Source organism: Helianthus annuus, chromosome 13 (genome assembly GCF_002127325.2).
Source record: "Helianthus annuus cultivar XRQ/B chromosome 13, HanXRQr2.0-SUNRISE, whole genome shotgun sequence".
NCBI classification, from domain to species: Eukaryota; Viridiplantae; Streptophyta; class Magnoliopsida; order Asterales; family Asteraceae; genus Helianthus; species Helianthus annuus.
Window position 1 is genome coordinate 39,587,075 of NC_035445.2, and position 72,089 is coordinate 39,659,163.

Here is a 72,089-nt window from a genome sequence, read left to right on the forward strand (position 1 = left end):
AAACAAGTGCTTCCAGAGCATCATGATGTGGTGACCCTTGTTGTACAACCTGTTCTTTTTGTGAAGAGACAGGAGGAGTTTCAGTTATGGTGTGAGATATTTTTACCAACTGCTGTGAGGAGGAAGCGGCAGTGGTTTGTTGTGACTTTTGTGTTATCACAGGCAGTTGCTCTGGTATCTCGTCCTCCAGAGTTGCCTTTTTGGTAGGTTTGGGGGGTTTTTGAGTTTTCTTTTTCTGTGGCTTTTTGGTGATTTTAGGTGTGGGTTTCAAGGCAGTTGTTTTGCTACCTTGGTCACCTTGAGCAGTAGGCTCAGCAGCAGATACCTGAGGAGCAGTGTTTGCTGCTAAATTCTGCTCAGGTACCTCTGCTTGTGTTTTGCAAGGTGTTGACATTCTTGTAAAAGTTTCAGCAGTTAAGCTGTGCATTTGTAGAGATTCACCTTGGTTTATTACAGCAATATCATCCTTACTGATTTTTTTCTCAAAATAATAACTTAGAAATCTTGGAAACAGTAAGAATGATTTTGTTTCAACATTTTTAACCAAATCATTGAAGATTACCTGGGAATAATTAAAGTTTTCTTCTTGAAGAATAACATATCCCAGGTTTTGAATCTTCAATGGTATTTCATTAAAAGAAGTGGTTTTATTTGAAACACACATGAGGAGGGTATGGAATAAAAATCTTGTTGCAGGAGGGAAGAAACCTTTTTGTAAGGTATCCCTCTTCATCATTGTGTCTGCATACCCTCTTTCAATGAAGTCAATTTTTAACTCGTTTTTAGGGAAAGAATCTTTACCTTCCTGATCATCGAGCTGAAAGACCTCTGATATGGATTGCGGTGTGATGTTGACAGTTTTGCCCTTTAGAGAAGAGGTAATGGTAGTGACTGTTTCACCTTGTTTTTCAAGGGTTGCATTCTACCAGAACTCTCTTTGGGTCGTCAAGTAAATTGGTGCATCGGTGGTTAACAAAGTTTTGTACTTTGTTGCATTAACAATATCAAGGATGGAATCAAAAGTATCGGTGGTGCCAGGCTTTGCGAGAAGACCCAGAAGATTATGAGAAATTTTATGTGGAATTTCGGTGGGTGTAGCCTTTTGAGAGGCAGCTTTTGAAGATGATTTTGCGGAAGCCTTTGATTTGGTCATCGTTTTGAAGACGACGATTGAAGAAATTTATGGAGAAATTTGATGAAACGTGAGGAAACTGCTTTGAGAAGAGAATTTTTGTGAATTCAATTCGACAGTAAAACCCTGTTTGGGGCTTGAAAGGGGGGTTTTATGGAGAAAGAGTGAGTGCTGACATGGCAGCGGTTACAAGAGGTTTGACCACTATGTACTGTCCACGTACCATCCCCTGATGAAGCGAAGGACAGTACTTTTGTGATAGCTACTGGTGAAGGCAGTGGTTACAACAGTAATGGAAGCAGTGGATGATTTTCACTATCAGTGGATAGCATATCAGTGGATACAACATTGATTTTGAACATCAGTGCTTATCAGAGGAAAATGAGAGCAGGGGATGATTTTCAGCAGTGGTCAGACTTTTGAAGTAGAGCAGACTTTTGAACCCATTAGTGGTTATGGCAGACTTTTAGGATTTTAATGAAAAATTCATTTTTAGCTATTTTTAAGGATGGATATTTGATTTTCTAAAAACATTTTAATGCTTTTATTCATAGAAAAACAGGATTTTGCCTGTTATTCCATGTTTAGCATGCCAATCCTAGAGATCAAGCTTTCAAAGGTGGATGTGTCTAATGCTTTGGTTAGCACATCTGCCAGCTGATCCTTAGTTGGAACATGATGCAGAGAAATCAAACCTTTTTCATAGCAATCCCTCACAAAGTGATGTCTGATGTTGATGTGTTTGGTGGTTGAATGAGAAACTGGATTTTTGATGATATTTTCTGCTGCCTGGCTATCCAACATGAGTAGAGTCTTCAAGGCAGTGATACCAAAATCCAGCAACTGATTTTGAAGACAGAGCAGTTGGGCTGTACAGCTTGCAGCAGCTATATATTCTGCCTCAGTAGTGGATGTGGAAACAGCTGCTTGCTTTTTGCTTTGCCAAGACACTAAGCAATTGCCTAGGAATTGGCACCCTCCTGAAGTGGACTTCCTTGTCTTGTCACATCCAGCAAAGTCACTATCTGAGAAACCTGAAAGCTCAATTTTACCATCAGCTGGATACCAGATACCAAGTGTGGGAGCACCTTTTAGGTATCTTAATATCCTTTTTACAGCAATAAGGTTTGACTTTCTAGGGGTTGACTGGGATCTTGCACAGACACATGTTGCAAACATGATATCTGGTCTAGATTCAGTTAGGTACAATAAAGACCCAATCATGCTTCTATATAAGGTCTGATCAACCAAATCATCATTTTCATCAGACATGACCAATTTATTGGTTGCAATGGGTGTACTACATGGTTTGCAATCATCCATATCAAATTTCTCTAAAAGTTCTTTGGCATATTTGCCTTGATAGATGAAAGTGCCATTTTACAGCTGCCTTACTTGGAGACCAAGAAAGCACTGGAGTTCACCCATTGCACTCATTTCAAACTCAGCTGTCATGAGTTGCCTGAACTCTTCACACATTTTATTACATGTGCTTCCAAAAATGATGTCATCCACATAAATTTGTACAATCATCAAATCCTTCCCTCTCCATTTTAAAAACAGTCTTTTGTCAATCCTACCTCTGGTGAAACCAATGGAAAGCAGAAAGGTGGAAAGAGTTTCATACCAGGCCCTTGGTGCTTGTTTCAGGCCATACAAAGCTTTATTCAGCTTGTAGACATGATCTGGATTAAATGGATCCTCAAAACATGGAGGTTGACAAACATAAACCTCCTCTTGAATCTTACCATAGAGGAATGCACATTTGATATCCATTTGATACACCTTGATGTTGTGGTTGACAGCAAAGGCCAGAAAGAGTCTGATAGCTTCAAGTCTTGCTACAGGGGCAAATGTTTCATCATAATCAATGCCCTCTTCTTGTCTGTAACCTTGAACCACAAGCCTGGCTTTATTCTTGACAACAATACCCCTTTCATCAGTTTTGTTTTTGAAGACCCACTTTGTGCCAATAGGACTTACATTCTCTGGCAGTGGTACAAGCTCCCATACTTGTTCTCTTCTAAACTGCTGGAGCTCCTCTTGCATGGCTTCTACCCAGCTGTTGTCTTTCAGTGCCTCTTGGTACTTGACTGGCTGATGGAGTGATAGAAAACCAGCAAAAAGACAAATGTTTTGGGATTGACTTCTTGTGAGCACCCCTTCATTGATGTTGCTAATAATTTGATCAGGTGGATGAGATTTCAAGAAGATGAGCTCTCCTTGGTATGGAACAATGGCATTGAGTGGTGAGGGCAGCAGATGTGTATCATCTGAGCTAACCACTGCTGGTGACTTTGATGACCCAGCAGTGGCTTCAAAAGGTGGTGGCATAGGGGGTAATGGTGAGGACAGATGCTGACTTTGATCCACTGTTTGAGGACTTTTGTCAGCAGTGCTTGATGATGTGGAAGCAATGTTTAACGGGCTACTTTGGTTAACAACTGTTGAGGTAGCAGTGGTTGAGCTTTGACAGCTGTTTTGGACATCTGCTGCTCTTCCCATTGTGGCAGACTTTTGTTGAGGAATGATGATCTCATACCCATAGTCTGGTGATGAATTTTCTGATGGACCTGCACTGTTAGTCTTGACAGCAGTATTTTCAAAAGTGAATTTTTCAAGATCAAACAATTCTGCAAGATTTGCAGGGATTTTCATTGATGAAAGTTCATTGAACTTTACATTCAAAGTCTCTTCCACTGCTTTGGTCCTTGTGTTGAACACTTTGTAGGCCTTAGCAGTGGTTGAGTATCCCAGGTGGTATCCCATATCAATTTTGGCTGCAAACTTTGAGATAGAATCTTTTAAGTTTAGAATGAAACATGGGCAACCAAAGACTTTGAAATATGAGATTAATGGCTTTATTTTATACAGAATTTCATAAGCAGTCTTTTTGTGCCTGGCGTTGATTAAAACTCTGTTTTGGACATAGCAAGCAGTGTTTACTACCTCTGCCCAAAAAGTTATTGGCAAACCTGAATCTGCAAGCATGGTTCTGGCAGCCTCAATCAATGTTCTGTTCTTCCTTTCAACAAGCCCATTTTGCTCTGGTATTCTAGGGATGCTGTACTGCCTTACAATCCCTTTCTTCACACAGAAGGTATCCAACTCCTTATTTTTGAATTCTGTGCCATTGTCACTCCTGAAGACTTTCACTGGAAGGTCAAATTGCTTTTCAACCTGTGTCACAAAGTCTTGCAAAATGCCTACAGTCTCATCTTTTGAGTGTAAAAAGAAGGTCCATGTAAACCTAGAGAAGTCATCAACAATAACCAAACAATATCTCTTCCTTTTGAGACCCATGACTTGCACTGGGCCAAACAAATCCATGTGCAGCATTTGCAAACACTGGGTTGTTTTGGACTCTTCAATGGGCTTAAAAGAGCTTTTATGCTGTTTTCCTTTTAAATAGGAAACATAATGCTCAGGACATGAAAACATTTTTTGTGGTATGCCTCTTACTAAGCCATTTTTTGAAATTTCATTGATTGTCTTGAGATTTGTGTGCCCCAGTCTTTTGTGCCAAAGCTCTGTCTCTTTGTTAGAGGCAGCTGAGAACAGACAAGCATTAGTTCTGGGACACTCTTTTGACATATCAACAACATAAACATTGCCACTTCTTTGAGCAATAAGTTTTGTTTTTCCTGATTTTGTTATTGCTTCAATCTTTTCAACCATTTCTGGTCCAGCAATCCTACAACACTCCTTTGTGAAGAATGTCCCATACCCCTTGTCACTCATTTGTGAGACACTCAGGAGATTGAATTTCAGATTGTCTATCATATTGACATTTTCAAATTTTATATTTCCAGACTGAACTGTACCAGACCCCAGAACTTTCCCTTTACTATTATTCCCAAAGGATATATCACCCCTCCATGAATTTTGAAATCTTTGAGCAGGGCTTTACATCTTGTCATGTGCCTGGAGCCTCCACTATCTACATACCAAAGACTATCTAAGCATGCAGAATCTCCCTGCACATGAAGTAAAAGTATTAGTTCATTAAGGTCTCCAAAGCCAATAAGGCTTTGGATGGGGTCTCAACAGTGTCTGGGATGATGACAGATGCATGGTCACTGGTTAGCTCAGGGGTTTCAACATTTTTGAGAATGTTTTTCTCTAACCAATGTTGAGGGTCTTGGCCAATCACCTGTTGATAACCAAAAGGATGCATGTTCACTCTTGGTTTAGAGGGCTTTTTGTAAGCCTCATAAACATGTGGAATCCTTTGGTATGATGGTTGTCCTTTGCCTCTCCTGAATTGATTGGCAGGGGGTGCATCAGTCACTTGAACATCCCTTTGAACAGATGTTTGGTTCAGCTGTTTTGTGACATCTGTTTGGACTGGGATAAACAGTGGTTGTTTCTTGGTGAATTTGCAGATGATGCTGATGAACTTAAGAATGTTTTTGCTATGTACTCCTTCTTTTTCTCATCAAAGTTTTTGAGATACACACATTCCTTAGTTTTATGGTTATCTTTACCACAGATGGTGCAGCTCTCAGCAGATATAATGATACTTGTTTTAATTAGATCATGTGCTTTTAGATGAAAACAGTCTTTTGTTAGATGATTCCTTTTTTTTCACAGAAATCACAAAACAAGTTTTTAATCTTTTCTCTTTTCTTCCTTTTCTCAGATTCCTTTGCAACAGAGTTTTGAACCACTGTTGGGATATCTTTGACTGGAATGATCTTTGCTTTTGGAGCTTTTACACCATCAGTGGTTGTGAAATCCATTGGTTTGAAGTTTTCCAGGAATGTCACACTCATCAGACCATGTGGGTTTAAATTGATATTTCTCAATCTCCTCAAAAGTTGAGGATCTCACAGATCTTTCCAGAGTAATTTTGTTACCAAGTTTGTCGGTTATTTTAACCTCTTGGCCATTTTTGTTGGTTGGTATTATCTCAGTTGAACCAACTTGTTTTTCAATAGTGTTTACAAGTTCATCATATTTTCTATGTCCTATTCCAAACTTGACATTGCTTTCAAGCTGTTTTGCAAGCATAACCTCATACACTTTACAAGACTCCACCCATCTTTCGCAGGTGACCTGGGTAGACTCCAACTCCTTTTTGCAAACTTGGTATTTTTCTACCATAGTTTGGAGTTGAGTTTTGGTTATGCTCTGCTCTTCTTTTAAACTGCTGATCTCTTTATCTTTTTCAACCAATTTGTTTCTAAGTTCTTTTAATGACTTTTCAAATTTGACTTCATCAGACAAGACTTTATCCCTAAGGTTTTCATTTACCTCTTTGATGTTAGCAAATGCAACGATACATTTGTCTGAACACAGTTTTTCAAGAACTTGAGGAGTTACCTTGGCAGCAGTCATCATGGCACAATTACATTGATGATCATCTTCTTCATCAGTTCTTCCTTCTCCCTCACCAGCTTTCTTCAACTCTTCTTTCTCTTTGTCATCTTTGGACCAAGGGTCAGACAGTGGTTCAATCAGGGTTTCTGAATTTTCTCCCAGCAGTAGTTCACCAGCAACTGCAGTAACCACTGCTTCAGCAACTTAATCCACTGTTTCAGCGCTTAGTTGTTCACCTTCAGTTTCTACCCCTTCTGGTATTGACTCTAATGCCATCAAACAAAATTCATTATCAAAAGTATCATTAGAAGCATAGAGAGCAAAATTTTCATCACCAAGTTCTTCAGGCATGCTACTCCAATCAAGAAAGCCTTGTGTGAAGAAGCTTTGCTGATCTGGTTGAGCCATTGTTGGAGCAGCTTGTTGAGGTGCAACAGGTTGCACTTGTGCCTGAGGAACAGGGGCCTGAACATACTGAATTTGTGGAACAGTGGTTTGAACATAATGCACAGGCACAGGGGTTGCAGCATAATGAGCAGTGTTAACATGTGCTGCAGGGGTATATTGGGTATAGTGCACAGTGTTTTGTTGTTGTGGTCTAGGGTTTGAGCTAGGATGAGTGATTATTGGACCAGTGGTTTGACTCCTACATTCTCTAGCAAAATGACCTAGCCTATTACACTTGTAACACTTGATTTTTGACTTATCCATCCCCACCCTTAAATTCCCATGAAGCCCTGGGAATTTTCTCCCTGTTCTTTTGTAGAATTTGCTTGTTCTAACACTAAGCAAAGCCAATTGATGCAAAATGTCCATTTCTTCTAAGTCAGTGGGATCAAAATGTTGCAAATCATTGAGTTCAAAGCACAAGTTATCTGACATCTTGTTTTCATTATTTGCAGTGAACGCATAATTTGCAGAGTGAGAATCAGAGTTGTTAAAATTACCACCAGCAGTTATGTCAATAAAATGATCATAACTCTGATCCTTACTGCTGCTACCAGATTCTTCCTGACCAAACAGAGCTGTGCTGCCAAATGAATAGTCATCAGCAACTTTACCAGACTCTTGCAACTTTCTTTTCTGGTTTAACTCCCTTTCATAGGTCAGGAGTCTAGCATGGTGTTGGGTCAGGGTCAGATCTTTGAACTCAGCTGAATTCCTAGTGACAAAAGCAATTGTGTCCCATTTTTCGGGCAATAATCTAAGGAACCTGCTATTTTGAGTTGCATTTGGAAATGTAACTTTAACAAGCCTTAGTTCACTGATGAGACAGCTGAAACGTTCGAATTGTTGGGTTAGTGATTCCCCTTTGATGTGACAAAATGTTTCATACTGTTGATTTAGAATTTCCCTATTGTTTTCAATAACCTCTTCCGTCCCCCCAAATTGTTCCTTTAATGCATCCCACAACTCTTTGGCACTGTTACAGTGTAATAGCCCAGCATAGATTTCATTGGGTAATGCAGAAGCTATGATGCTAAATGCTTTGGCATCGAGTTCGAACTTTTGAAAATCAGTTTCAGTATAGTTTTCAGTTGGTTTTGGAATGAACTTCTTTGCATCCTCAGCACTTGGCACCATAGGAACATGAGGACCAAAAACAACAGACCTCCAACATCCAGTGTTCTGTTGAGCAAGGATGTGACCCATCCTTCTCTCCCAGATGTTGTACTCATTACGTTTAAGCATGGGTGGTTTGAAAAGAGAACCGATGTTATTCTTATCATCTTGTGATTGTGACGTCATCCTGGTTGTTTTACAGGCACTGATTAATCAACTTTAATGGTGATTAAACCTTGCTCTATTTTTCAACGAAACGAACAAACTATCAGTATCAACGATTTGAGCTGAACTATTTATGTCAAAATGATTGTTAAATCAAATTTGACTGTCCAAGCTCTGATACCAATTGTTAGGATCTGAGTTTGGATTAATTGTGATTTGTGTTTGAATTATGATGAATTGATGAATGATTTGTGCAGCGGAAATTAAATGGAAGCAAACTTTTCACAATCAAACAGAAGAAATGCTTTCAAACATACATTTTCAACAAAGAATCAAATGCTTAAATTTATTTCAAACTTTGATGACAATTGCATGTATGCTTTGCAAACTCCCCCTCAGCCCGAGCTCAGTATTTGTTCATGCAGGAAGAAGATGGTGAAAGAGCTAAAAAGAACAGTACAGAGCATTGTTCTATTTATAGGCACTAGCAAACCACTGAGCATCGAAGCTGACGTCACCATGAAAGTGACATCTAACCTGCTAACAAACTCTTAACAACTAACCTATACAAACACTGTTATGCTAACTACTGATGTTACAATTCATTACATAAAGTAAACATAAACAGCTGTTGCATCCTTCCACTGTTGTGAACCCAGTAGTACTTGTCATGATCAGCAGTGCTTGAAACAAGGCAGTAGATTGAGCAGCAGAGCTTTAGTTCTTCAATAGTCTTTGACTTGATCAGTAGTTGTAGGTCAGCAGTTTGCATGATCAGCGGATAGGAGGTCAGCAGATGTTGAAACCACTTTCAAGGGGAGAGATTTGCATGCATAACATCTGCTTATTCTGGATCCACTGCTCTGATCCAGTTTTGGCTTTTATTATCTGTTCCTTTGGCAGGGTTCAATCCCAACAATATGGAAGTGGGAGAGTATAGCTATGGATTTCATAACCAAATTGCCGCCCACGCCATCAGGTCACGACAGCATTTGGTTTATAGTTGATCGTCTGACCAAATCAGCCCACTTCTTGCCAATACGGGAAGACTAAAAGGTAGAACGACTAGCCCAAATCTACACCAACGAGATCATTTGTAATCATGGTACGCCTCGTGACATCATTTCAGACTGTGACGCTCGGTTTACCTCGCGATTGTGGGAAACGTTTCAAGCAGCTCTCGGTACGTCGCTTAACCTAAGTACCGCATTCCATCCTCAAACCGATGGACAGACTGAAAGAACGATCCGTACTCTTGAAGACATGCTCAGCGCGTGTGTCATAGACTTCGGTGGTAGTTGGAACAAATACCTACCGTTAGTCGAATTCTCGTACAACAACAGCTATCATGCCAGCATACAAATGGAACCATTTGAGGCTTTATATGGAAGAAGATGTCGATCGCCTATTTTGTGGCAAGAGATCGGTCATTCGCAATTAACCAGTCCCGAGTTACTACAAGAAACGACTGACAAAAACCTCCAGATTCGAGACAACTTGTCGAAAGCTTGAGATATACAGAAAAGTTACGCCGATAGAAGACGCAAGCCCCTTGAATTTGACGTTGGCGACTACGTACTCCTAAAGGTATCACCTTGGAAGGGTGTGGTCAGGTTCGGCAAGAAAGGAAAACTAGCGCCTCGATATGTTGGACCTTTTAAGATTCTGGAAAGGATCGGCAAAGTCGCCTACAGACTCGAACTACCGGAGGAACTTAGTAACGTCCACCCGACTTTCCATGTGTCAAAGCTCTGAAAATGCCTAGCTGATCATGATCTGATTGTACCTCTCGACGATCTTCAAGTCAACGAAACGCTGCATTTCGTAGAAAAGCCTGTCGAAATCATGGATCGCCAAACCAAGCAACTCAGACGCTCGCGCATCCCTATCGTGAAAGTCCGATGGGAAGGCAAACGAGGCGCAGAGTTTACTTGGGAACTAAAAAGCGACATGAAGGCTAAGTACCCGCAGTTGTTTAAATGAAGATCTGAAGCGAGAAATTGGTAAGATCATTCACGGTGCTGTGCAGCTTTCAGCCTAATTTCAGGACGAAATTCCCTAAACAAGGGGAGGCAGTACCCCGTGTTACCGAATGTCAAAGTCAAAGTCAAAGTCAAGTTTGACTTCTTGACTGTAATTAGTCTATTTTATGTTTTATTATTTGTCTTATGTGAAGTAAGTGTTGTTAATCCAAGGAATCAAAGTAATCGAATGTTTAATCGACGCGAAATGCTTTACGACTGTGAATAGTAGGAAGTAACAATGCGATAAAGTTAATCAATCAATAATCAAGCTAATCGAATCATCAATCGAACTCGAAACTCAATTATGCGGTTTTGGTGTTATTATACGTGTGTGTGTGCCTTACGTGTTACCTGTGCGTGTTTACTTTATGTTATGTGTGGTGACCAATCGAATCGAAACTCGAAACTCAATCGAACTCAATTGAAATCGAATTATGATGAATGGTAGCGAAAGGATAGTGTGAAATATAGATGCTTGCATGTAGATATAGTGGTTGGGATTAAAAGTAATTTGAATAGGAAACTCTATCGTATTCATATCGTCTTCAATAGAAAACGCTTAACGCAGGCTGTTGATCGATCAGGCTCCTAGCCGATCGAACAGCCCAGCCGATCGGACGGACTGTCCGATCGAGCAGGCTGTCCGATCGGGATGCCTGGCCGATCGGCTAGCTCTTTCCCCTTTTGGAAGCCTATAAATAGGCCTGTCATTGTCATTCTTTCCACTTTTGGAAACTCTCTGACCGACCAGCTCGTGCACCCCTTCTTTTCTCAGATTTCTCTCAATCCCGGTAAGATTTCATCCTAAATCTTGTACGTTTTTGATCTATGCACACTCCTACACCTTTCTATCTTTCAAATCTTGATTTCTAACCGTGAAATCATCAAGATCTAAGTATTCTAGGATGATGTCATCATGGTGTTCTTCAAGAACTTCATGTTTTAGCCTCAATCCACCAAGAATCACTTGGATCTAGCCGATTTACACATATACAAACAAGGATCTATTCTAGATCTAAACATTTACATGATGTAAAGGGATTGAAAGATGGATTTTTCCAACTTTCTTTCAACTCTTTTACACTCAATGCCCCCAAACCAGTAGAAACGGAGCTTGAGCCCACTCACTAATCATTCAAATAGTTGTGTGGTTCAAGATTCGGATTCTATCTACGAGGTTCACTGATTTCGGGTTAAACTATAAACTCCATTCCGAACCGTTCACCGGCCGGACTTGGGTGGTTCCTGTCTGAGCAGGAGAAGCAAGTAAGAACGAAGGTTCCATGGTTCAGCTCGTTGTCAAAATACCTCGATATAACGTCAAACAATCAGAACAGCCAAGTGTTAGACGAACAGGCCGACCAGGTCAGGATGCTGACCGATCGGACACGCTGTTCGAACGAGCAGCCCAGCCGATCGGACATGTCAGCCGATCGACCAGGCCAGCCGATCGGCTAGCACATGGCCCCACACTTTAACAATTTCATGGAGCCTAATATTGAACGAAGTGCGGTTCGATCGAACTACGGTTTGGGTTGAATTACTCTTCGGATCATGAGATACTATGCTTCAACACTTAATCGATTTTTCAACTCGTTCGACGTATTGGAGTCCCACCCGATCGAACATGCTGTCCGATCAGGTGACATCCTGCTGAGGACTTACTACTGAAGTGTCTAACCGATCAGTTAAGCCGGCTGATCGAATGGTATGTTCGATCGATTGACCTGAAAGGTAAGAACAATTCAATGTCCTCAAATACTACAACGAAAACTTCAAAAGGACAAGCCATCATACACAAACACATCCTACTCAAAGGAAGAAACAATCCACTCGAATAGTCCAACCGATCGAGCCTACTCGCCGATCGAACAGGCTGTCCGAACGGGCTGTCTAACCGAACAAACAACCCGTTCGATCGAACCTACAGGTCGACCCATCATCACTTGTTTCCATTTAACGCGTTACTCATCGTTATTCTATCGAACTAATCAGGCTAACCCTACTCTCAAGCGCTCCCTTCAATCCATCAATCGCTGTGAGTATACTCGAACCCTTTTTGCTTTAGCACTTTTGGGTGTTACATACGTTACTTATCTAAAATCACAATCGAACACACTACTCAATTATTTAAACGCTAACCGTTCTGCATGTATTACGTGACTAAATGAATGCTTGTTGTTATGTTTACACGTGGAATGCTGTCTACCTGCCTTAACGACGTAGTACTATAGTTTGGACTCAGCACCCTTCACACAGGGGTTGTTAAGGACAATTACTTGCATGGATTACGGTGGTAATCATGTATTGCGAACTTCCTCGGGCAGTCAACCCGCAGTCATTGGTATCGATAGATCCATGTCGATAATTAACATGCTTCATTTTCCTTTGTGTACGTGCTGGTTATGCGTAAACTATTTCGAACTCTATATGCTATTATCAAACTTGTATGCTCACCTTTACATTTTATGTATTGACTTTATTTTAACGTATGTGACAGGAAATTAGGATGCTTATCTGCTAGGAAGGCGAGCTTAGAATAAGCGTCTAGAGCATAGTTGTCTGTAGATCTTGCAGATCGAGTCTCTAGAAGCATTTGATCAATATTTATATTTGAATCTGAGTTGTCGGAACAGAACATTTGACTAGTTGTTATCTGTAATAATTTGTTTTACTATTTGGGATACGGTATAGGACGTATTAATTAAACTAAATAGTAATGATAGTTATTGTGGAAACTTCTGGACAATCTGTTTCGCTCAGTGCCATGCCCCGATGATTCCGCCATCGGTTGGGGTGTGACATTTGTTGGCGAGTTTGTATCATCTGGTAAATTCAAAACTTCACGAACAAGTGCCTCTGTAACAACAATTGTCTTCTTCTCATTATGCTGCTTCACAATTGAATGAATCACTTTGTTCTTTTCATCGTAAGTTGCATGCTCCCAGAAACGTTTTACATGTGACTTGTACACCAAATGTTGATCCGTAAGAGCTTTCTGAATTGGTACCTTTCTCATAAACTCCAGAATGCTGCTGAAGTTCGACAGCTCTGTATTCTTATCCACATCAAAGTCACAATAGCTGTTGTGCAATGGATCAACGATAACATTTGAACCCTGCAACACAAAACAATACACAAAATAATCAATCACTTAGAAAATTTTTAGCATCGAACACCTACAAGCGAAATCACATGAAAAATCAAGATATTTCAAGCGAAATAACATGAGGAACTTTGAAGCGAAATCACAGAGTCATATTGAAGCTCAACCAGATGACACAGGTTGAAGCGGAATCATGGAGTTCAATTTGAAGCGGAATAACATGAACCACTTTGAAGCGGAATCATGATTATCCACGCAAAAACTTTCTGATGATCAAATTAGACACGTTGGTTTGTTAATCAATGAATTCCGATCAAGTGGGTATGTTTTAATTTCATTTTAACCTTCAAACACATCCTAGATCTAAGATTGTTTGATCTGTTTATCGACATGTATGTAGAATCTCTTAAATCTGGTTCAATCAAAGCCCTAACAATGATCTACTAATCATTCCGACAACATACTCATGATCTTTGTTCTTTTTTATCACCAATAAAACCCTAAAATTATGTTTCGGTTTATGAACATCACTAACAGTTCAAAATAGACATGTTCTGGGTCAAATTTGGCCGATTTCTCACCTTTCCCATGTTACTAGTTTAGTAAACCAACTAATAACAACAAATCAACAAACAAACAGGCAGCAATTCGACTTGAAAACGAGGTAGATAGGGTTTCGCTTGAAATCGCCCAGAGCAATGATACTTGAAGCGGAATACGAAAGATGATGTTCAAGCGGAATCAGATAGCTATTTATAGGCTATCTGATTTCGCTTGAAATAGACATGGAGACTTCAAGCGGAATCACTTGTGAAGTGCCTTCACGCAGAATCAGCCATCAAGTGTGAAAACTTTGATTTCAAGCGAAATCAGTTTCATCTTTTCAAAATTTTAACTTTTTAACTTTTTTAGATTGTTTACCGACACACCCAGTTAACCAAGTCCAAGTTAATGACCTTGGTCAACTGTTCAGCCTACCAAGTCCAATTTAATGACATTGGTTGACCAGATTATGAAGTATGCTGACTTTCCGATACTGAAATCAGTTCAAATTAATGAACTTTCGAACTTTTCAAACTTTCAAACATGTACCAGTCACTTTACAGAAACTCCGGCTTACCCAAACCTCATGAATCAGACATGTTCTGCACAAGACTTTGATCATCTGATCCCAACGTCTATTGTCGAAAATAAGATGAAAGAAAAATCTTTTTGGATTTTAGAAACAGATAAGCAAAAAATATGTACACACAATCTTTTTGTGAGCGTGTTAGGGGATCATATCAGCTGCCGACAAGACACTAGCACCATTAAGATTATATTTCATACTCAGCTTTAAACAGATCGCTTAGATTGTCGATATACTGATCCTCTTAAACTTTCACACAACTTTCAATCTGTTCGGGATACGAATTTAATGTTTTAAGACTAAAACTTTTACATGTGTCCCACCTCAGTATATACTCCCGTATCCAGATCCCAATATTCAGTCTTACAGGTGAATATACCTAGATGATATCTGTAATGGGGTGAATTGCGAGGCCATGAGAGCTCAGGTCAGAACTTCCGTTCAGCAGAGAGATGACGACTCGACTTTGGTGGGTTCCCTTTAGGGAATCTTTTTTACAACAGCACATGATTAACATTTTGCAATGTGTTATCATTTTTTATGCTGAGGGGAGGCTTTACAAGTAAAGCATATGCGTAAAGTATTATACGGGGACTAGGTCAGAATTTCCATTCAGCAGAAGTCCCGGGATAATACCCCAGATATCACTAAGCATAAAGACCTAGTATCTCAGAAAGAGAGACCTTTCAAACAAGATTTCGGGGGTTACCCATATATCCTGGAGGTGTTCCCCACGTAAAAGCAAGTAAATTTTTATGTTTATATCCCAAACAAATCTACTAATTTTGTAAAAACCTATCGGCACATCATCAGCGAGACTGCTTAACGCATATTAAACATTACATTTCTTTAGCGTACTGTGTCTGTCTAGCTGATGTACTATCATTTCCCCTATTATACACAAGCTCTTTTTCAGGTTTTCTATTGTTTTTGGATTTTTCAATTTTATCATGTTTTTGTATTTTTCTGCGACTTTCTCCCCCTAAAAAGAAAAACATATTTTTGTGTTTTTGTTTTTATCGAAAAGAAGAAAATAAACTGTACAAACAAAGTTGACAACACGACGTAGTTCACATCAGATCGCCGCCCTCCTCGGCTTCACATTCTTCAACCCTCCCAGAACGCAGATTTTTCATCCCATTTAGTTTTAAAAGATAATAAAATCTCTTTTTATCAAACAGTTTTGTATAGAAATCAGCCTTCTGATCATCGGTGTGTATATGTTCGATTCGTATCAACTTCTTCTCGTGATAATCACGGATGAAGTGATGACGGATCTCTATATGTTTCGTTTTAGAATGTTGCACCGGGTTTTTAGTTATATTGATTGGTGCTTCATTGTCCACGAATATCGGTTTATCCAAGAATTGCAAACCAAAGTCGCGCATTTGCTGCTGGATCCAAAGGATCTGAGAACAACAACTGGAGGCTGAAACGTATTCAGCCTCACAAGTAGAAAGCACCACAGAGGTTCGTTTCTTGCACTGCCAGGTAACAAGTCGAGTTCCAAAGAACTGACACCCAGCAGTGGTGGACTTAGCGTTCTGCTTGCAGCTTCCAAAGTCAGAATCTGCGAAACCTGTTAGAGAGAAGTCACCCGAGCGAGGATACCACAAGCCGATGCTTGGGCAGCCTTTCAAATACCGTAAAATCCTTTTGAGAATCGTCAGGTGTGACTGCTTCGGGCTCGACTGATATCTGGCGCAAAGACATGTTGGGTACATGATGTCCGGTCGGGACGCAGTGAGATACATTAAGGATCCGATGATAGACCGGTACAATGTCTCCTCCACCTTGATGCCACTCTCGTCAGGACAAATACCATGACTCTATGCCAGGGGGGTTGCCGCTGGACTGCATTGAGCCATATCAAACTTTTCAAGCACGTCCTTCACATATTTTGTTTGGTGAATGAAGATTCCATCGGGCATCTGCTCCACCTGCAGCCCGAGGAAGAACTTCATCTCCCCCATCGAACTCATTTCGAACTTCTTCTTCATTACCTTCTTGAACTCTTTGCATAACTCGTCGTTGGTCGAACCAAAGATGATATCGTCTACGTAGATATGCACAATTAGAAGATGACATGCAACTTCCTTTGTGAACAATGTGCTATCGACTGTCCCTCTGGTGAACCCGTTGGCCAGCAGATGTTGGGAAAACGTCTCGTACCAGGCTCTCGGGGCCTGGTGAAGTCCGTAGAGCGCCTTATCCAGCAGATAGACCTTGTTCTTGTGTAGTGGATCAGTGAACCCCGGTGGTTGTCCCACATACACCTCTTCTTTAATCTTTCCGTACAGGAAGGCAGATTTAACATCCAGCTGGTACACTTTGAAGTCTTTCCATGACGCAAACGCCAGGAAGATCCGAATAGCCTCAAGTCTCGCAACAAGCGCATAAACCTCATCATAGTCGATGCCTTCTTGCTGACTAAAGCCTTGTACCACTAATCGTGCTTTGTTCCGAACCACGACTCCTCTATCGTCCCTATTACACTTGAATACTCACTTCATTTTGATCAACTTTTGATTCTCCGGCAGATCTACTAATCTCCAAACACCCAATTTCTCGAATTGCTGCAGCTCCTCCTGCATAGCATTCACCCAGCTGTCTTCAGTCAACGCTTCTTTATATGTTCTGGGCTCGATCTGCGAAATATAACATTTCAGTGAGAATTCTTCCTGTAAATGTGCAATAGAAGAATAAAAACATGTAAGAGCTCTATTGATTTGATCTCTCATTTTAACACAACTTTGTATGTCACCGATAATATGCTCTGAAGGATGATAAGACAAGGTTCGAGGCATGACGGTGTCAGGTACGTCAACTTCCGATTGCAAGCTCGTTATGTCAAGATCACCGGTGTGATCCTCAGCTTCCGTTATAGTAACGTTTGGTTCCTCATCAAAATTCAGAGCGGATTCCTCTTCTGAGTCATGAGAGTTGTCAAACGTTGGAGCTGGTTCCTCTGGTGGTTCGTGAGCTGTTCCACTTGGACCGGCTTCGTGATCATTCGTGCCTCCTGTAGAAATGCTTGTATCCACCACAGGTTGTGAAACTACCAAAGGCCTTGGCACTTGATCTTGTGAACTAGATTGTTGTTTTTGATATAGCAGAACAAGTTCTTCAATAGTTGGCTCGGTCGGAAGGTGAAACGACTCCCAGAGTTTGTCATAATCGAACAGGAATCTTTGTCCGGGAAGTTGTGGTGAAGCAGTGTGCTTCTGACAATCCACATGCTGAACTTGTATTACTTTTCCCAGGCAAGGTATGAACACCCTCTTCAACGGGCTCACGTAACCTACAAAGAAACCATCATTCGACTAAGCACCGAATTTACCATTTTCATCAATAAAAGTACATGGAGACCCAAACGGCTCCAGAAACTCTAGATTTGGCTTGTAACGGTGTAGCAACTCAAAACTTGTTTTCTTGTACTTCTTGACGGTAAGCACACAGTTCAAAGTGTAACAAGCTGCAGCCACTGCTTCGCTCCAGAAGAAAATTGGTAACTTGGAATCGGCTAACATCGTTCGAGCAGTTTCTATTAAGGTCCGATTCTTTCTTTCAGCAACGCCGTTCTGTTGTGGTGTATATGGCGCGCTGAGTTCATGAAGAATCCCCTTTTCATTGCAGAACTCGAGCATCTTGTTATTCTTGAATTCCGTTCCATTGTCACTACGTATTCTTCGGATAGGCAGCTTATACAGCGTCTCCATGTTTTTGAACAGAACCATCAGCAACTCAAACGTCTGATCTTTTCTTTCCAAGCACACTACCCACGAAAACCTTGTATAATTATCAGTGACTACCAAGCAGTATAAATCTCCACTGATGCTCTTCACATTGACCGGCCCGAAGAGATCCACATGGAGTCTCTCAAGCGGTACTCTAATCGAATTCAGTAACTTCTGTGGGTGTGACTTCCGAGTTTGCTTTCCCTTCTTACAAGTTACACAATCATCAGACAAATGAAAATTCTTTAAATTTACACCTTCGACTAAATCGTTATGCACCAGAAAATTCATTTTTCTAACATGGATGTGGCCCATCTTTCGATGCCACATAATAGATTCTTTTTCTGTTGCTTTCGTTTTTGACACAAAACATTGTTTTCGATGATTTGTTGGTGTTGCGACACTCATATCAAGAATATACAAGTCGTTCTCTCGTGGAGCGCGCAACAACACCATATCATCAGGGATTTTAAACCCAGGTTTCAAAACCAAACATTCGTTTTTCGTGAAATGTACAGCAAACAATTTATCACAGATTTGAGAATACTAAGCAAGTTGTTTTCTAATTCTATGATGTAGTTAACTTTCTCAAATGAAATGATCCCATTTGTCAGGGTTCCTTGGCCTACAATCCAGCCACCCTGATTTCCTGCAAAACCCACGTAGCCTCCATTGATTGATTTTACGTCGTAAAGTAGTGCAAGCATCCCCGTCATATGTCTAGAGGCCCCACTGTCCATGATCCATTTTGAAATGATTGACCTGGGCAGCCCCTGCAAACATTAAATCAACTCATTTAAACAATGATACCCAAGAATTCTTGATTGGTGACACACTTCCAAACACTAAATCACATGGTACATCAATCTTTGGAAAGTAAAAACGTGACATTCGGAACATCAGCTTTTACTTTTGGTTTTAATTCATTTTTGATTGGTGGAAACTCTGCAAGAAACTTATCAAGTTCATATTCAAACTCAACTACATCATCTTTCAAAACCTTTGTTTCATTTTTCAAAATGTTTTCCATCTTTTTCTCCTCGACCGATGGTTTTGATTTCGCAACCCATGATTGATTTTAAAAAATTTTTGTTTTTGGATAAATCTTTGAAGTCTTTTGAGACTTTGAAGATTCGCCAATCTCAAACATCGATTTCGGCTTATCTTCTGACTTCAAAGATTCACCCCTCTTCAAGATACGAATTGGTGAAACCATTGGTTTTTTACCCTTTTGTTAATTGGTGACTTAGGTCAAGGTTTTTGAACAACATGTTTTACAACGACAGGTTTTTCGAAAACTTTCTTGCATTGTTTTGCCATATGCTCGATTTCATTGCAGCGATAGCAAACTCTTTTGTCATACTCGATAAAAGTTGATTTAAATGATTCCTCTTTCAGTTTCTTTGCCGCATTGAAATCGTCAACGACTTTCTAACTAAAGATGTATTCTTTCTCATCATCCACACTTGGTCCAACAACAAAGATATCATTCATTTTATCTTTTGGCTTAACAACCTTCTTAGCCATCTTTTTCTCAAAACCAATTCCTTTGTTTTTAAAGTTGTTACCATTTTTCTTGTTGTTACCATTTTTCTTGTTGTTACCATTCCCTTCCCACTCCTTTTTACGCGAGTTGTTAGAACGTGACGTAACAAATGACTTTTTCGGTTTCGAAAAGAAATCTTTGTTGTTAACTTCAGAAATGTCAATTTCAACCAGTTTGAAAACTTTCTCAACATTTTCAATCTTTGCGTTCTGAAGCGGATACTCGAAATCAGAGTAAAGCTTGTCAGTTCCAAACATAGTGTAAACCACCATGATCGGATCATCATTCGCACTCTTGTCTGATTTCGGTATGAAACGATCTAAAAAGTTACCCTCGTATTCAGAATCACATACAGACTTCTCAGAATGAGATTTCATGACTTCAACCTCAGAGTTATCACTCTCTTCATCTAACACCTAGTCGACAACAGTCTTGATGACCTGTGACTCGTTGTCTGTGTCGGATGCAGAGAATGTAACGTCAATGCTCTCTGGCAACTCTTCCTCAATTGTCCTCAGCTTGAGGTTCAATGCAGCTTCCACCCCATCTGGATACTTTTGAGTATAATGATTCCACATTGGGGGTGGAACGCTGTTAAAGACCGGTGTTGCACTGGGCTGTTGTGGAACAATCTGCTCAAGGACATAGGATGATGCAACATAGCTCATCAATTTCTTATCAATTCGCTCATTTTCAATTTTAGTTAATTCTAACTCCTTCTTTAGTGATGCGATAGTGTCAAGATGAAAATTAACTTCCACTTGTTTATCAAAAAGTGTTGCTTTTGCTAGTTTTGTAGCTTTATCATTTTCGACACTTTCTTTTTGAATCATTTTAACTGATCTGGCTAGTGTATCATATGCCTCTTTGACTTGTCCAAGATCAAATTTTAACATGTCAGCGTGTTGTTTCAATTCCTGAAACTTAGCGTCCTTTTCAAGACACTCCATGCAAGGTTTTAAACACTTTTGGCATGGGGTTTCAGACATTGAAATCACTTTCTCAATAACCTCTGCTTCATGAGCAGTTTTCACTTTCTGTTTACCGACATCTTTCGACTCTGACTCAGACACTTTCTCAGATTTGACCTCCTCAATTCCTGACTCCTGATCCGACTCCTTTTGAACTGAATCGGTATCGACAGACTCGGGTTTCACAAGTTCTGTGTCTACCTCTTTCAGTTTCGCCATGAGAGCCCTGTCAACAATTTCCTTCAAAGTGTCTTTGGTCATTTCTTTTGTCACATCGATCATTTCTTCGACAGACTCTTTCTTCTCCTCATATCGTGGACACAATCCAGTCGTCGGTTCTTCAAAGAAACCTGCAAAAGATTCAAAAATTTTAGGAAGCATGATAGATTTCAATGAACTTGCTAATACCTCCTGCTCAGACTGGTAGTAGTAAACTTCTGCAGCTAACTCCTCAATATCAGTCACACTGTCCACAGTAACATCATCAAAAACCACTTCCGGTTCAACCACATTTTCAGGCTCTTCAATTATCTCAACCATCATAGCCTGTCCATCACTACCAGGGATGTATTTATCCCAGCTGAATCCCTCGGCTACTTTTTCGTCATCCTGGTTCATAATGAGAGCTTTCTCTGGTTTGTTCTCGAGTTGTGGCCTTTGGACAACAGGTTGCTGATTCGGTCGGTGGTAGATTGCCTGTCTGTAATAATCATTCGTGAACGGGTTCTGATGATTATTCACTTCTCTGTTTGGGCATTCTCTTTTGAAGTCGCCTCTCTCTTTGCACTTGAAGCAAGTTACTTTAGACTTGTCGAAACCTAGCTTCTGATCAGGTCCAGAAAGGCTGTTTCTGCCAGTGATCTCCATAAAGCGTTGTGCTCTCCTCACAAGACTTGCCATGCCCCATTTAATGTCTATCAACTCAAGCTCCTCCGGGTCTATTTGATCGTAATACTCTTTGGTCATGTCCGGATTCCCGATCTTACCCGCTACCAGAGATTCATACGACTCTAACACAGAAGCCAACAATGCAATATGTTGTTTCGCAGCTGATTCAGTGAACTCATTCCCATTCTTGATAGTGACTGCGATGTTGCATTGGATCCCAGAAACATACGCCTGAGTGTTTGAACTCGTTGAGCTTTGAGGTGACGTCTGTTCACTAGCTCTGACGTTTGGCTCGTAACTGGCAAATGGCGAAGACTTGTTTGTTTGTGGACTGTTTGACGAAGCACTTGAAGTTGTGTCAGCACTGAAACCAGTTTGTATCTTCGGACTCTGGTTTGTTGTAACAGGAGTATTGCCTTTGTAGTACAAAGATACATCTTGTTGAACATTCGCTGAGTTCATCTTTTTGATCTTCAGCAACTCCAACTCATGAGCTTCAATCTTTTCTATGAATGAGCTGAGATTCAGATTCACAAAGTCAGAATTGTTCTTCAGCATCATCAGATAAGTGCCCCACTCGTCATATGGTAATGCATCAGACAACTTATCAATCCATTCTTCATTGGTCTTTTTGATTTCTAATCTCTTCATCTCAAGTACTAAATGGCAATATCTTTCGATCAGTTGCCTTGTAGTTTCACCCTTCATGCCGGTAAAAATATCAAACTCCTTCTTGATCAAAGCCTTCTTGCTCTTGATCATTGACACACTACCTTGAAACTTTATCTGCAATGACTGCCACATAGATTGAGCATTGTCTTCATATTGCAACAGCACTAAAATATCCTCTTTAATAGCCTGCTGGAGGATACTAATCATCTTTTTCTCGGCTTTGAAATCATTCTGTTCTGTCTCTGTCAGACTTCCAATACCCTTCTCCATACCTAAACCATCAACTGGTGGAACGTACTTTTTCTCTATCTTCATCCAGCATTCGAAATGGTTAGCCTGAACCCAGTTCTTAAATCTGCCTGACCATCCTGCATATTCATCCAGGTTCATTAACTTTGGAGGCTTTTGCATCGTTCCCAATTCGTTTTCCATGTTGACATTTTGAACGATACTCGCTGGACTCTGTCCTGCTGTCATACCACTGCCCGCGAAGAAGTTGTAGAAATCTTGATTTTCCATTTTAGATGACAATTACTGAAAACTTTTCAACTTTTTGAAAAACAGGTGACTTTACTAAAAATACGTTCTACACAAACTGAACTTCCAACGAGATATCACGAACGAAATGGACTTTAACCCTCAAACCATGATTTTCGAACTTAAAATGTTTTTCAAGCGAAATCTAAATTTTAAAGTTCAAGCGAAATCACAGTTTAACTTCTCAAGCGAAATCAGATTTTAAACTACAAGCGAAATCAAAGTTGTGATTCAAGCGGAATCACACTTTCAGGCGGAATCAGATGAACACTTCAAGCGGAACCACAGAATTCGAGCGGAATCACTGATTCCGCTTCAAATGCTCAAGCGGAATAACAAATTTACAACCAGAAAAATTGATTTCGCTCGAAATACAAGTGGAATCACAACAACCTTTGTTCAAGCGGAATCAGGTTTTAGGCCATTTTTTACCACTTTTAAGCCGAATTTTAAGCTGATACTTTCAAGGGTTTGTTAAATGTCACTTTTACACAATATATCAAAAACTCTGTCCATTTTGCCCGTGGAAATGTCCAGAAATCCAAAAAGTGTAGGTAAAAAGCTCTGATTCAGGTATTTTAGCTCATAAGTTGCTCTGATACCAATTGTAGGATCGATATTGACGATCTAATGAGTCAATCAGAGTCAAAATAGCACTGTTTATGTGGCGGAATCACATAAACAGTTTGAATCAAAGAGAATGGAGTAGAAATAGACAGAATATCACTTTAAACACTGTTTCTCATTAATTGATCACAGAAAATTTGGCAGCACTTCGGTATACAACTTGACGATCGGTACCAAATGAGAAACAGACACACATATTTATACTGTTCTGATTTCGCTTGAAATGACATGCTGTCATTTCGAGCGGAATCACAACTTCCGGATTTCGCTTGAAATGACAACATGTCATTTCAAGCGGAATCACTTCCTTAAACTATAACTTTTACATTCAGCCCCCTACACTATACATTACTGACATATTTGATCCCTAGACCCTATACAAGCATGACTAAGACTAAGACGTAGGCTTTAGACATCGTGCACTAACAAATTGATTCCCACAAAACCTTATAATTGTTGGGTACAAAAGCTTAACTTAGATCAAGTCTAAGTCGCTACACGTGAGTTAGATATTTACTCAGTGACAAGTGGTATCAGAGCGGGATGATTCATTCGGGATGGCAACTGAAACAATAGGCAATGAAAGGCGCACGACTAAGAAAGAACGAGAGGCAACATATGACAAGCGCATTGGTGACACCGAGGCAGCGGTCACCGGATTGGGTGTGCAACTCGACCATGCATTCCAACAATTACAAACGTTGGAAACCCATATTTCGGTCGATGACAATCACGCCCCGCAAAATTTCAGCTCAAAATTTCAGCATTCCGGAAGTTTCCGGAATACTAAGGAAGCGTCTAGGGCTGCCCGAAAGTCTCCGGAACAGCCTAGACTGTGACAACTCGAGTTTTCAAGGTCCTTCCTGACACGTCACCTGTTTCATATTGCGTTTTTGTGATTCGTTGCATTGTAAATTGTGCACTGTAATTTGTTCATGTTTGCAAGATGTTTGGTGTATTGTGTTATAGTTGGGTTAAATAATCAACTGTGGACTGTTTGATATATGTGGTGTATTATTCATGTATGTATTCATGTATGATGAAACTTATAACTTGTGCCCCTCAGTCATTGGTATCATAACGAAACGTAGATGTTTCGCCATATGGGCTTGAAGCTCAGGTGAGGCCCAGTTGTGAACCAGTTATATGAATCTTATAACATCACGTAAGATCACTAATCGGCGAAAACCCTAACACTCTTTTCCTCTCCTTTGCACCCGACGGCGATCATCACCTTTCTCGAATTCTTAGTTTCATCTCGTAACCGGTTAGTGCGCGTTTATAAGATTAGACCTGCTTGTCACATTATTTGATTGTTCTGTGTAATGATAGTAGCTGTGCTCTCATATGTATCATTTAAGGTTTGATATTCTGTTGCTAATCTATTGGACTAGATCTGATGTTGTGATTGTATTCATCCATGATTCACTGCCCAGAATTGATGTTTTCTGTTTGATGTTTACATTGTATGTTATCAGTTGTTTATGTATAGTTAAGGAATCGGTGATATGGATATGTGTTTGATGATGATCTGGTGATCTAGGGTTCATGTCTAGGGTTGCTTGTTTGATCCGTTTTGGGAAATTGGGAAGTGTTTACGGGAATTACGGGAGTATTTAAGGCTAATGAATGAAACTGTCATCATTGTCCACGAAACTCTTGGGAGTTTCGCCACTTGTACTATCGACGAAACTCTTGGGAGTTTTGCCATCTTATGTCGACGAAACACCATGTTGTTTCGTCACCCAATGGATCGACGAAAGACTTTAAGGTTTCGTCACCATGAATGTCACCACATCAACAGACTGTGGTCTAGAATGTTCATGGTAATGTATGACTTTGTTACTATCTGTTACTGTCTGTTGTTGTCTGTTACTGACTGTTACTGTATGTTAGTTATGACTGTGGAAACCTGAGTTGATTTCGATAGCACACTTAACTATTAATTTCTATTGTGAATCATGCAAGAGAATTGTGGGGTTGTATGAAGTTGAAAAACTGTTAAGATGTTCGAATGCACACTGTGATTGTATATTATACGTGATCCTGGTGAATGTAAACTGATTACGTATGTATGAATACTATAGGCTTTGACTGGTTAACTGTGAACAAGTAACTTAACAAACCGAGCAAACCAAGGTGAGTTCACACTTTCTATAAGGCATGGGATTCCCGGTGGTTTGGGAATTGGTTGAGAAACTAAAACGAAACCTGCATATTCTCCTTGGGTAGAATATGTACCTCCATCCTCCATGGGAAGGATGGCTACATTAAACCTGCGTATTCTCCTTCGGTAGATTACGTACCTCCATCCTCCATAGGAAGGATGACAACATATAACTTACTAGACAAAACTTTATCATGAAGTCCCTCATTTTTATATCGACTTAATTGTCGGGCCAACGGCGAGCGGGTCAGTAATTAAATAGTGCTATTAGGTTTGACACGCCTCACACCATGCTGCAGAGGACGGGAGTGGACTAATGGATCTGGGCACTTAGTCAATGATGATAGACATTGACGTAGGGCACATAAACATGACTCTAGTCAGTTGTCGATATGGTATTGGGTCTAGAGGTTAACATGGGGTAGCCCCCACTGGTTATGGTTTGGGAAACACGGAATTGGTTAACTCATGGTTTTCGAAAGAACTTATGGATTTTTGGAACAACTTTAAAATGGACAACCAACTGTGAACTCGCTCAACTTTGTTGTTGACTCATTGTTACATGCCTTGTAGGCCGTTAGATGCTTAGCTGGAGTTTGCATGGGAGCAGGAGTCGTTGTGGGTCATGGACTGAGGAGTTCCATGTTAAACACTTGAACTTTTGAACTTATACTTTGGTTTTAAACATTATGCTTCCGCTGATAACTTGAATTTGATTAACTTATTTTGAACACCGATTATATTGTGTGGTTGGACTTTTATTTATTTGATTGCATTGTTCAATATGATTGGTGGCTAGATCCTGGTTAGTCACGCATCCTATCCGCTTGTGGATTTTGGGGGTGTGACAGATTAGTATCAGAGCCATTGGTTATAGCGAACTCGGTTTTAAAAAGGGGAAAAGCTTTTTAACAAAACGAGACTATAACCGGTACAGTGCTCAACGATCCACAACGACGCTTCGCTCCATTTGCAAGACTCAACACTATAGGTGATACGGTTTATATTTATATTGCCTGTCCATTAGTTTGCATGACGCATTGTTCATGGTATGCTTAGTCAACGTAACGACTATTGTTTGAAAACCCTGTGTGCTTACTCTCTTCTGCCATCCTATACTTTTGTACTTTCGCGACACTTCTCTCACTTGTGTTTCCTTTGATATGAAGATCATGAATGGACATCTGAACTTGACTCAAGCCCAGTTGATGGCTCTAATCAATGAACGAGTTGCTGAGGCACTCGCAGCAGCCCCTGCAGGAGGTATAACCTGCCTTTCCGACGTATCTTAGGATGTTAGATCCTACTCTCGCGAACCAACTCTTGTGCTTAACCTTGTCTTTTCTTTCTCGCGCGACAGGTCAGCATGCTCAACCTCCCGTGTGTACGTTCAAGACTTTTATGGACTGTCGACCTAGTACCTTCGGTGGTACAGAAGGAGCTGTACGTCTTCTACACTGGTTCGAGAAGATCGAATCCGTTTTTGAGATGTGTGAATGCCCTAAGGCTCGTAGGGTGAAATTTGCTATTGGAACACTTGAAGGCGGTGCGTTAACTTGGTGGAACGCACAGGTTCAAATGTTAGGGTTGGCAGTTGCTAATGCCACCCCATGGAACGACTTCAAAGATCTGATCAAAGAGGAGTACTGTCATCGCGACGACATTCACAAGCTAGAGGTGGAGTTTTACAACTTGAAGATGACGGGGTCTGAAATCGAGGCGTATACGAAGAGATCGAATGAATTGGCTGTATTGTGTCCTACTATGGTGGATCCTCCTATCAAACGTATCGAGCTGTACCTCAAGGGTTTAGTGCCAGAGATTCAGAGCCATGTGACTGCAGCTAACCTCCCTACGATCCAGCAAGTCATACGACTATCTCATCGTCTCACTGATCAGGCAGTTGAGTAGAACAAGCTGCCTAAGCGTATTAGCGCCACTACTTTTGATGCTCCTAGCGACAACAAGCGCAAATGGGGTGGAAATTCATGCAAGGTTTCTGCTACTGTTCAGTCTCAGTCTCAGTAGCGAAGGACTGACGACTACAAGAGCCCCGGTCAGGAGTCTTCTGGGAATCAGGGACAGGGTGGGTACAAGGGAAACCACCATAAGTGCAATCGATGTAACTTACACCACAGCGGGCCGTGCAACAAGGGTCGTTGTCATAGATGTAACAAGCTTGGTCACGCAGCAAAGGATTGCAGGAGCCCATATCCTACGAATCAGAATCGTCAACAGCAGCCACAAGCTCCACAGAACCAGCAACAACAAGGTAATAAAGGGTGTTTTCAGTGTGGTGCTGAAGGTGACTTCAAGAGAAACTGTCCACAGCTGAACCAGAATCAGAACAACAACAACAATCAGGGAAATAGAAGCAATGGGGGAAACAATGATGGTAATGGTGCCAGGGGACGTGCTTTCGTGATTAGTCTGGGTGATGCGAGGAATGATCCCAACGTTGTGATGGGTAAGTTCCTACTGGATGATTTCTTTGTTTCAGTTTTATTTGATTCGGGTGCGGATACTAGTTACGTGTCCTTAAAAGTTAGTTAGATGCTTAAACGTACCCCAACACTTTTGAACACCAAGCACATTGTAGAACTAGCAAATGGTAAAAGTCTCGAGGCCACTCACGTAGTTAAGAGTTGTAATCTCGTTCTAGCTGGTCAGACCTTCTCTATCAACCTTATCCCAATTGTTCTTGGTAGCTTCGACGTCGTCATTGGGATAGATTGGTTATCTCAACATCGAGCAGAGATCCTTTGCAAGGAGAAAATCGTCTGCATCCCTCGTTCTGGTGAAGAACCTCTTGTGATTCGTGGTGATAAGAGTGGTGCTGTGGTGAGCATCATCTCTTTCCTTAAGGCTTAGAAGTGCTTACGAAAGGGCCACACAGCTATTCTAGCCCTTGTTACTGACACCTCAACGAAAGAGAAGAAGATAGAAGACATTCCTATTGTACGCGACTTTCCTGAGGTATTTCCTGAAGAATTACCTGGTCTTCCGCCTCATCGTCAAGTCGAGCTTCAAATCGAGCTAACTCCTGGAGCAGTGCCCATAGCTCGTGCACCTTATCGTTTAGCTCCATCAGAACTAGAAGAACTGTCCGCACAACTACAAGAACTCTTGGACAAGGGTTTCATTTGGCCTAGCTCTTCGCCCTGGGGAGCTCCAGTCTTGTTTGTGAAGAAGAAAGACGGTACCTTCCGAATGTGTATTGACTATCGCGAACTCAACAAGGTGACTGTGAAGAATCGTTATCCTCTTCCGCCTATTGACGACTTGTTCGACCAGTTGCAAGGGTCGAGCTTCTACTCTAAGATTGATCTGAGATCGGGCTATCATCAACTGAGAGTCAGAGACGAGGACATCTCCAAGACAGCATTCAGAACTCGTTACGGGCACTATGAGTTTTTAGTCATGCCTTTCGGGTTGACAAATGCACATGCTGTCTTCATGGATCTCATGAACCGAGTGTGCAAACCTTACCTAGATATGTTCGTTATTGTTTTCATCGACGACATCCTGATCTATTCCAAGAGTCAGGAGGAACACGAGCATCATCTGCGACTTATTCTGGAACTTCTTCGAGCAGAGCAGCTTTATGCTAAGTTTTCGAAATGCGACTTTTGGCTTCATGAAGTCCATTTCCTAGGCCACATGGTAAACGAGGATGGGATTCATGTGGATCCATCCAAGGTGGACTCAATCAAGAGTTGGCATGCACCCCGTACACCAACTGAAATCCGCCAATTCTTGGGTTTGGCGGGTTACTACAGAAGGTTTATCAAGGATTTCTCAAAGATTGCGCAACCTCTCACTTCACTAACTCAGAAGGGTGTCACCTATCATTGGGGTTATGCACAGGAATCCGCGTTTCAGCACTTAAAGAAGAGACTTTGTAGCGCACCTATTCTCTTGTTACCTGAAGGCACAGACGATTTCGTGGTTTATTGCGACGCGTCAATCCAAGGACTTGGTTGTGCGTTGATGCAACATGAGAAAGTCATTGCTTATGCATCACGCCAACTTAAGGTTCACGAAAGGAACTACAATACCCACGAGCTGGAGCTGGGAGATGTTGTTTTCGCACTCAAGATATGGAGGCATTACCTGTACGGTACCAAGTGCACCATTTACACCGATCATAGGAGTCTCCAACATATCTTCGAATAGAAGGAGTTGAACATGCGACTGCGTCGGTGGGTCGAACTTCTAAATGATTACGAATGCGCGATCAAGTACCATCTGGGCAAAGCCAATGTTGTGGCCGATGCCCTCAGTCAAAAGGAGATTAAACCTAAGCGCGTGCGTGCGTTACAGCTTACCATCCACTCTAGTCTTCCCACTCAAATTCGTGATGCTCAGGTCGAAGCATTGAAAGCAGAAAACATCAGGGCTGAGTCCCTGCGAGGATCGAAGAAACGGTTAGAACAAAAGGAAGACGGCGCTTACTACGTGACAGGGCGCATCTGGGTTCCATTTTATGGTAATTTACGTGAGCTTGTAATGGATGAAGCGCATAAGTCTCGTTACTCAGTACATCCTGGTTCGGATAAGATGTACCACGATCTCAAGACTACATACTGGTGGCCCCACATGAAAGATAACATAGCGACCTATGTTAGTAAATGCTTGACTTGTGCGAGAGTCAAGGTTGAATACCAGAAACCATCAGGCCTACTTCAACAACCAGAGATCCCGACATGGAAATGGGAGCAAATTTCCATGGACTTCGTTACTGGCCTACCTAGATCTCAACGAGGAAACGATACCATTTGGGTGATAGTGGATCGACTGACAAAGTCTACACATTTCTTGGCTATTAAAGAAATGGGTAAGTTCTCTACTCTAGCAGATGTCTACCTGAAGGAAGTAGTTGCGAGGCATGGGGTGCCAACCTCTATCATATCTGATCGTGGCGCGTGTTTTACCTCTGAGTTGTGGCAAGCGATGCACAAATCCTTTGGTTCTCGTCTAGACATGAGTACAGCATATCATCCGCAGACGGATGGGCAGTCTGAGTGCACCATCCAAACCCTTGAAGACATGTTTCGAGCATGTGTAATCGACTTTGGTAACGGCTGGGAACGACATCTACCTCTGGTGGAGTTTTCGTATAACAACAGTTACCACACCAGCATCCAAGCTGCTCCGTTCGAGGCATTGTACGGGCGGAAGTGCCGATCACCTCTTTGTTGGACATAGGTTGGCGACAGCCAAATCACTGGCCCAGAACTCGTCGTAGACACAACAGAAAAGATTGCTCAGATACGACAACGAATGGCGGCAGCTCGTGACCGTCAGAAAAGCTACGCTGATAAGCGCAGGAAATCACTCAAGTTTCAGGTTGGAGATCGAGTGCTACTTAAAGTCTCACCTTGGAAAGGTGTAGTCCGTTTTGGAAAACAAGGCAAACTCAACCCGCATTATGTCAGACCTTTCGAAATCACTGAGAAAATCAGGAAAGTGGCTTATAGACTGAACCTACCCGAAGAACTCAGCGGAGTTCACAACGTATTCCATGTGTCAAATCAGAAGAAGTGTCTGTCAGATGAGACCCTCTAGTTCCTCTCAAGGAGCTCACCATCAACGATCAGTTACGATTCGTCGAGGAACCAGTAGAGATTACTGACCGAGATGTTAAGGTTCTCAAGCGTACCAGAATACCCATTATTCGAGTTCGTTGGAACTCCCGTCGTGGCCCAGAGTTTACCTGGAAACGGGAAGACCAAATGATACACAAGTATCCCCAGTTGTTCGAGAAAAGAGAAACCACTACTGAGGCTGAAGCTACTGCGGAACTTCGGGACGAAATTCCAAACCAACGGGGGGATGATGTGACACCCCAGGAAAACACGCAACCTAACTAGCTTCCTCAGTAACTATGTGCTAAATTTTGGGACGAAATTTCTTTCAAGTTGGGGATGATGTGACAACTTGATTTTTCAAGGTCCTTCCTGACACGTCACCTGTTTCATATTGTGTTTTTGTGATTCGTTGCATTGTAACTTGTGCACTGTAATTTGTTCGTGTTTGCTAGATGTTGGGTGTATTATGTTATAGTTGGGTTAAATAATAAACTGTCGACTATTTGATATATGTGGTGTATTTTTCATGTATGATGAAACTTATAACTTGTACCCCTCACTCAATGAAACATGGATGTTTCGCCACATCCCTCACAAGACGAAACTTGGGTGTTTCGTCATTGGTATCACGACGAAACATAGATGTTTTGCCATATGGGCCTGAAGCCCAGGTGAGGCCCAGTTGTGAACCAGTTATATGAATCTTATAACATCACGTAAGATCACTAATCGACGAAAACCCTAACACTCTTTTCCTCTCCTTTGCACCCGACGGCAATCATCACCTTTCTCGAATTCTTAGTTTCATCTCGTAACTGGTTATTACGCGTTTATACGATAAGACCTGCTTGTCACATTATTTGATTGTTCTGTGTAATGATAGAAGTTGTGCTCTCATATGTATCAATTAGGGTTTGATATTCTGTTGCTAATCTGTTGGACTAGATCTGATGTTGTGACTATATTCATCCATCATTCACTGCCCAGAATTGATGTTACTTGTTTGATGTTTACATTGTATGTTATCAGTTGTTTATGTATAGTTAAGGAATCGGTGATATGGATATGTGTTTGATGATGATCTGGTGATCTAGGGTTCATGTCTAGGGTTGCTTGTTTGATCCGTTTTGGGAAATTGGGAAGTGTTTATGGGAATTACGGGAGTAGTTAAGGCTAATGTATGAAACTGTCATCATTGTCGACGAAACTCTTGGGAGTTTCGCCACTTGTACTGTCGACGAAACTCTTGGGAGTTTCGCCATCTTATGTCGACGAAACACCATGTTGTTTCGTCACCCAATGGATCGACGAAAGACTTTAAGGTTTCGTCGCCCTGAATGTCACCACATCAACAGACTATGGTCTGGAATGTGCATGGTAATGTATGACTCTGTTACTGTCTGTTACTGACTATTACTGTCTGTTACTGACTATTACTGTCTGTTAGTTATGACTGTGGTAACCTGAGTTGATTTGGATAGCACACTTAACTATTGATTTCTATTGTGAATCATGCATGAGAATTGTGGGGTTGTATGAACTTGAATAACTGTTAAGATGTTCGAATGCACACTATGATTGTATATTATACGTGAACCTGGTGAATGTAAACTGATTACGTATGTATGAATACCATAGGCTTTGACTGATTAACTGTGAACAAGTAACTTAACAAACCATGCAAACCAAGGTGAGTTAACACTTTCTATAAGGCATGGGATTCCCGGTGGTTTCGGAATGGGTTGAGAAACTAAAACGGAACCTGCATATTCTCCTTGGGTAGAATATGTACCTCCATCCTCCATGGGAAGGATGACAACACTAAACCTGCGTATTCTCCTTGGGTAGATTACGTACCTCCATCCTCCGTAGAAAGGATGACAACATATAACTTACTAGACAAAACTCTATCACGAAGTCCCTCATTTTTATATCGACTTAATCGTCGGGCCAACGGCGAGCGGGTCATTAGTTAAATTGCGCTATTAGGTTTGATAAGCCTCACACCGTGCCGCAGAGGACGGGAGTGGACTAATGGATCTGGGCAGTTAGTCAATGATGATAGACATTGACTTAGGGCATATAAACATGACTCCAGTCAGTTGTCGATATAGTATTGGGTCTAGGGGTTAACATGGGGTAGCCCGCACTGGTTATGGTTTGGGAAACACGAAATTGGTTAACTCATGGTTTTCGAAAGAACTTATGGATTTTTGGAACAACTTTAAAATGGACAACCAACTGTGAACTCGCTTAACTTTGTTGTTGACTCGTTGTTACATACCTTGCAGGTCGTTAGATGCTTAGCTGGAGTTTGCATGGGAGCAGGAGTCGTTGTGGGTCATGGACTGAGGAGTTCCATGTTAAACACTTGAACTTTTGAACTTATACTTTGGTTTTAAACATTATCCTTCCGCTGATAACTTGAATTTGATTAACTTGTTTTGAACACCGATTATATTGTGTGGTTGGACTTTTATTTATTTAATTGCATTGTTCAATATGATTGGTGGCTGGATCCTGGTCAGTCACGCCTCGTGCGGTGATACTCCGCTTTTGGATTATTGATTAACTCGTGGTTTTCGAAAGAACTTATGGATTTTTGGAACAACTTTAAAATGGACAACCAACTGTGAACTCGCTCAACTTTGTTATTGACTCGTTGTTACATGCCTTGCAGGTCGTTAGATGCTTAGCTGGAGTTTGCATGGGAGCAGGAGTCGTTGTGGGTCATGGACTGAGGAGTTCCATGTTAAACACTTGAACTTTTGAGCTTATACTTTGGTTTTAAACATTATGCTTCCGCTGATAACTTGAATTTGATTAACTTGTTTTGAACAACAATTATATTGTGTGGTTGGACTTTTATTTATTTAATTGCATTGTCCAATATGATTGGTGGCTGGATCCTGGTCAGTCACGCCTCCTGCGGTGATACTCCGCTTGTGGATTTTGGGGGTGTGACATAGACAATACTGGAACGTTTTGGCACTCTTAGAGGGTCCTAGACCAGTCTTAAAGGAGCTCGGAAGGGTATAGAATGGGCTACATAATACTGCCATAAAAATCAGCCAAGGAACATTCTAGAATCCCAGAAAATATCATGATATTTATGTAGGAAATATCTAGGTATTAAGGCTAGATCTTTGTAAAGGATTGATCTAGATATGGAACTATCTAGATCATGTCCAAGTAGTATAAATAGGAGTGTTAGGCATCATTTGCACTCACCCCACATAACCCCACATAACCCGTCATAACTCAATCATAACCCAAATTCTTGTAAACACTTTGTACTTGTAACTTTGTTCAAGTAATACATAACCATCTTTGTTGTAGTATTGCACTACAAAATCATACTTGTGATCCTCACAAACAAAGACTTCCGCTACTATACATAACCAAACCCATCCTAAAGGCTGAACTTAGAAGTATTCTAAGTGCCGCACGAGAGTTCAAGAATAACTCTGTGACAAGTGGTATCAGAGCCGCGTCGGTTCATCGGGATGGCGAAAAAGAAAAGCAAGAAGGGAGCAATGAAAAAGAAAATCCTCTCTAGTAAAGAAGAGACACATAATCACAACCAGAATCAACAAGAAGTTGAAAGCGTGTCTATGGATTTGGCCGGATCCTTAGACAAAATGAAGACTAATGTCAAAGCATCGGTTACACAACTTGGAACTCTTGTCAATCGTTCCTTGGAAAAGCTAGACGCTTTGGGAACATTGCGAGATGAGTTAAAAGGACTCAAAAAGATCTCAAAATTGCTATCGACGCCATACGCCTCGAGATGCAAGCCATGATCCAAGAGGAGATCGCAACGCTGCGGAGAGAGGTAGACGACAAGATCCAAAACCTTCACAAAAACTTTGCTGAGTTGGTAGCAAAAATGAACGACGCCAACAAGGCACAAACAAAAGCATGTCTGGGGTCCATGCAAGTAAGTCATCTCAACACTTTAAATACGCAAGAAACTCCCGAAACACAAGAAAAACATAACATCAAAAAGCTCCCGAACAAGGGAAAGAAAAGATCCACAGCCGCAAAATCAAAAAAGAAACCGGAAGAAGGACTTCAACTCGTCAACATGGTGGTAAACGGGAGACCCGTTAAGGCACTAGTTGACACAGGAGCAAGCCATAACTTCATTTCAATAGAGGAAGCAATAAGACTCGGTGTTCGAGTCACAAAACAAGACGCAATGATCAAGACCACAAGTGACGTCCAGCCAATACTTGGGATGGCATGCGGCGTCAAAATCACAATCGGCAAATGGAAAGGTAAGATCGACCTTTCCGTGGTGCCAATGAAAGACCATAACTTTGTGCTTGGCCAAGATTTCTTTGAAAAGGAACATGCCTTTCTCATTCCGTTCGCAAACAAATTTTGCATCATAGATGGAAACCAAGTTCACACCATGAAGATAGAGACGGACGCTGGCCGTCAAGGTATGTCAATAACATTAATACAAATGGAGGTTGGTTTAAAGACAAGATCAACCACACATTCATCACAACGAGCCATAACCCGAAATCGCAACGAGGACGTTGCGAATTTAGGTGGGGGAGGATGTCACGCCCCGCAAAATTTCAGCTCAAAATTTCACATTCCGGAAGTTTCCGGAATATTAAGGTAGCGTCTAGGGCTGCACGGAAGTCTCTGGAACAACCTAGACAATACTGGAATGTTTTGGCACTCTTAGAAAGTCCTAGACCAACCTTAAAAGAGCTCGGAAGGGTCTAGAATGGGCTACATAATACTTCTATAAAAATCAGCCAAGGAACATTCTAGAATCCCAGAAAATATCATGATATTTATGTAGGAAATATTTAGGTATTAAGGCTAGATCTTTGTAAAGGATTGATCTAGATATGGAACTATCTAGATCAAGTAGTATAAACAGGAGTGTTAGGCATCATTTGCACTCACCCCACATAACCCCACATAACCCTACATAACCCCTCATAACTCATTCATAACCTAACTTCTTGTAAACACTTTGTACTTGTAACTTGCTCCGACGCGACTCTGATACCACTTGTCATGGAGTTATTCTTGAACTCTCGTGCGGCACTTAGAATACTTCTAAGTTCAGCCTTTTGGATAGGTTTGGTTATGTATAGCAGCGAAAGTCTTTGTTACTTTTCGGCCCCCGTGTGGCGTCCCCAAGTCCCCGGTGACAGGCCAATCCATCCCGCTTCTTTGTGTGGGTCACTGGTTTCGTCCTGGCTTGGACTCATCAAGAGAGCGGCGTCAGCTCTTGACCAGTGGTGCGTTCGTCATTTGCACGACTAGGCACGTACACCTCTTCATTGACACTGACTCCGTCCCCCAATAAAGTCTAGGACTAGCTAGTAATCCAAGCGTTCAAGCACAGCCCACAGCATTGCGACCTTCAGAGTTAATGCTACCCTCCATTTAAAACACGAAGGAAATTAGATATTTGCAGGACAACATCAGGCTTTTTAGAGCTAATGGGGTTTTGTTAAAAAAACAACCTGAAAATAATTAATTTCATACCTGCATGGACTCGAACTAGAATCTCTAGAACAGCTGATTGGATATCTTACCAGTAAACTACTGCAACACTATTTGACAAGTTCCTCAAATTATATATTAGAGTTAACTTCCGTTTTGCTCCCTGTGGTTTGGTCACTTTAACGGTATTGCCCCAATAATTTAAAAACGACCATTTTCCTCCTTCATGTTTCGATCTTGTCGCCAGTTTGCTCTTCGGATCTAACTCCATCCATATTGTATGTTAACTGAAAGGGTATTTTTGTAATTTCAAGTTAACATACCAGATCCAAGTACCCTTACGTTATACTTGAAATTACCAAAATACCATTCCAGTTAACATACAATATGGATGGAGTTAGAGCCGGGGAGTAAATTGACGACAAGATCGAAAAATCAATGAGGAAAATGGTCGTTTTTAAATAATTAAGGCAAAACTGTTAAAGTGACAAAACTACAGGGAGGAAAACAGAAAAAACAGAAGTTAACTCTATATATTAATATATTATATTTATGTAGCTATTTTTCTAAAATAGAGTCCTTAAACTTTTGGGGGGCCTAAAACCCTTACTTCAATGGCCAATGGCCGGCCTTGGTTCCACACTATTTACATCCATTTCTTTGGACAACAGTGAAATAAATTTTAACTTTTTTTTTCAAGTAATTTGTTGACATAGGCAAAGTTATTAGTATGTTAAAAGTAGTTTAATTAAACTGTGATTTAACTTAATTGTTTTGACTTGACTGAACTTCCTGATTAATGAAACTTTTTGGGCCGTCAATGGTTTTGGATGATTGTGTTGTAAATAGGGCTGTAAACGAACCGAACGAACATGAACAACGTCTTGTTCGTGTTCGTTAATTAAGGAAATAAATGTGTTCACGAACGGTTCATGAACACTTACCGAACGAGATCTTATGTTCGTGTTCGTTCATTAAGGAAATGAGCGTGTTCACGAACGGTTCACGAACACAAACGAACACAAATAAATTTGGCGAACGCGACGAATGATAAAGATAGATGGCCCAAAGAGTAACACTCGAACTTGAATCTCTTATTGTGGAGCAGGGGTCCATCGTATTCGTTGATGTAAACAATGAGGAATGAAAGGAAAATGGTGCATAAACAAGGTGAAAGAGGGTTTCCTAGTTTAATTGTTAAGGTAATAAAATAAATAAAAGTTTAATAATATAAAAAGGCACACATAAAATATATGTAAGTACAAAGATTTTCAATTAAAACACAAACATACGAATATAAACGAACGAAATCAACGAATGTTCACGAACACCTTACCGAACGTTCACGAACATAATCGAACGAACGAGGCCTCTGTTCATGTTCGTTCATTTAACTAATCGAACAAAATTTCTTGTTCATGTTCGTTCGTTTATTAAACGAACCAACATAACCGAACTTCCCACCGAACGGTTCACGAACTGTTCACTGAACGTTCGGTTCGTTTACAGCCCTAGTTGTAAAATCATACGATGAGATCCGTCCCTACTTGCTTTGTAATTTGTGTTAATGTTTTCTTTTAGAAAGTGAGATTAAAAAAGGTGCAAACACCAATGAAGTGGTGGTGCATTGATAAAGACAAACCTTTAAACACCTTCGAATGGAATGTTTTAGGTTAAATCCAATAAAAGAAAGATGCGGTTAAAACGGTACAAAGATTCACGGATCTTAAAGTGGATTATATACTACTTTATCAGAAAATTAATTTTTTTTCCTGTTAATGTATTCTTTTAAAAAGAGAGATTAAAAAAGGTGCAAAGATTCATGGATCTTAAAGTTGATTATATATATGGCTTATTTTAACAGAAAATTAAATCTTTTTTTTTTTTTCTAATTATTACATATATTTTTTCAACACATATTTTTAATACAAGGGGGTATGCATAGTTGTACCATTTATAAATACACCACCTTATCCTCCCGTCCTCGTTATCATATCAAACATCCAGAAATAAAAATTATTCCTAGAATAGCACAAAAAGAAATATAGATCAAATGCTAGCACTATCTCCTTCAATGTTTTCAACAACCCATGGATGGGCTTTGGATGATTTCATCACCCAAAATCTTTCACATGATTGCAATGAAGCAAACTCATATAATCCAGTTCTTGATATTCATACATATGATCAGTTCAAGTGTGATTTAGCACCAGAACTTTCTAATTCTTCTGGTGAAACTGCAAAGTATGGTGGTACTGGAGACGAGATGATGGAGGTGAAAAAGCTCAATCATAATGCAAGTGAAAGAGATCGCCGAAAGAGGGTTAATGAGTTGTATGCATTTCTTCGCTCATTGCTACCCATTCCAAGTGATCAAAAGGTACTAGTCTTATTTGTACCATTTTAAACATTCAGATCTTTAATTTAAGATCTAAGGGGCCGGCGGCTAGACTGTAAAAAAATAAGTGGAAGCAGTGGCGGATCTAGGATTCCGACCAAGCGGTAACGTTTTATAAATAAGCGGTAACGAAATCGAAAAAACGTCAAGTTTTTCCAAAATTTACACTAAAAAAGTCAAAAATTTTCCGACCAAGCGGTAGCGGAGGCTACCCCTTGTTCCATAATACATCCGCCCCTGAGCGGAAGCTTGGCGCTCCTATATAAGGGCCCCTCATTTTTTTAGGGATTGAATAGGTTTGAATCACAATTTATTCTTTGTCACCAATCATAACCCTCTTATCTCTAAACCCCTCCAAATTTTATGTTGAAACTATTTTTTATATTTGTGTTTTTTTCATTTTTAACATTGGATGTGAATAGATTACATTTTAGGTTTTAACTTAATTTAGTTTTTCAAGTTTTAACAAGAAGAACAAAGAATCAGTATTTTTAAATTTCACAAAAACTCACCCAACTCTAAAATATGTGATTTTGCGCCTTTTAGCATAGTATAATAATGTGTGTAATCATAATCCAATGTGTTAGGGCTCAAGGTTAAAAAAATATATTTTTTTTATTTACAAAAGGGCTAAAGCGAATCCGCTTTTAGCCCCAAAAAGGTTGTTGAGGCAGACTCGTTAAGACCTCATAAAAAAGAGTTTTAACTTGATTCCCTTATGCAACAGAAAAAGTTAAGTATCCCGAATACAGTATCGCGTGCACTTAAATACATACCCGAACTACAAGAGGAAGTGGAGACATTAAGATGTAAAAAGGATAAATTGTTGTCTTATAGAAGGAAAGAACATTCCGACATCAGGACACAAAGTGCTGAAGACCCAAAATCAAAATCATCGGTAGTTTCTTCTGTGAGCAGTTTAGGTGACAAAGAAGTTGTCATCCAGCTGATATCCTCTGTGGATCAAATGAGCAAGAACAAGAAGATTAACTTATTGTCTAAGGTTTTGGACTGCTTAGAGCAGGAAGAAGATGAACTTGTTTTGATTAATGCAACTACCTTCAAATCTTCTAGTGAAGGGATACTATTAAGCACTTTGCATCTTCAGGTATTGTTTTATGTCTATCATATTATTTTTTTGATAATGTTATAGTTAAGTTAACATTTTGTGAGTAATTATAAGGCTTTATTGTGTTTGATAGGTGCAAGGGGATCATAAAATAGAGGTCGAAAAGTTGAAAGAGAAGCTCAACACTTTCCACCATTGATTAGATGAGCATATACTAATTGTCAATGGCTATAGATATGATGCAAGTAATCATCACACATATATATTGTAATTAGTAGGAGTTAAATATAATTAAGTCCATAGGGTAATATCGTTTGATTCGATGCTAAAAATGTCCTGTTTAGACGCACCAGTTCATGTGTTGTAATTAGTATGTGTCAATGTAAAGAACAGTATGACGATATCAATATCGTGTATAATCAAGATTCGAGTTTCTGTGTTAATTTGTTCTTGATTAAACCCTTTGATTTCTAGCAACAATAGCATTTTCTTCTGGATGTACACATGAATTAGTTTGTTTAAAAAATTGAATGCATTTTAACTATCTTAAAGGTGTTGGTTGTAGGAAAAATAAAGGTGATTAATATGTTTTTTTACTAAACCACTATCTCCTCTTATTAATTGTAATTCAAAAAATTCATATGTTTTCTCCTTCTGTTTTCCTCGTCCTACAATTCATCGACTAATATGTTTCCACTTAATTACTAATTAAAAAAAAGATTTGTTTTCTACCCTATGACTCATTGATTAACGCCCATAACCATCTACAAAAACTGACTGATGAAGACAAGGAGCTCAAGTAGCCTACAATGAAGACGAAGAATGACAAACAACCGGCTAAAATCGAACAAATCGATTTGACAGAAATTGATGGACCAAATGAACTAGAACACATCGATTGGAATCTCATTTAAAGGGCCAGGACCAATGGTGGGGTCTTGGCATGGGTTCCTAGCTAAGATGAAGATTTGTAATTTTTTTTTTTGAGTAAACTGTCATTTTGGTTCCTGTGGTTTAGTCAGTTTTGCAACTTTAGTCCAAATCTCAAAGTTTTTGTATCTGGGTCCCTGTGGTTTCATTTTTATTGCCATTTTGGTCTAAATCTCAAATCAGGTCTGATTTAAAAAAAAAAGAAAAAAAAAACCTGGTTTTTGTCCTTTTCCTTGGAGACATTTTGATCATTAAATAAAAAAACATCTACCCTCTCTCTCTCTCTCTTGTCTCATTTATTTAAAAAAGTAATATATATATATATATATATATATGTATGCACAGCCCTACTTTCTCAGCTCTCTCACTAAAACCAGCTACCACCACCACCACCCACTCACCTACCGCCACCATCACCCAACCGTCGCTGTGACATCTGTGCCTCTACGACCATCATACAAATAAAAAACCACTGAAATCTTGTGTTTCATACTTGGGATTTGTATAAATATGTGTATCATTTACACATATCAATTCTTGTTCAATTTCAAGCTTTAAATCGCTTTCTAGAAAGTTATACGCAAACTAATGCGTAAACATAATCAGTTTAATACGACAAACACTCCGGAATAGTGACATAGGATTAACATGCCTTAAATAACCTTTATATAACTTAGAAATAAGTTTTGGAGGGTTTGTTGTGTCGAAAACAAGTTTATTCGATCGTATGGACTATTTGTGACAAACTGCAAAAGTATGCCGATTTGTATAGTAACGAACATTCCGGAACTTGATCATAAGCTAAACATACCCTAAATATCCTTTACATAGCTTAGAAATAGGCTTTGAGGGGTTCGTTATGCGAAAATATGCTTATTTGATCAAACATGGACAAAAAGCTTCAAAAAGTGCATAAGTTTGCGTTTACGCGCATATCTTACGTTTTGAACATATCCGGTCATCCAAAAATTTTTTTAAGACAGCAACCATGGTATCCTAAACAATGTGCCACAAGTGTATGGTTAAGATCATGCTTTGATTTGCTCAAAAACACTTGTAATCATCTTGTGAATTCAAGACTTTCTATAAATACCCACCATGTTCAACCTTCATTCCTCACACATTTAATCTAAATCTACTCTAAGTTGAAGCTAAGGCTTCATACCTGAGTGTTTTAGTTCAAATCTTCCTTGCTTGGACCTTTTTTAAGCTTCTTTCATGCTTGTTATTCCTTTTTAAGCATGAAAGTCAAACAGTGTTTGACTTTCTGCTTTGACCATGAATTGGTCAACACAAAGTTCGTTCGAACTTTGCAACGTGAGCTTAATCACGATGGTTATAGTCCCTTGTGACTATACATACTGATTACCACGTCGATTAGTCGAAGTGACGAGTCAAAGTTTCAGTCAAAATGAGGTTTATGCACATTTTGCGACGAAACTATTTTTGGGTATCAAAACACTTTGTTTTGATATCAAACCTGTTTTCTAACTTAGTTAAACATGTTTTAACATGTTTAACTCGTCACTTTTAGTCTAGTGCTTGTATAGGGTCGTAAGTCAAGCGGTCTTGACAACCGCTTAGAAGGTCGTAAGTCAAGCGGTCTTGACAACCGCTTAGACTTTCGAACCCGACCCGTTTGGTTGATCGTTAGGATCTGACCAAGCATGTTTTGTGACCATAGTTGTATAGGGAATAACCTTCCGAGGTTATACCTTATGGTCACTTAGTTTAATTAGTTGTATGATAAGTAGTTTATATGTCTTAGATAAATGACTAAAATGCCCTTTTCATGCATAATTTGTATTTAAGCATATGTAACCTAAATTTTGTCACTTAAACTGATTAGGCAACATATTTAAACATGTTAGGGCATATAATACTTGTCATAGGACTAGTTAGGCGTCTCGAACGCGCATTCGCGCGAACGACGCGTTAAAGTAGCGTAAGCTACCTTAGCGGGTCGTAACGGGTCGTAAGCACTTAGGATAGGTTCCGATTTAGAATGTAGGCTTTGTTAAACCATATCACATGAGTTCCAATACTCATTTGGTTTACGAGACCTCATTCTACCCGATCTCCTGATTTAGGTGTCGATTTATTAACTTAGCGATCCGATTACCAGGTACTACTTGATTTCCTTGGTTTGCCCGAGCCTTGTTAGTTCACTTTAATCAAGGATACCTTACAATCTCAAGTGAGTACATAGTTCCCCTCTATTACAGCTTTCAAATGTTTTAGGGTGATTCATATGTGCTAAACGATTTCGAGTCCTCTAAAATAAATGCTATGGTTTATATTAAACACAACGATTTCCATTATATGAACGAACTTGTTGGGGAGTTGGTTGAAAGACAATTGAATGGCATTCATTAACTATTTTAAGCCGACTGGTAGTACGTTATGGTACCATAGGATATTATGATACCATAGGATCTGACAAATCCCGTTATCGGACTTTCACCATGGTTATGGGGGTAATGTGGGTAACGACAGAACCTGATGATTGTTAACTTACCCTTTGGTGGTTTGTTAATACGAGTTGAATGTTTAGGACAAGTCACACAGGTTTGAATGTATTCAATAAAACGACCAAAAGTTAGTTTTTCACAATTTAAACATGAAACACCGGTACTATTGAACTATCTGAACTATTTGAACTATTTGAACCACTGGTACTATTGAACTATGTGAACTATTTGAACTATTTGAACCACTGGAACTATCTGAACTATGTGAACGATTTGAACTGTTTGAACCATTGGAACTATTTGATCTATGTGAACTTTTTGAACTATTTGAATGATTGGAACTGTTTGAACTATTGAACGATTTGGGTTATGGTAAGTGATTAGGTAATGGGGCGAGTGTAATGTGATAAAAGCATGGTGGATACGCCGCTGGTACTTCCTATATATTAGTGCTTTTAACACATTACATGTCATTGCGTTATGTAGATCACTTGGACGAATATTTTCAAAACGAAGTTACACTACAAGGTTTTCTTAACGATATAAACCATACAATGTTTACTTTCAACAACGATTTACTACTCGGTTTACAAAGAAAAATGTTTTTAGTTAAGATTCATGGCTACAATGGTTTTGGTTTACACATATCTCAACTTGTAAAGGTTGATAGAAGCTTACTGCAATATCAAACTCTTTTGTTTTCAAGGTACACACTCGACAACTCTCGTAGTTGGACGGGGTATTGCAATATGAACTCAAAGCCATGAATCTGACATACTCACAAAACCTAAGTACTCGCTGGCATTTTTATGCTGACGTATTTTCACATATGTTTCAGGTACCATAGTTTGATGATTGTTTGATGATGATTATGACGCATGCTCACATAGGAATGGACGAGGCCTTAGTGACTCAATAACAATGAAAGACAATTTGTTCATGTTTTGCTTTTGATTTCAATACAATGTATTAAACTTAATTCGATAAAACGAAACTTCAATCCATGTGTTGGGAAATAATGATTCTGTTACGACACTCCCCGACGTTTCCGCCGCGGTTTGTTGTTTTAACGCGGTCGGGGTGTGACAGTCGCCACCACCACCACCATCACCCAACCATCGCCATCACCCATAAAAGCACAGATATAACTTCATCTTTCCCCAAACCCATCATCTTCTCCAAACCCAAACCCTTTCTATTAATCTCTCTCTCTCTCTCTCTCTCTCTCTCTCTCAGCTCACCCTCTTCCCTAACCCCAAACCCTACTCTTCTCCAAACATTCCACCAAACAGCCCATTGAACGCGCCGCCGGTGGTGTGGGTGTACGATGGTGGAAGGGAGATGGTGGTGGTGGGTACGTAGAACGCGCAGAGGATTAGAACGAGGAGAAGGAAGGTGATCCATAGGCAGCAACGGTATTATTATCATTATCATCGGTGAAAGTAAAGATATCGTTGTTTCTGTGTGAACCCCAGCCGCCACCGGTAGGGCCTTTGTTCATAAACAACACAGTGGCAACCATCGGGGTTCAGATGAGCCCAAGTCATCATCATCACCTTCCGTCGCCACCGTAGATGGCCGGAGCCGCCGGCAACGACGGTGGTAAATCCGCCGCCGCCATGGCGGCCGGAGCCACCGACAACAACCGACCAAACCCGTGTTTCTCTCTGTCTCTTTCTTAATCCTAGCCATGGGAACGACAATTGCCGGAAAAGAGTCAAGACCAGAGACCTGTGATGTGTAAAGAGAAGGATTGAAGATTAGAGAATATGGACAGATAAGGCTTCTTCTAAAAGCCTACAAATAAGGTCAAAGGGTTTTGTTAATTTAATTATTTTAATCAATAATCTGTTATAATAAAAATTAAATGACCATTTTGCCCCTGAGGAAAAGGATAAAATAGCAGGGTTTTATTAGCCAAAATGGCATGATTTCACTTTTGGACCAAAATGGCAACAAAAATGATACCACAGGGACCCAGATATAAAAACTTTGAGATTTGGACTAAAGTGGCAAAACTGGCCAAACCATAGAGATCAAAATGACAGTTTACTCTTTTTTTTATACACATTTCAATTCTTTTCATATTCATACAAACCAAACATGTTAAGAGATTATAAAAGATTTCATTCAAATTTCAATTCCAATTCAATTTTCAATTCCTGCGTAAAATATGTATGAACCAAACAACCCCTTATCGTTGAGAGTACTACCAAAATATGATTGACTCAAATGAATGATAAACTCCGTCCTAAATGCCGCATTCGTACTAATTGTTTTTCATTAAACATTGTGACGAGTCAAGTTTAATTCTTTAACATCCATTCATAAGTTAAACTTGACCTTCATTTAACCCAAGAGTTTTCTGTGCTCTATCTCAGGGGTGGGGGTGTTTGGTGTTGCGTTTTCAAAATAGATTATGCATTTTCAAAATATATTTTGCGTTTTCAAAATATATTTTGCGTTTTCAAAACTGCGTTTTGAAAAAGCATGCAGGTATATGCTTCTTCAAAACTGCGTTTTGGGGGGCAGATAATCACTTTTTCATCCACACACTTTTTTAGATTATTTATGTTTTACAAACGAAATAATCAAATAATCACTTCAAAACATAATCTCAAACACCCTCTCAAACTTTTGTTAACTTGGAGGGGCAGACTCACGTTATGTGTGACACCGGTAAATTTTTTTTTATTGAAATGTTATATAATTCATACAAAAACTAGGGATATAAATAAAGGGGAAGATTCAAATGAAAACCACTAGTTATCGCGAAAACTCGAAAACTAACTAAAAAAGCCTGAAAAACATACCAATTTTTTTTGCATACTAATTTTCGCTATTTAATTTATATAAAAAAACTTTTTTTCAAAAAAAATTTTTTTTTTGTAGTGCACATGTGTAATAGTACACATGTGCACTACAATTTTTTTTTTTTTTGAAAAAAAAGTTTTTTTTATATATATAAAAACTAGCGATTTTTAATAAAAAAATTGTAAAAAAAAATTGGTGTGTTTTTTAGGCTTTTTTAGTTACTTTTCGAGTTTTTTCAATAAAAGTGGTTTTCATTTAAACCATCCCCTATGTATATATATATATATATATATATATATATATATATATATATATATATATATATATATATATATATATAAATATAGATTATTTAGATGACCTTTAGATGTTATTTCATAGGTTGCACATTTGGGGTGTCAAAAAACTTCGAACATGACAGCGATAATTCAAATACTTGGGATGGATAATGGGGCAAGTATTAGGCACCAGTCACAAACTTTTTGCAATTTGAGATTGGTATGAATCACCTAATATCATACCATATGATATTAGGTGATACACATCTGATTACCGGATCCTCTTTACCTATGGCTGCATCAAAACTACATATTTTAATGTATTATATAATCTAAAAAAATAGAATAAATAGAATATTAAAGTTAGAAATTTGAAATTATAAAAATATAGAATAATTAGAAGTGTTGTGGAATGTATTTGATTTTGAATTCAGTGTTTTAGGTGAGTTCGACATCCCAATGTGTAACTTTTAACCATATAAATACACGAATGGGTGAACTTGATGCCAGTATGCATACCCGTCAACTCGAGAGGTAATAAGTAATGAGTATATGACAGATTTAGGACCGGGTTTATGGGACACTATTTTCTAATGTAACAATAACTGCTAATAACTGAGATAATCCTTATTTATAGAAGAAACCCCTTCTATTTCTCTCACACAATAAATCAAACTTAGGAGTTAGTTGTAAGAACACCATTACAATTTATATAAATATGGCCCTAGTACGAAAAAATCACTCCTAAAATCCACCAATTACTAGTTTTCTGGGACTTTAACATGTAATACTTTAGTGGGGATAAACACCCGATGCCACTAGACTAAGAGGCCACTGGCCTCTAGTGGGTCAATTAATTAAACGTAAAAACACGCGGCTACGTCATTACTAGAAATTTGTGTACCAATGATGTAATAATTATCGGATACAAGTCCTTGATTAAGAACAGGTTTAGTGATGAATTGAAGAGAAGATTTCACGAGCAACTACCTATCTTTATTTGTAACACGATAATATAGTTGACGACCACGTATACATGAATTTGTGAAGGGATACTGGGATTAATTCGACGAGGACATTAAAATTGCACCAACATCAACTAGAACTCAAACCCAACAAAACCTTTGTTTTCATCAGGTTTCATATCGTCAACAACATCAAAAAGTATGACTCATGTTATGCGTGACACATGCAAATTTCTATATATGTGGTACTAGTTTAGAATCTGGAAAGGCTGAATATATGATAAAATGTGAAAAGAAAAGTAACTTGTTAATAAATCAGAATTGTATAATATTATGACCCTGGGATTAATATGTAATTCGTTTTTATTAATTTGGAATTTGAATGTAGACCTTTGTTATCAAATTTATGTATGGCAAATTGGATTTATATAATTCAATATATACTGATTACTTCGTTGGCTAACAATGTAAATATACTGAAATCTGAAGTCAAAGTTATGTATGGCAAATTGGATTTATATAATTCAATATTGCTATTTTTGGCCAATAATAACCCAACAAAGTTTTTTCTACCAAGTGGCAAAACCTTTTTCATTTTGTTTGTATAATGGTATCCATTAAAAATAACTTAACATGGTTAAGTATTTTTTTTTTCTAATTACAAATTGATGATTTAGGGCTTTTGGTTAGAACAAGGATACGAGTCGATGGTTATAAAACTTACTTTGAAACAGTGCTTCAAATGATTTGATTTTTGTTAATTGGAAGTTTAAACACCCGAACTGAAGCACTGTTTTCGTCGTTTAGAGCATTGTTTCGAAGTAAATTTTACCTCGATCAACTCGTATCCTCATTCTAATCAGTTTGTAATTCGAAAAAAACCTTGACTCTGTTATATTATTTATAAATTTACTAGGTTATAATCCGTGTAATACATGGATTGAATAACAAAAACAATTTATTTGCATAGCACAATCAGACAAATAGATGTACCGGATAATCATCCCAAAATCTTGCAATCTATTACACATAGTTATCAATACATAACTCATTTTAAAACTACTTAACAACTCTGGTCACAGTCATAAATTCTTTAAAAAGCTTTTTAATTATATTTACATTGTTAGCCAACGAAGTAATCAGAATTCCAACAATTCAAATATATCATTATCATTATAAATCTAACTATAAAACATTTCATACAAATCTGTTTTTGGTAAAGTTTAATTAAAAAATATCATTATCGTTATAAATTATAAATGATAATTTCAACATATATTGAAGGGCAGATTTGTGGGTGGTGTCACATATTAATTTGATAAAAACATGGGTCAACTTAAAAATATATACGGAGTAAGGGTGGATATTAAGGTAAGAATTTTAAAATAAGCAATGTTACCATTCTATGATATTAACTCGATTTAAAAAATTAATGTTTTTTTGGTTAAAAACATTTTTTTAAAGAATGATACGGTGTTGATACGTGATATTCTTTAAAGTCGTTTATTAGAAGTAAGATTCAATAGTTATAGAATTTAAAAGGTACCATAAATGATAAAATTTATGCTTGACATATTTATAAAGATACCATAAAAAATCCTGAAAATTCATATGATGGTGATCGACGTGGCAAAATCTCATATAAATACCCTAGAAAGAAGACATATATCCCCCTAGTTACTCATTATTAGTATAATGAGAATATAGGGATTTGTATATGATGTCTGTGACACTCTAGGTTTTTCCGAGCAACTACCTTGTATCGACATTATGTGTATATTCTATTATATGAAAGTTTGTGATTTATCTTGATCTGCTATAATGTGTACGTATAATGTATAATTATATATATATAAACATATGTATGAAGTGAGCCGAGACCGCGAACCCGACTCGAGATCACCCGGTCTCGAGTGAACAGTGAGCAGTTGGGCCGTTTGGGCCGCACATCCTTGAGCCCGTGAATTGGGTTATAAAACCCTCACATAAGCCACACCTTCCTATTCTTTGGACACTCAAACCCCCAAACATTCCTTCACTCTCACATACACTCTCCTTCTCCCTCTCCTCTCATCTTTCTCTCACTAAAACCCTAAGACACCATCACCCTCTCCTCTCTCTCGGATTCAACCAGTAGCATCAAGACTCTCGGATCAAGCTCATTACTCTCACTCGGAACTTCTTTCACCGACCCTCCATACCCTCCATATTCAATCGGTTAGTGTGTGTGTATGGCTTTATGATAAATAGTGCTATAGTTGCTTATTTGAAATAATTTATGTGAAACAATGTGCTTCTCAAAAACCGAGTGAATGATTGGAATGTCGAGTGATACAGATAAGCTTAGTGTGTTTCGAATAATGGATTCATGCTAGAAAATGTAAGAAAATATTGTTTTCATAATGTTTTGCAAGTTTGCCTTGATAGCTAGATTATGTGTTATTGTTCTTGAATGCATGATGTGTGTTGTAATATTGAGAACCTAGGATTATGAGAGGATGTGGTCCATTGAATGAATCTAATGAAAAACCATATGAATGTGTAGGATGAACATGTAGATTGAATATGAATGTCCTAAACGATGAACTGTTTGAAGATGTGATGAATATTTGAAATGCTACGGTTTGATCCATTTGATTTGGGAATTAGACAAGGAAACATGTTAGTGCAAATGTATTGGCTAGTACACAATATCATGAATATGAAATTCTATTGGATAGTACAAGTTGGACAGGTTCTAGAAGGATTTCATGTGCACACAACCGTGTTTGCGAGTCGAGACCTTCGGTTGCGACTCGAGACCAACACGTGACAACTCGAGACAGACTTCAAGGACTCGAGACCGGCAAGGTCTCGACTTGAGACTTCATGATCTCGACTCGAGACTGGACTCGAGACCCCTGAGGTTGCGACTGATGCCAGCATCACTCGAGACCGAAACATGATAACTCGAGATCTCCTGGTTGCGACTAGAGACCGCATGTTCTCGAGTCGAGACCACCTTGTCTCGACTGGGCTGCCTACCTTGGTTATTGGGCCACAATGTGTTATGTTTGGACTATGTGTTTTACTGGCTATGTGTTAACTGTCACTTTTTAACCGTGTAGTTATTAGAGCAGGCCCAATAACTTAAATGATAACTGCATGCATTCTATGTGTTAGATACATGTAGGATATACGTGATTACTTGTACCCCCAAACCTGACCTATACTGGTAACCATGTTAGGACGTGGTGACCTGCAAGCTTGACCAAGTAAGCTAATCTGCCGAGCAACCCAAGGTGAGTTCACAACTTAAAGCATGCGTTCCCGGTGGATTGGGAAACGGAACTAAAAACAACACTATCCCCTTGTGAGGGATACAAACTTACTTTTCTTCCCTTGTTACTGGGAACTCATAGTTAATTAGTGTTTATACGGAATGCAACGGGCAACACTAAACGAAACTCTATCACTTAAGTCCCTACTACTTAATACCGATTAGTCGCCGGGGCCAGGCGAACGGGTTATTAGTTGATAGCGCTATTTAGGTCTTACCAGCCTCACACCGTGCCCATGTATGGGATCGGGAGTGAACTAATAGACTCTGGCAAATCCGTCAATGATGATAGAACATTGACAAACGGGGAACTTTACGGAAACGTACGGTCACATGAAGTATTCGGTATTGGAAAAACAGTTTAGTCGCTTACTTATGGGGTAGCTCCCCATGGCATGTATAAACGGATAAATTAACTAGTGAAACAAGTTTTTGGTAATTAAAAACTGGACAACTCGTGAACTCGCCAACATTTTTTTTTGTTGATACCCTACTGCATGCTTTGCAGGTACCCAGTGACTCAGGAGCTTGCTACTTGGGGATGTGTAGTGGTCATCTAACCCATGTGTTGGGTTCTAAATAACTTGAACCATGAACTTTGTTTAAAATGTTTGGTTTATGCTTCCGCTACTTATGTTACTATTTGAACTTAAAACTTTTGAACTTGATTATGATATTTGCTAACCCTGTGGTTGGTGAATACTACTTTTGCTATTAATTAAATTGCTCAGTATAATTGGTGGTTGGATCCTGGTCAGTCACGCCCTCAAGCGGATGTTACTCCGCATGTGGACTTTGGGGGTGTGACAGATTGGTATCAGAGCCATTGGTTATAGTGAACTTGGTTTTAAAAAAGGGAATCTTTTTGAGAAAAACCAAACTATAACCCGTGACTCGTGATGACACTACACTCCAAGTGCAAGACTCAACCCCTTTAGACTTCATAGCTCGGACTAGTGTTTACTTGCTTGCTTACTTTATGCTTTCTGTTCTGCTATACGTACTAGTGTGCCTAGTTAGATAGATACACCTCCCTCTTCTACCTCATTCTCGCTGTATTACGACATCACACTCATACTATGTTTTCTGGTTATGAAGACAACGAGTGGACGTGGAAGAGGAAACGTTAACATGACTCAGGCTCAGTTCACTAACCTGATCAACACAGTGGCTGCAGCTTTCGCAGCTCACCCTGGAGGTAAACTCGTTATCTTAGGATGTTTAGATCCTACCGCCGCATCGTCTTTTCACCCCTAAACCTATTTCGCTTCACTTCTCACAACAGGTCAGCATGCGCCTGTGCAACCACGTGTTTGTACTTACAAGACTTTTATGGATTGCAAGCCTCTCCCTTTCAATGGCACTGAGGGTGCCATAGGTCTTCTGCACTGGATCGAGAAGGTCGAAGCTGTCTTTGCTGTCTGCGAGTGTCCCCCTGCTAATTGGGTGAAGTTTGCTACTGGTACACTTGATGGAAACGCGCTTTCCTGGTGGAAGGCGCAAATTCAGATGCTTGGTTTGGAAACTGCTAAAGCTACTGCATGGGAGGATTTCATGGATATGATCAAAGAAGAGTACTGTCACAGGGACGACATCCACAAACTCGAGAACGAGTACTTTGAGCTTAAGATGGTTGGGTCAGAGATTGAGACCTACACCAAACTGTCCAACGACTATGCTGCTCTTTGCCCAAACATGTCTCGACCTATGTACCGAAGGATCGAATTGTACATCAAGGGTTTGGCCCCAGAAATTCGAAGCCATGTGACCTCAGCCAACCTTAACACCATCCAGCCAGTCGTCCGTCTTGCTCACAAACTCACTGATCAGGCTGTGGAGCAGGGCAAGTTTCCCAAAAGGATCAGTGCTACTGATGGAACTTCTGGTGATAACAAACGTAAGTGGGAAGGAAACCAAAGCAAGGATGCTAACCCAACTCAGGCCCCGACTCAGCAAAGGAAAACTGAAAACAACAAAGGCCCGCAGCAACAGGGTGGCTATCGAGGGAACCACCCCAAGTGTAATAAGTGTAACCGACATCACAGCGGGCCATGTGGCAAAAGTCAGTGTCAGCGATGCAACAAGATGGGGCATGAAGCCAAAGATTGTAGGAGTTAGTTCCCAGCTAGGCAGAATCAGCAACAACCACAACAACAGCAGCAGCAAGGAAATAACCATGGGTGCTACAAATGTGGAGCAACGGGGCACATGCGAAGGATTGCCCTGAACTAAACCAGAACCGCAACAACAACCAGGGAGCTGGGAATAACGATCAAAACAACAACAATGCTGGGAATGGTGCAAGAGGAAGGGCTTTTGTGATTGGAGCTGGAGAAGCAAGGAATGACCCCAACGTCGTGGCGGGTAAGTTCCTACTCGATGATCGTTATGTTTCTGTATTATTTGATTCTGGAGCCGATGCTAGTTATGTATCCCTACGTATTAGTAAGAAGCTTAAGCACCCACCTGCGTTATTAAGTTCTAAGCATATCGTCGAGTTAGCTAATGGTAGAAACATCGAGGCCTCACATGTAATCCACGACTACAAGCTAGTATTGTCTGGTCAGACGTTTCGTATCGATCTTTTCCCTGTCAATCTTGGAAGCTTCGATGTCGTCATTGGTATGGATTGGTTGTCCAGACATCGCGCTGAAATCCTATGTCAAGAGAAAATGGTTCGCATCCCCCGCCGTTCTGGCAAACCCCTCATCGTTCAAGGTGACAAAGGCGGAGAAGTCACAGGCATCATCTCATTCTTAAAAGCCCAGAAGTGTTTACGAAAGGGGCACGCCGCCATCTTAGCACTTGTCACTGACACTCAGGAGAAGGAAAAAAGGATTGAAGATTTTACAGTGGTACGCGACTACCCCGAGGTATTTCCTGAAGAACTACCTGGACTCCCTCCCCATCGTCAGGTTGAATTCTAAATCGAGTTAGCCCCCGGAGCCGCACCCATAGCTCGAGCGCCTTATCGACTAGCCCCCGCAAAACTAAAGGAACTTTCTACGCAACTACAAGAACTACTAGATAAAGGGTTTATCCGTCCTAGTTCGTCGCCCTGGGGAGCACCAGTGCTCTTTGTTAAGAAAAAGGATGGCACCTTCCGAATGTGCATCGACTATCATGAGCTGAACAAGGTTACCATCAAGAATCGCTACCCCCTCCCGCGCATCGACGATCTGTTCGATCAGTTGCAAGGATCGAGCTACTACTCTAAGATTGACCTGCGATCAGGCTATCATCAGCTGAGAGTCCGTGATGAAGACATCTCCAAAACTGCCTTCAGAACTCGTTATGGTCATTATGAATTCCTCGTTATGCCCTTTGGAATGACCAACGCGCCTGCGGTATTCATGGATCTCATGAACCGAGTTTGCAAGCCTTACCTCGACCAGTTCGTGATTGTGTTTATCGACGACATCCTGATCTACTCGAAAAGTCAAGAGGAGCATGAGCAACACCTGCGTCTTATTCTCGAACTCCTTCGCAATGAGCAATTGTACACCAAGTTCTCGAAATGTGACTTCTGGCTTCGAGAGGTCCATTTTCTTGGACACGTGGTCAATAAGGACGGAATTCACATCGACCCAGCTAAGATCGACTCTATAAAGAATTGGCCTACACCTAAGACTCCGACCAAAGTTCGTCAATTCTTGGGATTGGCAGGATACTATCGCAGATTCATCAAGGGATTCTCAAAGATTGCTCAACCCCTCACGACACTCACCCAGAAGGGTATTGCTTACAAGTGGAATGAAGCTCAGGAATCGGCTTTTCAAAGGTTAAAGGATAACCTCTGTAGTGCTCCTATTCTCTCGTTACCTGAGGGTACCGACGATTTCGTGGTTTACTGCGATGCGTCTATCCATGGACTTGGTTGCGTGCTGATGCAACGCGAGAAAGTTATTGCTTACGCTTCTCGAAAAGTTAAGACTCACGAAAGAAACCACACTACGCACGACTTGGAACTGGGAGCAGTGGTTTTTGCTCTTAAGATATGGAGACATTACCTGTACGGTACCCGGTGCACCATTTACACCGATCACAGGAGTCTCGAGCATATCTTCAAGCAAAAGGAGTTAAACATGCGACAACGTCGATGGGTCGAACTCTTGAATGATTACGAATGCGCCATCAAGTACCATCCGGGCAAGGCCAATGTCGTGGCAGACGCCCTCAGTCGAAAGGACACTACACCAAAACGCGTTCGAGCGCTACAGCTTACCATCCAGTCTAACCTCCCTTCTCAGATTCGAAATGCTCAAGTTGAAGCATTGAAACCGGGGAACATCAGGGCTGAGTCCCTGCGAGGATCGAGACAGCGGCTGGAACGAAAAGAAGACGACGCTTACTATGTGACAGGGCACATTTGGGTGCCACTCTATGGAGACCTACGCGAGCTCGTGATGGACGAGGCTCATAGGTCCCGTTACTCAGTACATCTTGGTTCAGATAAGATGTACCACGACTTAAAGACTACATATTGGTGGCCTGGTATGAAAGCCCACAAAGCATCATATGTCAGCAAATGTTTGACTTGCGCAAGAGTCAAGACTGAGTATCAGAAACCAGCGGGCCTACTCCAGCAACCAGAAATCCCGAAATGGAAATGGAAGCAAATTTCCATGGATTTCGTTACTGGCCTACCTAGATCCCAACGCGGGAATGACACTATTTGGGTGATAGTTGACCGATTGACCAAGTCTGCACACTTTTTGGCTATTAAGGAAATAGATAAGTTTTCTACCTTGGCAGACGTGTACTTAAAGGAAGTGGTTTCGAGGCACGGGGTGCCAACCTCCATTATTTCCGACCGAGACGCTCGTTTTACTTCGGAGTTGTGGCAAGCTATGCACAAATCCTTTGGCTCACGTCTGGATATGAGCACCGCTTATCACCCACAAATGGATGGGCAGTCCGAACGCACCATCCAAACCCTAGAAGACATGCTCAGGGCATGTGTGATTGACTTTGGCAAGAATTGGGAGAAGCACCTACCGCTAGTAGAATTCTCGAATAATAACAGCTACCACACTAGCATTCAGGCAACACCTTTCGAGGCATTGTACGGTCGTAAATGCCGATCACCCCTTTGTTGGGAGGAAGTTGGTGACAGCCAGATCACAGGCCCAGAACTGGTGGTAGACACGACGGAAAAGATTGCCCAGATCAGACAACGCATGGCGGCAGCTCGTGACCGTCAGAAAAGTTACGCTGATAAGCGTAGGAAACCACTAGAATTCCAGGCCGGTGACCGGGTTCTACTTAAAGTCTCACCCTGGAAGGGTGTGGTTCGTTTTGGTAAACGGGGCAAGCTTAATCCGCGATATGTCGGACCATTCGAAATTACCGAAAAAATCGGTAAGGTGGCTTATAGGTTGAATCTGCCTGAAGAGCTGAGCGCGGTGCACAACGTATTTCACGTATCTAATCTGAAGAAGTGCCTGTCAGATGAAACGCTCGTAATTACTTTCAAGGAACTCACCATTGACGAACAACTACACTTTACTGAGGAACCGATTGAGATCACGGATCGAGAGATCAAAATCCTCAAACGTAGCCAGATACCTCTTGTGCGAGTTTGTTGGAACTCACGATGTGGCCCAGAGTTTACCTAGGAGCGGGAAGACCAGATGAAGCACAAGTATCCCCAGTTGTTCCCAAATGAAACCCCCGGCACTGAAGCTACAACCGAATTTCGGGACGAAATTCCAAACTAACGGGGGGATAATGTGACACCCCGTTGAAACACTCTTACTTATACTAGCCTGTCAGTGGCTGCCTTAACTTTCGGGACGAAAGTTCTTAAAACTTGGGGATAATGTGACACTCTAGGTTTTCCCGAGCAACTACCTTGTATCGACATTATGTGTATATTCTATTATATGAAGTTTGTGATTTATCTTGATGTGCTATAATGTGTACGTATAATGTATAATTATATATATAAACATATGTATGAAGTGAGCCGAGACCGCGAACCCGACTCGAGACCACCCGGTCTCGAGTGAACAGTGAGCAGTTGGGCCGTTTGGGCCGCACATCCTTGAGCCCGTGAATTGGGTTATAAAACCCTCACATAAGCCACACCTTCCTATTCTTTGGACACTCAAACCCCCAAACATTCCTTCACTCTCACATAGACTCTCCTTCTCCCTCTCCTCTCATCTTTCTCTCACTAAAACCCTAAGACACCATCACCCTCTCCTCTCTCTCGGATTCAACCAGTAGCATCAAGACTCTCGGATCAAGCTCATTACTCTCACTCGGAACTTCTTTCACCGACCCTCCATACCCTCCATATTCAACCGGTTAGTGTGTGTGTATGGCTTTATGATAAATAGTGCTATAGTTGCTTATTTGAAATAATTTATGTGAAACAATGTGCTTCTCAAAAACCGAGTGAATGATTGGAATGTCGAGTGATACAGATAAGCTTAGTGTGTTTCGAATAATGGATTCATGCTAGAAAATGTAAGAAAATATTGTTTTCATAATGTTTTGCAAGTTTGCCTTGATAGCTAGATTATGTGTTATTGTTCTTGAATGCATGATGTGTGTTGTAATAATGAGAACCTAGGATTATGAGAGGATGTGGTCCATTGAATGAATCTAATGAAAAACCGTATGAATGTGTAGGATGAACATGTTGATTGAATATGAATGTCCTAAACGATGAACTGTTTGAAGATGTGATGAATATTTGAAATGCTACGGTTTGATCCATTTGATTTGGGAATTAGACAAGGAAACATGTTAGTGCAAATGTATTGGCTAGTACACAATATCATGAATATGAAATTCTATTGGATAGTACAAGTTGGACAGGTTCTAGAAGGATTTCATGTGCACGCAACCGTGTTTGCGAGTCGAAACCTTCGGTTGCGACTCGAGACCAACACGTGACAACTCGAGACATACTTCAAGGACTCGAGACTGGCAAGGTCTCGACTTGAGACTTCATGATCTCGACTCGAGACTAGACTCGAGACCCCTGAGGTTGCGACTCATGCCAGCATCACTCGAGACCGAAACATGATAACTCGAGATCTCCTGGTTGCGACTCGAGACCGCGTGTTCTCGAGTTGAGACCACCTTGTCTCGACTGGGCTGCCTACCTTGGTTATTTGGCCACAATGTGTTATGTTTGGACTATGTGTTTTACTGGCTACGTGTTAACTGTCACTGTTTAACCGTGTTGTTATTAGAGCAGGCCCAATAACTTAAATGATAACTGCATGCATTCTATGTGTTAGATACATGTAGGATATACGTGATTACTTGTACCCCCAAACCTGACCTATACTGGTAACCATGTTAGGACGTGGTGACCAGCAAGCTTGACCAAGTAAGCTAATCTGCCGAGCAACCCAAGGTGAGTTCACAACTTAAAGCATGCGTTCCCGGTGGATTGGGAAACGGAACTAAAAACAACACTATCCCCTTGTGAGGGATACAAACTTACTTTTCTTCCCTTGTTACTGGGAACTCATAGTTAATTAGTGTTTATACGGAATGCAACGGGCAACACTAACGAAACTCTATCACTTAAGTCCCTACTACTTAATACCGATTAGTCGTCGGGGCCAGGCGAACGGGTTATTAGTTGATAGCGCTATTTAGGTCTTACCAGCCTCACACCATGCCCGTGTATGGGATCGGGAGTGAACTAATAGACTCTGGCAAATCCGTCAATGATGATAGAACATTGACAAACGAGGCACTTTACGGAAACATACGGTCACATGAAGTATTCGGTATTGGAAAAACAGTTTAGTCGCTTACTTATGGGGTAGCTCCCCATGGCATGTATAAACGGATAAATTAACTAGTGAAACAAGTTTTTGGTAATTAAAAACTGGACAACTCGTGAACTCGCCAACATTTTTTTTGTTGATACCCTACTGCATGCTTTGCAGGTACCCAGTGACTCAGGAGCTTGCTACTTGGGGATGTGTAGTGGTCATCTAACCCATGTGTTGGGTTCTAAATAACTTGAACCATGATCTTTGTTTAAAATGTTTGGTTTATGCTTCCGCTACTTATGTTACTATTTGAACTTAAAACTTTTGAACTTGATTATGATATTTGCTAACCCTGTGGTTGGTGAATACAACTTTTGCAATTAATTAATTTGCTAGTATAATTGGTGGCTGGATCCTGGTCAGTCACGCCCTCAAGCGGATGTTACTCCGCATGTGGACTTTGGTGGTGTGACAATGTCCTTATGTAACGCTCAAAAACTCAAAATTTTAATTCACCAGTATATTTTTTTGTGTTATGGCATGAAATAAAATAACTAAGTTATTTAACTTAGTTAAATAATTAGTTAAATAAGTAAGAAATGGAATTGACGACAATTGTGATCAAATAACAAACAAAAGGGGCCGAAACTGGAGCATTGAATTGAAGTTTCTACAAAATAGAAACTTTAGGATGTATGTCACACCCCGTGGCAGATTATTGGATTATTGAAAAGGGCATGATGATTGTTCATAGCTCATGACAACTATTAAAAGTTTAGATATTATTCATGTCAAAATTAAACAATGTTACATAATCAAATAAATATTCAAATAATCCAAACAAAATCGAAGAATTGAAACATAAAAAAAAAATATCTGGTTTATTTTCTAAGGCAATCTCCTAAGTGTCCTCATCCTCGTTGATTCAAACCTCATCAGATCTATTATATCTATTATATATAATAAATGAAAGGTGATTTGAGCCACGTGTGTCACTTGATTAGGGCATCCTCAATTCCATTTTCCCGCCCAACAGTACCGCCCAACAGTACCATCCCTTTACTTCTCTCCTTAAAACACTAAGGGTGTGTTCCCGAGTTAAAAATCTCTCCCCATCCTTCCCCTCCCCTCCATGTCTTTCCAAATTGGAAAGACTATTATCAGGCAAAAAAAACCCCATTTTCCCTCCCCTCCCCTCCCCTCCCCCTGTTAAGTGGATCTCTGGAACACAGCATAAATGTTCTTAGTTGTGCTCTTTTTCATCGCCGAATGGTCATCAGCTTCTTCCACTCTCCTAAAAAACCCCAATCTCTGAATCGCCACATTCTTCTTCTTCACGCATGTTGTTCATCCTCTTCCTTCTGCTTCAAACCCTAAAACTCCATCCGTACAGAGACGATTCTTCATCTAATCATCTTTCACCCCTACGATTTGAAACCGGATTTGATTAATCTCAACAAGGTAAGTTTTTATTTTATGAGTCATATTTCATTCATGTATCTCTATAAACCAGATTTTGTTTTTGAGATTTGAAACCGGATTTGATTAATTGAAGTTCCCTTTATATTCTGATACACAATATCCGCTATACTGACAACATATGTTTTGTTCTTGCACGAGCTGTGATCACAATAATACTGATCGATCATGATTGGGACTTCGATTTGGATTAATTTTACTGTTTTTTTTTATGTTTTTAGAGTTGTGGGTTGTAGGAGTCTTAGGAATTAGGGTTTTTATTGGAAAAAATTGACGCAGGTTTTGGAAGCAGAGCGTGACTCAGCAAGTTCTTTTGAAGCATTGCCGTTTCATTATGTTGAAATCTCAAGGCTTCTTTTTGACCAGTGAGTCGCTTTTACATGTTTATCTACTTTCTATAGCAGTTTACTATTGAAAAAGCTCTGTAACAAGTTGTAATTGATGTAGTGCTCGCGATGACATGCCTGAAGTATATATGGTTAGTCTAAAGATCCTTGTGTAAAGATGGCCTTTATGAAACTCTTCTATATAAAACAAAACAAAAGTTTAAAAACTATTTATTTTTTAACGTTGAACAGGTAAGATCACTTATTGAAGACATCTAGATGTTCGGTTTCACAAAATTGGTACCGGATTGGAGAAGCTTTCATCTCGGACATACGCTTTGAAGGTAAAATAGTTTGCACACCTTTCACATTCGACAGAAGATGTTTTGTTCTTGCACGAGCTGTGATCACAATAATACTGATCGATCATGATTGGGACTTCGATTTGGATTAATTTTAGTGTTTTTTGATGTTTTTAGAGTTGTTGGTTGTAGGAGTCTTAGGAATTAGGGTTTTTATAGGAAAAATTGACCCAGGTTTTGGAGGCAGAGCGTGACTCAGCAAGTTCTTTTGAAGCATTGCTGTTTCATTATGTTGAAATCTCAAGGCTTCTTTTTGACCAGTGAGTTGCTTTTACATGTTTATCTACTTTCTATAGCAGTTTATTATTGAAAAAGCTCTGTAACAAGTTGTCATTGATGCAGTGCTCGCGATGACATTCCTGCAATGGTGGATGCACAACTTTATGCAATCAGTGGGACTATAGCTCAGTGGTACTTCTCCATAGACGATCCGAGGGTTAAACATCATATGACGTTCTCTAAGGTTTATTTTCTTGCAGTTTATAGGTTCTACACAATCATATGTAGAAGGGATGCTATAAAGATAATATCTTTGTTCATTTATTGTATGCTTTTTTTATAAACGTATTTGGCCTGTTCTCAGGAACAATACGTTTTTTTAGGACTATTGATTGTTGTTGTACGAATAGTGCGCAGGGCAGTTGTTACTGCAGCGAACGAAGATGCAAGTGGGTTGATCAACGTCGTTTTTAGATGCTATGTCAATGCCCTATTATGGAGATAATTTCAACTTCATTCATGTTTGCTTTGTACGTGTGCTTGGTGTTGTTGGGGAACATGTAATGTGTGACAACTTTTGAATTGGGTTTAGATTATCTATAAATATTCACCATGCATTCTGCTCTTCTTAGTGCAGTGGATGCAGAGTGTGAGAAAAATCCTTTTGAGGGTGCAGCTGCTGCACCAAAAAAGACTGTTAAAGCAACAGATTTTGTATCTTCTGTGTGCTGTGGTGGTTTGGATAGCTTGCCACGAGAGGATATAAGCAGAAAGATAACACTGGCTCTTCTTAAAGGATTGGAGAGTAATGATTGGAAGGTGATGATGCTTTTATAACGACTTTATTAATTAAATTAACAAATAATAAAACATAGAAAGTCATTTTGACATTGTTTTTGGTTTTGTTCAGGCCCATCTCGAATCTATTGAAGCAGTAAGTAAAATTGTGGATGAGGCTAACAAGCGTATTCAGCCTACTGGAATAGGTACTTTTTTTTGCATTTTTTTATATAATTTTGTTTGTTTATCATCTTTTACACGTTTTTGTGTTTTTTCCAGTGGAATTGTTTGGGGCTCTTAGAGCTCGGTTATATGACAGCAACAAAAACTTAATTACGGCTACACTGACTTCTATAAGTGCTCTTGCATCGGCTATAGGACCTGGAGTAGAGAAGGCCAACAATGTCAATAGATACGTCTATCTTCATTTATATATAAATAAGTTAGGTTATTGTAAATCCAAGATTTAACATTTAACAATAATAATAATATATGCTTTTCTTGCAGGGAATTTTGTCCGGTGTTATCAAATGCCTTGGTGACAATAAAAAGAGCACGAGAGAATCTACCATGATAACTTTGGATGCTTGGGTTGTTGTTACCCATCTTGATAAAATGGTATATGTTTTATTCATATCTAATTTTGTGCGTTCTAATTATATTTAACTGTATCAATCGTGACTTTTGGTTATTTGTAGGTACCATATATTACTGCTTCTTTGACTGATGCTAAACTTGGGGCAGAAGGACGTAAGGACCTTTTTGACTGGTTGTCGAGGCAACTTACAGGATTTGCAGAGTTACCTGATGCCATTCAGTTACTAAGACCAGTTGCTGTTTCTATGATGGTATTTATTATTTATAAAGACTACATTCGTTGTTTCATTTGTCAGTCAACATATTAAGTAGTTTTTGTTTACCAGGATAAATCAGCAGATGTTCGTAAAGCCGCAGAAGCGTGCCTTAGGGATATTGTTAGAGTTTGTGGAACAGAAATGGTGTGTAAAGCTTCTTACTTTTAAATTTGAATATTCATATGTTTTACTTTTGCATAATCGTTTTGAATCAATTTTTTCATCCACTGTAGGTCATGAAGAATGTAAGAGATATTCAAGGTCCCGCGCTGGCGATTGTTCTTGAACGGTTGAAGACACACAGTGCATTTCCAGAAGTGCATGAGAACACAAGAACAGTCCCAGCTGGACAACCATCGAAAACAGGTTCAAAGATTGGCAAATCAAATGGTCATGCATCAAGGCATGGAAGCAGATCTGTATCTTCGGTATTGATATACTATCTGCTATACTTTGTTCATATTAATCTATTAGTTAGGTTTTATAACGGTTGAATCTAAAGTACACGATTGTGATCTGTAAGTGACTTATCATCTCTATAACATTCTGGTTGTTTTGTAATCCTTACTTAGTTCTCAATCATTAGGCCAAAGTTAGCTTCGGGCTCCGTTGAATTAAGCACCCAACAATTCGGAACTCTTTTAACCCAGTGACGAATACAAGCGAAGCAACACATTCTTGCAGGTGATATTTTCCAGATTGTTTTAAGTCAGCGTTTTGAACGTCGAACGCTCGCAGATCCTTTCGAGATTTATCGCGCGCTAAGAGTCGTGAATCCAAGTCCGTACATGACTTATTTGCAGGTACATTAACATTATTCATAAATTAAACTTTTCCAGTTATTTGTTGGATCTAGGTTCGTTCATCAGGTTTGTTTGTTAGTGAAATTCTGTAGTTATTGCTTGCTTAAAATAGTGTTTTAAAAATGTAAATCATAATCTTAATTTTAATTGTATTTTACATAAAACCTATAGTTTTTGAAACAGTGTTTTAATCCGAGAAAAAGTGAAACCACTGTTTTGGGTTAAAACAGTGTTTTGAAACCAATTTTCAGTTAAAACAGTGATTGAAACCACTGTTGGGTTAAAACAGTGTTTTGAAACCACTTTCGGTTATAACTAATAAATGAAAGTTATTTGAAACCACTGTTGGGTTAAAACAGTGTTTTGGGTTAAACAGTGTTTTGAAACCACTTTTCGGTTAAAACAGTGTTTTGAAACCACTTTTGGCTTAACAGTGTTTGAAACCACTGTTGGTTTAAAACAGTGTTTGAAACCATTGTTTTAACCCAAAAGTGGTTTCAAAACACTATTTTAACAACACTGTTTTAACCCAACAGTGGTTTCAAACACTGTTTTAACCGAAAAGTGGTTTCAAAACACTGTTTTAACCCAAAACAGTGGTTTCACTTTTTCTCGGATTAAAACACTGTTTTAAAAACTATAGGTTTTAATTTAAAATACAATTAAAATTAAGATTATGGTTTACAGTGGTTTCAAAACCCTGTTTTAACCGGTAATTTCAGTTGAACAAAGTTGATGTTGGTGATCGACAAGTAAGTATAACCTACAGTGTTTAATGTGTTAATTTGAATAACCTTTTTACAATTTCCATGAAACAGCTACGCGATGACTTGATGACAATGCTCATTGCTGGCCACGAATTCCATAACGATGGGCCTGCTGCTGCTTCGCCAAATGGAGATCAGTATTATGACCCTCGCCGGCAACGTGATGAAGGAGGCTATGATAACTGATCAAAGCTGCATCTTCTGGTTTGTTTATTCTCTTCTATTTTTCTGTCGGTTGTAAAATTGGTCAAAATGGATTTGGGTCAAAACAATATCTTTCATGAACGTCTATAAAAGAATGTAGGAAGAACAAGTAAAGAAAGAAGGAATTAAGTAGAGGTTTTTATTTTTGAAACATTTGTACTTTGAAGAAATGGCTTACCGCCCGCTTTCCGCTGTGCAGGAGTACAGGGTACAGAAATTAACATCAAAATTCATCATAATCTTCGTCTATTCATCTTCGCCTTTTGTTTTAGAGAGTGAAAGTAACGATCTGTAGTGAGAGAAATCCCAGAAATTGAACTCCGGCGGAAATCCGAATCTCCGGCGAACCAGGTCTGAGTTATGGTGAAAATCCGAATCTCCAGGTATGTTTAATCGAAAATCAATTAATTTTATACTATATATTCGTTTCATCAGCTCATTTCTTTCTAAAATTTTGTTTGTTTCGTCAGCTCTTTTCTTCTTGGTTTAAATTTTGTGAGTTGTATCTTGAAAGTTTGATATTTCTGTTGCGGCCGAAAAATGTCCACTAGTCTACACTAAACAGGTCAGGTTTCAAGTTCCTAAATTATGCATTGATTGCATAGGTTGGGTCCGAGTAGAATGTGTTATCATTGACCAGACACGGTAACGTCCTTTTGTCCATTTACTACATACTTCAGACAACTTGAGTGTCGGAAACTCATAGCACATTTTAAGACTTTGTCGTCAACACTGAAAGATGTTGTGTCTAGTATCGAAAGGTTTTATGATACTTACAAAATGGACCCGGCAGCAATGAACCACCTGATAATCTCTGGCGTGCCTACTATAGTGGAGCACAGGGCAGCGGTCGCGGCCTTAGGGGTGACCTCCGTTGCGATAGTGGCGGAATGCGTGCAAAATTTCATTACTGCAATGGATTCGTTGAAGCTGAACATGACTGCAATTGATCAAGTTTTCCCTTTGCTTTCTGATCTGTCAGGTTCGCTAAATAAAATGTCGATTTTACCTCCAGATTTTGAAGGAAAGACGAAGATGGAGGAGTGGATCGGACGGTTAGCGAAGATGGGGGCTGCGGATGAGTTGACTGAGCAGCAGGCTAGACAACTTCATTTTGACCTGGAATCGTTTTATAATTCGTTTATGGCTGCATTACCGACAAGTGGGGCATGATTCTGGCATGTAATCTTTTACGGAGAAGAAATAAGATCACAGTTTTCGAAACTCAACTTTTGTCACTCGAGTCTGTGTTTGAAATACTGTTTTGTTGCCTAGAAGTGTTGATTGATTTAGGGATGTTTGGGCTTTTCTTTTTGTAAATTGTTAAGTTTATGGTTACAGTGGTGATTGCATCTGTACAAGCATATATGATAAATTTACATTAACAGTAAAACCCAAATTAGTATCTCTTCCTAGGTAAGTGAATAAGAGTAATTTACCCTAAATTATTTCCCAAGCTACCCTGCTCTCTAAGTTCATCTTCGGGACCATTTTAATCCCTAATTTCATCTTCATCAATTCTTCAATCAAAACACCATTGAATTGTGAAACCGTCCAATTGATGTAGTTGCACTTGATCCAGTCGCTGGCCGTAAAACTTTTATTTCTCACACTGCAACAAGAAAGAAAAATACATTTTGGTGGAAGTAAATTTATATTCATCGTGGAGAACAATCCAACTTTTCTCTGTATTCTAAGTATTAATTTGTTCAATATAACTTTAAATTATTACTAATGTGACACTTTTCTTTTGATTTGTTGGTTGCTTTGCTTCTTAATTTACCATGAACAACCGATTAAGAATAGTCATTCATCGAGTTTCAAAAGGTTAGCTAATGGACTAACTACCGGTGTCTGTCTAGTGTGTTGCGTGTTCCGCAACATCGCGCGGGTTCCTTACTATAATAATATGGTAACTATCCATTAATAAGGGTCACATGTGGAGTTACATTTTGTGAATTTATTGTTTGTTGAACGTTTTTTTTCCTGTATGGTACTGATCGTTCATTTATCTAATGTATATTAATAACTTTCTGCATCCCGGGATGCAATCCCGGTGATATGAAAACATTGTTGTTGAATCCAATGAGATGCTTGATGTAATGAGTCGTATTAATAACAAAGAATAATTGATATAACTAAGTTTCCCGAGCCCGGGAAGCAATCCCTGGCAATAACCTAGTGTATCATGTGTAAAAATATTTTGGGTCAACACAAATTGGTGAGTAAATCTTAGGGGCTGTTTGGTAGCTTCTGAATGGTCATTAGGATGCTACCTCTTAATAGAACCATTAAGAATTTTACCAATGAGAAGGTAGAAAAATGTGACATGTGATGATTTACCATTCAGAGATTACCTCTTAACCATTCACCATTAAAAGGTAGCATCTGAATGGTTATTAAGAGGCTACCAAACAGCCCTTATATTGAAATAAAACAATTTTGGTTAATTATTTTAAAATGTTTAACATGCAATTAAATCTTAATAAGGTGATAAAAATAAACATCAACAATAAATAACTTCATACCAACTAAAGATCATCAAAAATCACCAACATTAACTTAAAATATATTTTGTTCCTTTTAATCTTTTCAAGTGCCTTAACAGGATCATTGGTGAATCCTTACATTTTTCTACATAATATGCTTAAAAACAAAAGATCAAGAGGGCTTACTACTATTCTAGGCTAGGGATGATAGTCTTGATAAAAATAGAGAAGAAAAGCTTCGAATCCTTAAAAGAAAAGGCTTCTTGAATGATCCTAGGCACTTGTATCACTTTAGACTACCATTAGAAACCCTTAGATTATTTGAACTAGCTTGAAAAATGGAAACTGGATGGTGGGTGATGAAACAATGGTTAACCGGGTATGGTTAACTCACTGGTCTCGTCAAGAAGGGTTAATCCCTTCCTCTCGAGGATCGCTGGCTGGATCACCGGTGGGTTGATCTCCTGCACAAGGAAACAGGCCGTGACTCGTAACAAGGAGGATGGGGTGGGGGGTGCTCCTTGTTACCACTCTCTGGCGTGAGAATCAGTAGTTTGCTTGGGAAGCAAAGTAAGATAGTAGTAGTAGTGAGAGAGTTGTGAAGAGAGATACCTCAAACCTGGTTTGGGGTTGGTATTTATAGCCGAGGAGTGAAGGAGGAGGTGGATGGATAGACTGACGGCACGCTGCACCTTTGCAGGTGTGTCAGACATGTCGGCCGGGGAGACGACGCCACGTCAGTCTGTCGCTTACGTAGACCTGACAGGTGACTGCCATTGGTTCCACTTGCACTGTGGTGTCAGTCCCACTTGTTGAGCGTATAGGATGCGGTGCTAGCCGCATCGCTACCTGCGGTAACATCTGATGTTATTGCGTCTCTTGCTTGTGATCAAGAAATACGCGAGATGCGGTGCTGGCCGCATCGTCGCCTGTGGTGACTGTTGCTGTTATCCAGCTTCCTTGTATTGATAGAAGTGTTCACTGGACGCGGTGCGAGGCCGCATCGCTGTGAATACTTCCGTTTTCATACATCAGATGTGATGCTATGTCGCATCACTCTACCGTTCTCATGTTCCAGGTAAGTCCTCCTTCATCACTAGATAGATTGGATTCAACCCTTGTGTTGACGCGTTCTCGCATGGGCACAAGTAGGTTGTTGGCTGGTGGGGGTTTTGGTAAGGGTAATGGTCACTCGCGGTCGATGCTGACGTGAGATCTGGGACCATACCCCTTCAAGTCCCCCCAGTCTAGTGTTGCTGCCACATGCAAGTTGTATGTGGGAGGAGTACTGGACTATGATGTTTAGAAGGTAGTTTGGAGTCTGGAGAAGATCCTAGACCATGTGGATGGTCTTCTCTGTTTGTAAATCAAGTTGGAGGTCTGGAAGGGTCATTTGACGCCTCTTCCGTACCGGTGAAAATATTTCGTCTGATGCGAAATTCTCAGCTTTTGGCTGGTTGCCACCTGTTGGTGTGTCGAACCAACTGTGGGAATTAGTTGGAGGAAGTGTACAAACTTCGAACCAATCTTTGAGATGGTGATTGAAGGTGTGCACAAACTTCGAACCAACCTTTGAAGTGGTGAATGAAGAAGAGAGCATGCTGTTCCCATGATTGGATATCTAATGATGATTTCTTTCGTGGGGTGTTCATGTTCTTCCAATTAGCTCTCAAGTAACCGCACGTCCTTTGCGGTTACCTCGTTGCTTGACATTGTTGGCCACGGTTGTGGGAACAACGTTGGGTACTTGCGTCATTGTTGGCCATGTTTGGTCGAACAATGTGATTCTGGATAACGGTCAAATAAACATGATCATAGGCATGGTAATGCCTACCATTGTTTATTCTATCCAACTTACAAGTAGGGTAACAAATTCATAAGCAGACTTGTTACCGTTTGTTCGATCGCTTGTTGTTCGACAAGGGCTCGTATGATCATTGGGGATCTCGTCCGCATCTCTTCCTTAGGCACCTTCCTTCACGCTCCAATACCGAGGAGTTTTTCTTGAAGTAGTTTCATTCCTCGATGTGGAGTTAGTTGTGGCTCTTCCGTAGCAACCATTTGCGGAAGCTATGGTTATGTCCGCAGCGACTCATGAGTGTCTGCGGTTTTGCATTCCCATATTCGCTCGAAACGGGTGTGTTGCTCGGATGTAGCTCTTGAAGGTTCAGGAGTCAGGGTTGCTGATGTGCGCACGCGTACATTCCCTTCCTTCTTCTTGTTAAAGAAGGGGTTCATGCACCCTCTGTGGTTGTGAACCGGACAGGAGGGATTTGAAGCTTGAAGAGAATGAAGGCAATGCGGTTTACCTGTTTCTGAGATGCGGTTCCGTCCAAAGAACAACGCTGGTTCTGAGTCTCTGGCACACCTGAACGGGCTCGTGTGTGTCATTTCCGCATATTCCACGTGAGCTCGTGGGTAGTGCGGACCGGTATTATACACCCTTATAGTGTGGAGATATATATTTTTGCCTATTTTTAGGGGTATGTAAAAAAAACGACATGCGGTATGGGTTATGGTGCGGTATACCAGAGAAACCGCATGCCGCTTGTAATTGGATAAGGTAGTCGCTTTTTGTTGCATACGTGGCTGATCTCACGTGTGAGTTGGTGGAAGTTGGTGAGATCTTTCTGGCATGTGCTGAAATGAAAGGACGTTTGCACTGCCCGAGGCATTAAATGCACTGTAGCAAAGAGTGTAAACGTCTCCTATGTCAGGCGCGTGGGCGGCCACGCGCGCGTGATAACCGTCAGCGGAAACGGCGCTTGACACGTGGTGTCGCGCAATTCGTTCTTTTTGAACGTGATGATTCGTTTTCTCCCTCCTCATTAATTGCGATGGGTATATAAGGGGAAACCGTTCGTGGTTTCCCCTCACTTGCTCGAAATTTCAAAAAATTTGCCGGTGAGGGAAACTTTTTCTTTGTCTTCTCCGACGATCTTTCTTTAACTTCCGGCGAGGTTTTCTGAGTTTGTAGTGTTCATCTTTTATTTTCTTGATGGCTGAACCATCAAATCCACACAATGTGGAGGGTGAAAACCCTGAACAACCGGTAGTGGATACTGAGGAAGATGACGAGGACGACGTGGATGTTGCCAGTGGTGGCTTACCGGTGTTGAAGTGGTCGAAGGGTGGTTTCAAAACCCTGATAACCACCGTTCAGATGGCCGACGAGTGGGATGCTACTTACCCACAAGAGGGGGATACCGGTGCCAATGCTCCGGCCGGTTATATTACTTTGTGGGCTGATTTTTTCAATGACGGCAACCTTAGGTTGCCGATGACGGTGTTCGTTGCGGAGGTGTTGGAGTACTATCATCTCCATATCTCCCAACTTAGTCCCTTTGGCATGTTCCGAATCAGGAACTTTGAATATACTTTCCGTGCCCATGGCTTGCCCATTACTGTTGAAAATTTCCGGCGATTCTACCAGTTGACGGTGAACACTGGTTTTTTCTCTTTTACTCAACGGCATGGGAGCTTGAAGTTGATGACGCCTCCTAAGGGTGTGACAGGCTGGAAGAAGAAATTCTTCTATGTTAAAGCCTGTGCGGTCTATGCCAGCATGTCTTTCAGGAATGTCAACGTTGGAGTTTCTGATGAAGATATTCCCGTTGCCACCGCAAAGACTATGGATTGGTTCTCTAGGCTGCGGCCTATTGAACTCAAGAAGTTGGATAACAATCAGCTGTGGGTGTTGCGGATGATGCTCACTAGGCCGGATAGGAAGGCAAGGCCCGTTTTGCAGGAAAAGAGTGGTGGTAAGTTTGTTACTCTTTGTTGTTTTCCTTACTTCCTAGTCCTTGTAGTAACATGCATGCATGTGTTGTATCAGTGGATGCGGTTGGCTTGTGGAGAATGTTCGAGCCCGATTTCGAGGGCCGGGTTGAGCTTATTGCGGTTGAGTTGAAGGAAGGCTTCAACCTAGAAATTCTTAGCAACTTCCGCGTACCGACGCGCGCAATGGTGAATGCCCCTGTGCCGGGAGACGCAAGAGGTATTTCGTAAGTTGCATCTGTTTTTCCAGTGTATCTTGTTAACTGGTTTTCTTGACTGTTTCGATGCAGCTATCCTTGCGGATTTGGGGAAGTTTGAGAAGCGCATCCCCAAAAAGCATGCCGAGAAGAAACCGGTGAAGAAAACCGCGCGGGGTTGTGGCAAGGGGAGGGCTGAAGGCTCAGTTGCCCCTTCTTCAGTGTCTGAAGCCGCAGGTACCTATCGATCTTGTTATCGCGGATATACCGATTACGTGGTAGTATCTGACACCCTTGAGGGTTTGGGTGTTACAGGTAGTGGTGCGGCTGCGGGTGGTACTGCTGCGGGTCCCCCCGTTGTTGGTGAGAAAAGAGGACCAGAGCAGAAGGCTGCTGGTGGTGGTGAACCGAAGCGTCGGAGACTGCAGTCCAAAAGGGCTGCTCCGGCGCAAAAGAAACCTGCGGTTGCTGCTGGTTAGTATATCTTTTTTCATTGTTTTGTATGTACAATGTGTTGGATTAACAATTGTTGCTCTTTGTGTTGCAGAATCCCAAGATGCAGGTTTTTCTTTTTTTGACTTCCCTTCGTCTCCTTTGCATACCGCTGCTGCGGGTGCGGGGGTGCCGAAGGAACCTGTTGTGCCCAAGGAGCCTGCGGCACCTTTTGTTGGGCCGGTTCGCGATCCCACCGTGGAGAAGACGGTGGAAAAGACTGCTGCCCAGATTTTCGATACTGTGGATTCCTCTGACAATCTGATCTCTCCTAATGAGGGTGATGGATTGGACTTGAGGTTTTCAAATGCTGGTAAGCAGAAGTCTGATGCTGAGGTGCGGCAGCATGATGCTGAGCCGCCTAAATCTTCTGCTGATGAGAAGGCTGCTGGTTCTACTTCTGGTGGTGCGGGTTCCGATGAGTCTCCCATTCAGCCTGGGGAGTCTGAATTGGAGTACTATTACCGCACCTACACGCAGGATCGCGGTACCGCGTATCATCGACCCCCCTGGACTGTTATGCAGGGGGATGATGTTTCTAACGATCCTTCCGCGTGTAGGGAGATTCTGGGTGGTATGGGTACCCCCTTTGAAGTTGAACGGGCCCGTGCCGCGCCACGTGAGCTGCGCATCAACCAGCTCTCTTCAATGTTAGTAGGAACTTCCATTGTGGCGAATGCTATTTTGGAAGATTAC

At 40.3% G+C, this 72,089-nt stretch overlaps 2 protein-coding genes across 35 annotated transcripts; both read left to right on the top strand.

The window, feature by feature from the left end:
- The first annotated feature begins 38,646 nt into the window (after positions 1–38,646).
- LOC110902623 (transcription factor ORG2) lies at positions 38,647–40,565 on the top strand. The gene is made up of 3 exons (XM_022149137.2): positions 38,647–39,035; positions 39,781–40,161; positions 40,256–40,565. Exons 1-3 carry the CDS (start codon positions 38,709–38,711, stop codon positions 40,319–40,321), a joined length of 774 nt encoding a protein of 257 aa, XP_022004829.1. The 5' UTR covers positions 38,647–38,708; the 3' UTR covers positions 40,322–40,565.
- Positions 40,566–59,884: 19,319 nt separating this feature from the next.
- On the top strand, positions 59,885–65,831 carry LOC110897796 (protein MOR1). 34 transcript variants are annotated; one of them, XR_004876875.1, is made up of 17 exons: positions 59,887–60,105; positions 60,403–60,488; positions 60,571–60,601; positions 60,702–61,071; positions 61,154–61,222; positions 61,291–61,560; positions 61,668–61,849; positions 61,941–62,016; positions 62,090–62,214; positions 62,318–62,428; positions 62,509–62,658; positions 62,734–62,808; positions 62,898–63,092; positions 63,251–63,467; positions 64,286–64,438; positions 64,638–64,821; positions 64,909–65,831. XR_004876875.1 is itself a non-coding variant. In XM_035981860.1 (17 exons), exons 6-14 carry the CDS (start codon positions 61,505–61,507, stop codon positions 63,275–63,277), a joined length of 1,032 nt encoding a protein of 343 aa, XP_035837753.1. In that variant the 5' UTR covers positions 59,889–60,105; positions 60,403–60,488; positions 60,571–60,601; positions 60,702–60,793; positions 60,971–61,071; positions 61,154–61,504; the 3' UTR covers positions 63,278–63,467; positions 64,286–64,438; positions 64,638–64,821; positions 64,909–65,831. The 34 variants fall into 34 exon arrangements, 13 of the variants coding, with proteins under 13 accessions (XP_035837745.1, XP_035837747.1, XP_035837750.1 ...); XR_004876871.1 differs by having other exon boundaries at positions 59,888–60,105; positions 60,702–60,793; positions 60,971–61,071; ... (1 more) ...; positions 61,441–61,590; positions 62,090–62,428; XR_004876872.1 differs by having other exon boundaries at positions 59,889–60,105; positions 60,702–60,793; positions 60,971–61,071; ... (1 more) ...; positions 61,441–61,560; positions 62,090–62,428.
- The last annotated feature ends 6,258 nt before the right edge of the window (positions 65,832–72,089 follow it).

What these genes read in the sequence shown, in the direction of transcription:
- LOC110902623 (XM_022149137.2), top strand. Translation starts at nt 38,709, where the DNA reads ATGCTAGCACTATCTCCTTCAATGTTTTCAACAACCCATGGATGGGCT. An exon ending in CCATTCCAAGTGATCAAAAG is followed by an intron (nt 39,036 to 39,780) that starts GTACTAGTCTTA and finishes CTTATGCAACAG; the next exon opens with AAAAAGTTAAGTATCCCGAA. An exon ending in TAAGCACTTTGCATCTTCAG is followed by an intron (nt 40,162 to 40,255) that starts GTATTGTTTTAT and finishes TGTGTTTGATAG; the next exon opens with GTGCAAGGGGATCATAAAAT.
- LOC110897796 (XM_035981851.1), top strand. Translation starts at nt 61,505, where the DNA reads ATGCTATGTCAATGCCCTATTATGGAGATAATTTCAACTTCATTCATG. An exon ending in CAGTTGCTGTTTCTATGATG is followed by an intron (nt 62,659 to 62,733) that starts GTATTTATTATT and finishes TTTGTTTACCAG; the next exon opens with GATAAATCAGCAGATGTTCG. An exon ending in GAGTTTGTGGAACAGAAATG is followed by an intron (nt 62,809 to 62,897) that starts GTGTGTAAAGCT and finishes CATCCACTGTAG; the next exon opens with GTCATGAAGAATGTAAGAGA.